Raw genomic sequence first — 58728 nt, 5'->3', positions numbered from 1 at the left:
CCCCTCTCACGATATACCTTCTATGTTCATCGAAGAGAACTAGGAATCCTTGATGAAAAATATCTTGATTGAGTTTATGTTATTGCCTTGCATGATTATTTGCCTTGTATGCTTCAAAATGAAAATATGTTGAATGCTAGTTATTCCTTATATGATCCATGATTCAATAAATAAGCTCTATGTATATATGTGACTGCTCAATATTGCATTCTATAAGTTAGAAATCTTTGCATGCTTTTGAACATCCAAAATGCTCTTGATTCTGTAAATTTGATGTTATTTAATCGATTACCTGTGTGCATTTTTTTTAAACCTGTTATTTTTAACTTGGTTAATCGATTAAGTCTGGTAGTTAATCGATTAACGATACCAAATAAATAGAAACATAAGAGTTTCTAGGCATTTTTCAAAACCTCCCACGTCCCCTTTTCTCTCAAATCTCAGAGGAACAAGTTCAATGTCAATCCTAAGCTTTAACCTAGCCTAAAAGCGAATAATCCAACCCCATTCCATTCCATAAACCTTCTTCTCCATCATTGATTTCCTATAAATCCCTTTACCCCCAATTCCAAACCCTAAGTTAGGTTTTCCGTGAATCTCTCCTTAAACCTCCAAATCAAATCGGTTTTTCAGCTACAGATGGAAAGAGGTCGTGCAAAAAGGATTAAAACAACCGCTCAACGTCCACCACATGCTCCAAAAGCTGTATCTTCGAATCCACATGTGAGGCAGGACCGTGGGGACCCATATTACTCTCTGATTTTGCAAGAGACTCGGTTGCTCAAGTTTCAGGGAAGAAAGCCTACATACATAAGGTATGCAAACTTAACTTAGTTAGTGGAACACAACTTCAATTTTCCGCATGGAATGCAAGCACAAGGGTTTGTCCCATTTTTGGAATTGAAAGGTAACATTTACCCTACTCTAGTTAGGAAATACTATGCTAATTTTAGATACAAGGATGAGAAGTACTAGTCTATGATATCTGGAAAATTATTTGAGCTGAATGATGACATATTCATGAATGTGGGTGAATTATCGAGTAATGGTGTTAGTCTAGGAGATTGTGATTGGGTTAACAACTCTTTTGATGTTGTTGAAGTGTATAAGTCGTGTTTGAGGAGACCTCAACTATATGTTCAAAGAGAATTGACAAAGTTGGGTCATCATCCGTAGAGAATAGGCTCCTGCACTATCTGATTGCATACTTATTGATTTAAAGGAACACAAATCATGCATAGCCTATAGTGAATGATTTGAGGTTCATGTATGCGGTCAAGGAAAATGTGATGATTAATTGGCCTAAAAAGATCCTGAAGGTCATGTATAATGTCTCTACATCGCAATCGAAGTTGCTTCCCTACAATATTTTCATCTCGCGCATTATTGACTATCTGAATATTGATGTTTCTGATACTATTGTTGTGGAATGTTCTGATAAAGATCATCTGATAAAGATCACTTGATTGGTGAAAGTTTGATCCACAAGATGGGCATCTACAAGTATGGCAACACTTGACAATCCCAGGAGGATTTCAACACTATGAACCTCGACCCATCTAGTGAGGATGATTAAGCTGAAACACATGAGCCGAACGCTACAACTCAGGGGGAATCTTCTGAAAATGCAACACAGGAACTAACCTTTGGGCCAACTCTCTTGGATGCTATGTAATAGCGACTTAACAACATGATGGATCTAAATTTTCAGTCTTTGAAGAACACATACCATACTGATTTAGAGAACTTTGAAGAGCGTCAGATTGCCTACATAGATAATCATTATCAAACCTTGAGGAACTTCGTTCAGACTACTGTTTACTCACAAAGAAAGAGGTTGTGTGTTGAATTCAACAAGTTGAGCACCCTCATCAAGGGTGGTGGTGGCACGATCATTCTTGACGATAAAAACCCTCCATCTCATCCCTAGTTAGGAGACCTTAGATCCTTAGGTTTATCATTCCTAGTTTATGGATTATGTTGATCATTGCTTTCCTCTTGAGAACTTCATTTTCTATTTTGCTTTTGCATATGGATTGTAATAACTAACTACTTATCTTCAACTAAGCTTGTATTGGTATTATGCTTAATTGTACCTTGCTGTTTACAATTGGAAGTAATATGTTACTGTGTTTCAAATTGTCTATTTCATGCTTAATGGTTAATTATGTCATAAATAGTATGGATTTATATTTATGGATCTTGATCATGTTTGGTGTATGTACCCCTATTGATTGATTAAGCCTGTTGTTTACTGTTCAATTATATCACTGCTTAATTATTCCATGCTTAATTTGACTTCACATAGCCTTTCATGCCATTAAATCAGTTCTGTCATTGTTTACTGTCAATTTAATCGATTATGTCATGTTCTTAATCGATTAAATCCTATAAAATTGAGCATTTGTGCAATTTTCTTAAGTTGGTTGATTAATTAAACGCCCAAAATTAATTGATTAATTTCAGTCTGTCTTAACCATATAACTCTTCTGACTTTTGACTAGAATTGAATATTCGTATCTTTTTTATAATTTCAAAAGGGGGAGAAAGGTTGTTTGTTGTGTTTGATGTATTTGCAGGTTGTAAAATAGCTTCCGTAGTAATCATTGCTTACCTAAGGGGAGAGCAAATGCTTCAACTTTGAATTCACAACCGCTATGCAAATGTACAACATCGTCAAGCTATTTCATCAAATTTAATGTGGTGTTTGATTTAGTGTTTGTCATCATCAAAACTGGGAGATTGAAAGTGCAAAGTGTCAAAGATTGCACTAGCAATGTTTTGCCAATGTTTTGATGAAGACAAGAAGTTAGTAAAAGCTTGAAGATGACTCAACAACCAACATGCCTCGAACTCAATGGTCATATCTAGACTAGGTTATACTAATAGAGTTATATTTCTGAGTAGTCTGAGATGTGTGCCTTAGTTAGTGAGTCTAGGGTAGGTAAACCTAGATGCAAGTCTCACAAGCCATTAATATTGACATATCATATTCATGAGACATATCATCTAGTTTATTATGTGTTCATGCATTAATCATACATGTTATATGTGTATATTAGGCATAGCATAATTGCTAAAACATGTATAGGAGTCAAGCATAACATATAAGTAGCTTATCATTTAATCACAAATTGAAATATGCTAGTTAATCGATTAACGTGGACTCTTAATTGATTAACATGTTTTTTTTTATGTTTTAAATGTTTTCTATTTTAACTGCGTAACTGAAAAATGGTTTGTGGAGCCAAATTTGTTTTGTATAAATTTTGTTAACTTACATAAACGTGTAGCATTGCATATCATTTTATTGAATTTGTGATTTACTATTTTGTATAGGCAGAAGAGAGACGCATGTGTGAGAAAGAGAGATTAACATGCTTAGTTGATATTGTTCATAATGTATTGCTATAGTTTTCATGTGCTTAATCTCATTCTTTCTGTCTTGCATGTTCGTGCATTCTGTTTAGAGATTTTAGAGAAAGATTCTGCATTATCTGTTTTCTATTAACTCGCATACATTCATGATGACTTGTGTTACTTGAGTATGGGTTAATCTTTGAGTTTTCATTGTTGTATTTTGAGCATATTAGTGCTTAGTAAAACTCTGTTTTTGTATATTGTTTTGTACTTTGGGTTTTGTCTCTTGGTGTCTTACCGCCATTGAGATTTAGTGAATCTTCACCAAAGCTTGGAGGTCTTGAATTTAGAGCGAGAATCTTGGTTGGGGATGGATCACGAGAAAGGTTTTCTTGGGCTATAGAGATAGTCAAACCAAGGTTAGAGGTTCTTGAAATTCAAGAAAGAAGCGTCTAGAGTCTTGTAATTGAATTGGTGTATGTAACAATACAAAGTTTTCAATATAGTGAAGATAAATCTCCCAAGATCAGAAGGGGATGCCTGAATGTAGTTTGCAAGTGCACCCGCAAACGAACCAAGATAAAAATCTTATTGTGCAAGCTATTCTCTCTCAATCTCTTTTATATTTCAAGCTGTTTTAATTCGTATATTAAGCTGATATTTTGCATACTGTTACTTTGCTATATCCTTGTTAATTGTGCATAAAAATATATGTTATATCTCTGCTTGTTTGTTGGTAAATAACTATGCAAGAAACCAATATGCCATTCTGTTTCTGATACGTGTTAATCGATTAAGCTCACTGGTTAATCGATTACCTGAGCTGTTTTTCCATAACCGGGTTTTGGTGCGAGAAGCGGTAATTGATAACCGCTATACCTATTCAACCCCTTCTAGGTGTGTCTAGACCACTGATAGCTAACAATCATCACTTGCAACATATCACTTCCTCCTTAATTAGTTACATTCCTAAAAGTATTCTATGGTACTACTAAGTACCTACCTACACTGTATAATCACTGTATAATGCATATTTTCATAGTTAATAACAAAAAAGTATATAGAGTAGGTAATGTGTTATGTTGCTGATAATGATGAAAAAATAATTAATTCAACACTCAAACATTTTAAAGTTTTAATTAACATAATTATAAGAGATATAATGAATACTATTCCATATTCTTATTAAGATAAATAGCTAAAATTTCGAAGAAAATTTATATCATGTATTAATTATTACCTATTATTTTCCTTTTGAAGTTTTAATTATGAGAGATGTGATGAATATTATAACATATTATTAATAATGATAAATACCTAATAATATATCATCACCAACTAACTATTTGACCAATTAATACTTTTATTATCAAATATTATGTTCTCACTTTTGGTAACAAAACTTTAATATAAACATTTCACCTTCCCTTGTTTAATTATTTAATTTAAATTAAAAAACTATACATTTTCACACATGTGTTTTTAACTGTGTGAATGCATGTGTCACATATGTATTGTGTTTTTAATAATATAAATACACTGATAACATGTGTATTTTAACTATATGAATGTATAAATAACATATATATTTTTAACCATATAAATGCACATGTAATATGTGTTCCTAATCATGCTTCATAAAAATATCGCCCCATGTTAATGGATGGGTAATTTGGCAGTTGTTAAAATCTTGAGTTTATTTGCTTTATAAAAAGTTTTTTATTTTTATTAATTATAAGTATATCATATTACTTTTCAGTTTGTATGCTTTCAAAGATTTGTGCAAGAAAAATGGAAACAACATTTTCGCTATTTTATCAACAAACATTTGGAAAAAACAGTATAAATAATATGACATCCTGATAATTAATAATAAAATTATAAAGTTAAAACAAGAAACAATTTGGTAAACACCCGTAATATGCTTTGATTCAAATGAGATCTCAAATTTAGCATCCTTGATGAATAAAACTCAAGTTTTGTGATGATAAGTTTGAGCTTTGAAAAGTAAAAAGCATGTTTTCTTAAAAGCAAAAGCTATAATTTTTCATTATTACAAATGAAAATAAAAGAGCAAAAATATATAGATTAGATCTACAACCAAGAATAAGATTAAGAGCATCGTGTGCAACTCATTTTTTATCATTAAATTGGTTTTATACCTATTTTATAATTGTTCACATTTCTCATTAAATTAAATAATTTTTCTACTTTTAGTTTTAATGGTGCAACTCACCTTTTGTCCTTAAGTGAACCTCACTATTTGTCTACTCTCTACAACACTCACTCAAATAAACACGTTGCTAAGTTGTTGAAATTACACATTTAACAACGTTCACTTATATCAATTTTACACTTTTAACATGTCTACTTTATACTTTTAACATGTCTACTTTATACTTTTAACAACACTCGCATAAACGGGTGCGCTTAACTATATACTTTTAATAGCGCTCGCTCAAGCGAACGCTGTTAAATGTTTACTTTTAACAACACCCGCTCAAATGAACGCAATTAAATGTCTAGTTTTAACAACCCTTACTCAAATGAACATTGTTAAATGTCTATTTTCTACTTTTAACAGATTTTGCTAAAAAAAATGACGTCAAATGTTACTTTCTCTCAATGTGAAGAAAATAGAATCGTTGCACTTTTTTCCTTCTCATTGTTGGTTAATATATTTTCCTCTTTTTTCTTCTTCTTTTTTAATTATTTTAAGGGCTTTAAGTAAATAAAAATATACATATTTTCTATCTATGGACAAGAACTTATCAATCCTTATTTTGTTAAGGATTGGGAATGCTCTAATGTCATTTTGCTGGTCTATACGTTGAAGTACCATCACATGTCAGAAGAGGACATAAATGACACTAAAAAATATCAATCACAATGAAATTATTATCAAAATGTCACCATCTCGTGATATATACCTAGGTCGGCAACATAGACAATGGTTCCAAACTTGTCTTTTTACCATCGAAGACAGTATGCTAAAGGTTTTAAGAGTTACTCAAAGATCACAATTATACTTGTAGGAATGGTATTACACTCATAAATATAAATATCATCAACAATATATTGGTCCAATTATATAAAGTGGTGTCATTATATCCCTAGAAAAACAAAAAATGTAAAATATTTTTGTCAGAAAGTCTCACATATATTTGAAAAGAGATTAATATTCTTTAGATATATCTTGGGCAAACATGCCAAAAAAAAGAAATATACATATCAGCTCACAGCAGAACAGAACAGTAAGAACTGAACTTCCTCAACTCCACAAAACACTGCTAAGCTCAGATTTCAGTTCCAATCATGCACTGTCTTCAGAACATGCCTCGGTTCGTTATTCCCTTCTTCATTTTCCCATGCTTTAACTATGAACACACACTCTTTCTCTATTTGATTCCTCTATTTATTATCCAAAAATAGAAGTAGATTCCTCATTCTTGATTACTCTCTTTCTTTCCATTTTCCAGATCCTCTGTTTTACCCTTCCAAACACTTACTCGCAACCCAAAGAACACTCTTTTCTCTTCTATTTCCCTGGTATCTGCTCTCTCTACACACTTACATTGCATTTTATTGTTAATTCGTTAATGGGTATCTTAAATTCTTCATTTTTATGTATTGGGTACAGGGAATCATCAACAGGTCTAATCAAAATCTAACTATGTCGCTTAAGGTAACTTCAATTTTATTTTTCAGGTATAGTTTTTTATTATAGATTTAAATATTTTCTATACCACATGATTTAGTATGGGACATTATGTTTGTTCAACCGATTTCTTTTTATCGTTGTATTTTAGTTTTCAGATTTATTTATAAGTTATTTTTTAAAACAATGTGTTGGTCTCGTGCTCTAAGGCCCCGCTAGATACCTAGGATGACCAAAAGCTCAAGGTTCGATTGTTGTTAGCGACACTTGTTGGGAAGGGTTGTCACGCACCTTGAAAGGGATGAGTTCCTTACCCATGGGGCGAAGGATACCCTTGGTAATACCAAAAATAAACTCTGATGTTTCCTTCTTTTTTCCACTCTGAAGTTCATTATCTATACTGGGTTGGTCTTTCCAATCTATTCAAAGTTCATAGGGTCTTAGAAGAAAATGATAATGTGAGACTTAGGAAATGTTAATGCAAAGCTTAATGTATTTGCAATCTATCCTAAAATAGCATTATTGCAAAGCTTAATGTATTTGTGAATGAAATGTTAATGACATATTATGAAATCTGCCAAAAATCAGTGATGGTATGGATTTGATACTAGACATTTTGTCATTTTGGTTTATGTCATGAACAAGGAAATGAATAGCATTAGTTACTCCTTTGTCCTGTTGTGCGAAATATTTACCGTCAAACGGGTTTGATTATGTAAATAGGAAATCGGTATCTGCTATTCATTTCCTTACTTCTTTATGTATGATTGACATTTCCTTTTGCAGTCTACTTCTGGTTCTATACCAAGTGCAGACACAAGTAGCACCGATGTGGAGGAGGAAAAGTCTGAGATATATAGTAATAACATGACAGAAGCCATGGGTGCTGGTATGTTTAATCACTTTGTGGTTCTAGTTCAAAAACACTCGAGCCTTATCCCACTAGGTGGAGTCAACTACATTGATAAAACAAAATCATTTAGCTGTATCGAAAACCAAGTTTTTTACTAAATCAATTTAAAACAAATGTCGTTTTTAGTGGTTTCTTTTAAAGGTATCTATGGTCTTCCTCTACCTCATTGAATAAAACTGTTTTCCATTTGATCTACTTTTCTCCATAGAACCTTTGCTGGTATTCTCCTATTTTAGGTTCTAGTTTGATTAACAAAAAACTTGGAAAAAACAAAGGAGATTGTCTTTTGCTTGAAGCTTCATGTTTAGTTGTAAGTTCTTTTGCAGGGTAAATTGTGATAAAATATTTCAAATTATTGGAATACCTTGGTTTCGTTTTTTATGGTCGATTCTCACAGCCTTATTCTTATAATATAATATTCATGTTCACCGAATAGTTTGAATTAACTGAAGTACAGCTCCTTCCATGAGCTCTCCCATCCCATTTTTTCATTCTTAAAATATTTAATGTTGTTTACCCTTTCTAACATAATTCTATACAGTTTTGACTTATAGGCATGAATTAGGAATGAATTACAACTTCATCCGTCCAGACTTGATCGTAGGATCATGCCTACAGGTATTTGTGTTTAAATTATGGATACCTGATTCAATTCTGTCAAACCTACTTTGGTCCTCTCAGTCTCTGACTTTTCTATGTTTATCTATAAATTGCCAGAGTCCTGAAGATGTTGACAAGCTTCGTAAAATTGGAGTGAAAACTGTATTTTGCTTGCAACAGGATTCAGACCTCGAGTATCCTAAACAATTTGTTTAATATTAAGGTTCACTTTCATCATTTGAGACAAGTATCACATATTTGATCTAGAAAATAAGAACCATTGTGTTTCTTTAAAACTACGTCAGATATTTCGGAGTTGATATCAATGCAATACGAGAATATGCGAAGACGTTCAATGACATTCAACACTTGCGTGCTGAAATAAGGTTAGTCATGGCATTATATAATTATATTATGACATTAAGAGGCAACCCATTGACTTCAAATTGAACTGAACTTCTGCTATTGAGGTGAAGTTGCATGTTATCAAATCCCTCTTTGATAATATAACTATTACTGCAGAGAAATATGTTACTTCATTGCATTTTCTCAATATATTTGCCTTCTTGCAGCTCATTGCCTGCATGAGTAATAAATAGTGTAATATATCAATAGATTTGGAAGAAGTTCATTTTTCTGTGGTTCAGTGGGACTGAGGTGTAGTCACTAATCATTCTCGCACATGTTAACATTGCACGGATGATTTGTGCTGTTTTCTCAGTAATGGTCAAGTCTTATGCTGTGATAAGCATCTATTTAGTTTTAAAACTATTTTGTAACAAACTACCTCAAATATGGTATGCTAATTTTTTATTTGGGTATGACAATGATGTATTAGCCTGCTGACATTTGTTTAGCATAAGATCCCGGTTTGCCATCTGGGTTTTAGTTGGTAATACTTATCCGACTTAGGTTCACCAGGCTATGTTCTGTATGTGCAAATACTCAGTGAAATATGAAGGTCATGTCGCAAAGGATTTATTGGTTGTTGTATGTTGATAATATAAACCTACAAACAGTGATAAACTTTTATGATGTGTTTCTTTCAATGCCGCACTATGTAAGCTAAACTTGACATTTTTTTCCTTAGACAGATACTAGCTTTATATCTTTGTAGCTTCCACCCAAATATTCTTAATCTTACAGACAAAAAACAATGTTCTTGAAATTGATTATCAAATGTGGGTTTTTTTGTCAGTTCTGAAGATTTAGGCTGTGACTCTGAATGAGCCAAAAAATCATAGAATTAGGACAGTTCTTTGTGGGGTTTTGGGTAGCATTAGTTGGTAATGTCAGCTTGCTATGCATTATTGTTCATACTTGTCTGTTACCTATGCCTTATTTTTAGTCATTTCTACACTACATTCATGTTGTACATTTTGTGTAACTACTAGCATATCTACTTGCTCATGGTATGTGCAACCAAATTATGATATCTTCTGCATTACACCACTGTGGCCTTTGTATGCCTTGCTCACATTATGCGGTAAGGTAATGCTGATTTTGCAGGGACTTTGACTCATTTGATTTACGGATGCGACTTCCAGCTGTACTTAGCGAATTATACAGGGCAGTAAATTCCAATGGAGGTGTGACATATATACACTGCACTGCTGGGCTTGGAAGAGCTCCAGCTGTTGCGGTAAGTCTCTTGGTTTCATTTCTGATATTCGTTTTACTCCAAGAATTATTTAACCTCATTCGTTTTTATACTAAAGGAAATAATTTACATGTAACTAATTAAATAAGGAAAGAACAGATGCAAGATATATTTCGTGACGTTTTCATTTAGATTTGTTGGTATGGGATAAGCACCCATAAATAATTTTAAATGCTGAAACTTTCCATTTTCTTCACTCAATTTAGTTCTCAAACAGGCCTATAGATCAAACTAAATTTATCTCAACCGTAAGGTTTTTGTCTTGTGATCTAGCGGTACTGATTCTAATTGTGGAAACAAACTCATTGTTCATGGGGGCAAGCTTGTTTACACCCTTTCTAAAGTCCAAACCTCATAGTATCGGGAGCCTCATTCATTGAGCCGCCCTTTTTGTTGTGTAACCTTTTGCTCTAGACTAATCGTATTATTTGAGTTAATATGGCTTAGGCACATGCAGCCCGGTCTTATTCACTCTTGATTTCATCTACAGTTGTTTCCTGAAGCTGTGACATAAGGCTATGTGGCCTGGTTTTTATTTTGAGAAAGGGTATAAAAGAAAAATGATAATACCGGTAAAAGAATGCACAAAAGAAGAAGTTCCGAACAAAATTGATCCGGAATCAATTGAATTCCGGATACTAATACCTCTTTATTGATTGCAAGATTAGAAGAAGACAATGAAGAACCCTAATTGATTCCCTGAATCAAATCCCCTCCTATACAATACTTCAAAACTACTCACACTAACCCCCCTCACTCCTATTTATACATTTTAGCTCCCCCTACCCACGGCAGTTACCAAAACTGCTCCAGGGGTTTATTCCCCTGCTGCCACGTGGCCTCCTCCGGTACACCCTTGTGATGGGTGGTCTCTCCCACACCCTATCAAAAAAACTTCGAATGGATATTTTGTTCTTTTCTCAATATAGAAGTCTAAGCATAAAATGTGTATATTGTGGGCTATATATATATATATATATATATATGTATATATTCATTATAACTTCAATATGACTTTGTATTGCATCAATAGAAAGAAAAAACCCGAGCTGCTGCCTTGGTTATATGAGAGAAAATGGATTAGCCAATTTAAACTACGAAGATAGAGGTGGACAAGTTAGCTAGGCCTAATTTTCTTTCTCTCATCACATGCATCAAGATGGTTTCTTTGTTTTGTAGATCTGGCACATTTGAATTGGAAGATGTTGATTGATATCCGTTTATCATTTACCAACTGTTTGTTTTGTTTCAGTTGGCATATATGTTTTGGGTCCAGGGTTATAAGCTTAATGATGCTCTTGGACTACTTCTGGTAACTTTCCTCAAATAAATTTTTATTGTTGTGCGTTAGGCTCTTCATAGATAATATGCTGCATCATTTTTAGTACTCTTGTTTGCTTGGATTAAGTGGAAGTGATTCTTTTCTTTTTTGCCGTTTCTTTTGGTTGTTTGACATAAGTTGAAGTCTCCGCATCTTGGTATCTAGCGGATTAGATTTTTTTCCCATTTTAGGCTTGGCAAATCTATTTGTTCCATTAATTTCCCTAACTCAGAATGTAAATCAAATCGAATTTACAGAAATTGGTAATTTCTTCAAATCTAGATCATTTTACTTGAAATACCATTGAATGGTATAATAAATTTCGAACCTTATGTATTTGTGAATTATGGAGCAAGGCATTTTACTTGCTAATAATTTGATTTTCTCAACTCTAGTTTACTGGTGTTCATGTTTAATATTTTTTATACAAAATTTGTGGCATATTTTCTGATTATTTATACATTAAGAAGAAATTAAATTAGATATAGTTTACTTTCTATGAATGTCTTGGAATTTTCATTCCAGCAGTTTATTGGCTATAAGTCTTCTATACCAGTTTCTTGTTAAAGAGGGAAATGTGATAGAAGTATTGTTAAATTTTCTTGCACTTTTTATTCTCGCAGAGCAAAAGGTCATGCTTTCCAAAACTGGATGCCATAAAGAGTGCAACTGCTGATATTGTAAGTCATTTTGTATTTTTAAATTTATGTATCTGTTTTATTTTTTAACGATAGCCTAGATATGTTGTTCTGTCATCAGTGTGACTGAATGTGATCTTCCCGGTAAGTCATTTTCTCATTCAAAGCTGGTATGATTCATTTCTCATGAAAAGTTCGAGATGAGATGATAACTTAAGTGATGTCATTCTTCACTTATTTTTTATCTGTTTTAATACTGACCTTGGAAGCGCTTTTCGCTATCAACCATTGCAATCCATCTTATTGTCTGAGATATGACTTGGTCTTTTCAGTTAAGATCATGGATTCAAAATTCACCTTGTTTCTCTCATCTTTTCATCATTTTCATTGCACAATTTATTGTTTAATTTCTACTTATTTTATCTATTGTCACTTGTGATCTCATCTGTAAATCCTGGAAGTGCGTCTTCAGGCTTCTTAATGATGTGAATATCATATTAATATATACAGATTGTATTTGAACTTATCAATAACCATTGTTTATTTATGTTTCTTAAAGCTTACTGGCCTCATTAAGAAGCCTGTCACTTTGTCATGGGGACACAACAATTGCTCTACAGTGGAAATTTCAGGACTTGATATTGGGTGGGGACAGGTTAGGATTGAGCCTTTTTGTATATATTTAAGGAACACTTCATTTCATCTCTTGTAGAAAGTGTAAAGAAACATGACATGGAAAACATTATCATGTGACATCACCATTAACTCATTAACTGCTTCGGTTACAACCATTTATCATGCTTTGGAACATGTTTGCGTATGAGGTCTCTGGTTTTCTGTTAAGCTTTTGGTGTTTGATAACCTTTTATCTTACAGAAAATTAAATCTATCTTGTGTAGCTTGTTGCTCTTTTTAGTTTTACTGAATGTGGAAGATTAAGAGTTATGGATCCCTTTGTGATAATTTGAATACTAGACAGCAAATGTTTATTGTCCAAATATTTAAGAAGAGAAAAACATGCTCCAATTTCATCTCTTGAATACATTGAATAAGTTACATAAGAAATTATCGGATGATCATCATCTAGATAACAAGATATATGAAGGTAGAAGGCTAGTCTGCATCCCAATTATAGTCTTTTTATTATTTATTGTTTAATTTCTACTTATTTTCTCTGTTGTCAAATATGATCTCATTGGTAAATCCTGGAAGCGCGTCTTTATCTGGTATTTTTAGCTCCTTTTTCAGAGCTAACAAAAAACACTTGCAATATCAAATTTTATCGAGTAAATTGTTGAAACTTTATAATCAGGGTCACCAAAAGTTAATTGCTTATAATTTGCTTACTAGGTTTATGTTGTAACCAAATTTTTTTCCACACTAGACTGTTATCAGGAGATCTGATTTCTTCTCATTTTCACATCTTGCCAACATGATTCAGCTCGAAGATTATGTTTATATGTATTAGATTCAAAATCTTTTGGTCTTTAAAGCAACTTGAATTATGTAGTTTGACTTGTTTACTGTGTTTTGAACCTACATTTATGGTTCATATGATCATATCATATACCACTATCATGCTAGAATCTGTTTACTCATTATATCCTGTTCCCTTTTCAGAGAATACCCCTAAATTTCGATGACAAACAGGGTCGGTGGTTTCTCAACAGAGAATTGCCTGTAAGTGCACTTGTAAATTTGGTGCAGTTATTAGTTTGAGGTTTGGTCTTATACTGTGAATGATCAAAGAACTTATGATCTTAACACTAGCTATGGTTAAAAATAAAGTAAAAGAAAGGTTTGTTGAATAATTTGTTTACAATGTTAAGTTCCACACTTCAAAGTCATGTTAAATGACCAATTCAAGTCATGATTTTGTAAGTAGCTTTATAGTATTCGGTTCTTTCGACTCAACCTTGTGGTTACAAGAACAACTGTATTTAATATCTCACTGATGGAATAGCTTTAATCGTGTCGTGTAGATTAGATGGCGGAGGTTCTTCCATAAACCATTTAATTCAAAATTATTTTGGTTCCTTCAAATCTATATTACGGACACAAAGGATTAAGTGACTAATTTTAAACACTTTCGAGTTTCTGGATATGCAAATCTGTAGTTTGTTTATCTCTGAGAAATAAGTTTCTCTTGTCGCTTTTACCAGGAAGGACACTACGAGTACAAGTACATTGTTGATGGTGAATGGACATGCAATAATGATGAGCTTGTGACCTCACCTAACAAAGATGGCCATGTCAATAATTATGTTCAAGTAAGTTTCAAATTTTATTCATTGCTTCAACTACTACACTTTCTAAATCATTATAAAAACATTTGTGCAGCAATTTCTCATAACTCGATTTCATCCTCTATGAACAGGTTCTTGACGATCCGAACAGCGTTCGTTCCTCCCTTTGGGATAGATTGACCGGTGATGATCCCGATCTCACGAAGGACGAACGACTGAGAATTAGAGAGTTTCTCCAAGCTTCTCCTAATGATAGCCAACAGTGAAACCATCAATGTTCTTGGTTGTGCATATGTAAAGTAGTAAATGCACTCCTCAAGTAATGTTATGAAATGTAATAAAAGATTCATTCTGAACCATAGATATCAATGATGTTTGCTGCAATTAGTGTTGGGATGCAGCACTTTATTTTGTATTTCATAACAATTAAATGTATGTACTCTATAGTATAATTTCTATAGTACATATACACTTTCAATGTACCATAAGATAATGACTTTAATTAAGATGAGTATTACATTAGTAGCTGCATGTATTTTAACTCAAAATATTGCAAGTTTTTTACAGTATTATCTAATAATGTGTTAGCATATAGTTAAAAATGTTAGAATTATTGGGTTTGGGAGGTATTGTACAAACTGAATGATTTGATTAATATATGATTAGGTGATAGTGTAAGAGAATATATTTCAGGAAAAAATGATGTCTGTTTATGCGGTTCATGCTGACGCTGTTTGACATAGACAATGACTAAAAAGTATTTTAATTGGACTAATTAAATATATAGATAATTAAAATTTTCAATTATTTATTTCAATTAAACATACAATATTTTATTTATTTTGTTAGTTTTACTGATAATTAATCTTATAGAATAGAGATAAAGTCAACAGAAAACAAATAATAGGTTTTTAGTTTGGGCTAACTAATATAGTTTGTTAAAATTTTGAATGGTGAGATCGGTGGAATAGTTATTGAAAACTGTTAGTTTTTTTCTCTAGATGCTAATTCAAACAATTTTCTAAAAACTAACTTTCAAATGTTGGAAGTTCATTTTTTTAAACCTACAACAATCTTTCAATTTTTGTTCAACAAACGGTTGTAGCAAATAAAATATAAAGTTTTCAGTAATTTATCCGTCAAATTAACCATTTAAAATTTTATCAAAAATTTCATAATTACACCACACTAAAATACTTACTAATAATTATAAATTAATAATTTTGAGTAATTAATGTAATTTTATATAGATAGTTAAAGCAATAAAAAAATTACAGAATGACTAATAATTTTACAAAAACTATTGATTTTTATTTATTTATCTAAGTATTTAATTAATTTAATCAACAATTATAAGTAAATAACTAACTTAACAAGTAATTAATAAATAGTATGTTTTAAGTCATTTAACAAATTTCATCCAATTTCATCAAACAATTCTAATTTCATGAGTTGTCCACACAAGTATAAGCTCATAATTATAAATCGTAAGTTAATACTATAAATTAATTTTGTCAAATAGATCCATTAGCTAAAAGTCCATGTATCATATACCGCGCTAATGTAATCTATGCAGTATATACTCTTTTACGTGACGTCACAAAAAAATAACATAAAGATTTATATCGAGCTTGATGCTCCATCAAGATTGAGGTATTTCATGTCTAAAATATTGTCAAGTATATTAAGGTATATTAAATGGTATATTGGGACATTGAATGGAAAATATACCATGAACATAGTGTTAAATGTATTTTAGTTATTAGTAAAGGGTAGTCTTGTCTTTTGTATTTTCCTAGCTTCCTATATGTATTGGCCCTTTGGCCTTATCTCTTAATCAATCCTATATTGCATTTCTCTCTCTTCTCTTTTCTTCTTCTCCTCTCCCTTCTCTCTTCCTATGCAGCTGATCTAACATGGTATCAAGAGCAAGGTTTGCTAAGGCCACAACAAGGTTTCGAAATTTTTCGCAGATCCTATTCATGCTTCTGGGTTCCATCATCTTTTCTTCTTCTTTGCAGTGGTAGATCAGCCTCCACAGTTCGCAGATCGGAGATCCCAGTTTCAGATTCGCAAATCGCAGTTTTCGCTGAGCGAATTTGTTAGGTTTTATGTTTCTCTTTCCCTTTGAATTTCGATTTCCCTACCGTTGTGTTTGTTAGTTATGGCAACTGAAAGAGATGATTATTTGCAATCCATTAGTGTGCAACTAAATGGATAATCCAATTATGCATATTGGAGTTATGTGATGAGAAATTTTCTGATTGGTAAACGAATGTGGGGATATGTTTCAGGAACTTTTGTTAAACCTACAAATAGTGCTACTGAAAATTATGCAAAGGAGTTAGAAACCTAGGAAGTGAACAACTCGAAAATTATTACTTGGATTAATAATTCTGTTTCACAATCTATTGGTTTTCAACTTGCAAAATATGATTCAACATCTCAGGTTTGGGAGCACCTTAAACGATTGTATGTGCAGTCCAATTTTGCAAAACAATATCAGTTAGAGATTGATATTCGAGCTCTCCAACAACATAGCATGAGCATCCAAGAGTTTTATTCTGCTATGACTAATCTTTGGGACCAATTGGCACTCACTGAATCTGCAGAATTGCAAGCATTCACACCGTACACTGATCGCCGGGAACAACAGCGTTTAGTACAATTTTTGATGGCTCTTCGGAATGATTTTGAAGGCCTACGTGGTTCCATTTTGCATCGCACTCCTCTGCCATCTGTTGACTCTGTTGTTAATGAACTTTTAGCTGAAGAAGTTCGTTTGAAGTCCCACTCTGAAAAGGGAATTGTTGACAAAGGGATTCTGCCAAGCCCCTTTGTGTTTGCTGCTCCTGTTGTGAAAGGGAAATCTCAAGGCAGAGTCAATTATGATGAATGTAGCTTTTGTAAGGAAAGAGGTCCTTGGAAGGCTCAATGTCCAAAATTATTGAAGAAGGAGCAACCTTATCAACCACCTCAGTGGCGTCCGCCTCAGTCTAAATACAGGAACTTTAAGCACACATCTCACTCTTCCAATGTTGCTGCTACTACTGCTGTTTCTCCATCTACCACCCATGGGATGGTTCACTCTGGGCCTAACATGTCTGACCTGGTAGAACAATTTCAGAAGTTTCTTGCATCTCAGCCCAATGCTATGTCAGTCTCTCCTAATGTAGGTCTGTCTTCTGCTGGTTCATCAGGTATATCATCCTCCATATGGATCCTTGACTCTGGAGCGTCCCATCATATGTCATCTGACTTTAAATCTTTTACATCTGTACATAAGTCGTCCCGTGTATCTGTTATGACTGCTGATGGAACTCCTATGTTATTGGAAGGAGTTGGTTCTGTTTCTACACCTAAACTATCTCTCTCTGATGTTTATTATATACCTAACCTCACTTTAAGTCTTGCTTCTGTTAGTCAACTGTGTGATTCTGGTTTCTCAATCTTATTTTCCTCAACTCATTGTTATGTGCAGGATCCTCAATCGAAGAGGCTGATTGGGACAGGCCATAGACAGGGGGGGCTTTATATTTTGGATGAACTGAAGCTTCCACATGTTGCAGCTCCTACTGTTGATTTATCATCTTTTCGTTTGAATTTGTCTTCTTCTAAGTTTTATTTATGGCATTCTCGTCTGGGTCATGTATCTTCTCCTCGTTTGAAATACTTAGCATCAACGGGAGTCTTAGGATCATTACAACCAAATGACATTTCTGACTGTTGTGGTTGTAAACTTGCCAAGTTTTCTGCTTTACCTTTTCCTAAAAGTGTTTCAATTTCTAAGGCACCTTTTGATTTGGTTCATTCTGATGTATGGGGTCCATCCCCAATTGCTACTAAAAGTGGATCAAAATATTATGTCTCTTTCATTGATGATTACACCCGTTATTGTTGGATTTTTCTTATGAAACATCGTTCTGAATTCTTTGGTATTTATTGTCATTTTCGTGCTTTGGTTAATACTCAATATAACTCTATTATTAAGTGCTTCCGCTGTGATTTAGGTGGTGAATACACCTCTAACAAATTCTCTGACTTGCTTTCCTCTGATGGAACAGTTCACCAAGCCTCTTGTACTGACACCCCTGAACAAAATGGAGTTGCTGAAAGAAAGCATTGTCATATTCTTGAAACAGCCCGTTCTATGCTTCTGTCAGCATCGGCTCCTTCTGAGTTCTGGGGTGAGGCTGTCAAAACTGCGGTTCATGTCATTAACAGAATTCCTTCTTCTGTTACTTCAGGTTTGTCTCCTTTTGAAAGGTTGTATGGTCATCCTCCTGATTATTCATCATTGAGGGTTTTTGGTTCCACTTGTTTTGTTCTTCTTCCTCATGTTGAACGGAGTAAATTGACTCCTCGATCTGCCATATGTGTCTTTCTTGGTTATGGGGATGGTCAGAAAGGTTATCGTTGTTATAATCCTTCTACTCGTAAATTGTATATTTCTCGTCATGTTGTTTTTCTTGAGCATTTGCCTTTTTATTCTATTCCATCTGACTCTCAAAACATTACCAAGTCTGATCTCATTCATATTGATCCATTTGTTGCGGATATTGATGGTCCAAATGACTTTAATTTTGAGAATTTCAGGGATGAAGCTCCTCATCCCCCCCCGCCTGCCCATGACCCTCTGCAGATTGGTGATCCTCAACCTCAACCACCTCATCTTCCTCGTCGTTATCCTCAACGTATCCATAAGTCCACTCAGCTCCCTGACTTTGTTTACAACATTTATTCTACTTCTTTTGCTTCTGCTTTGACCTCTCTCCACAGGTTATCTGAGCCATCCTCCTATCAAGAGGCTGTTCTTGATCCTCTTTGGCAGCAGGCTATGAACGATGAACTTTCTGCTTTGCACAAAACAGGTACTTGGACTATGGTGTCTCTACCACCAGACAAACGTGCTATAGGTTCTCGTTGGGTCTTTAAGATCAAGATCAAGTCTGATGGTTCTATTGAGCGTTACAAAGCTCGTCTTGTTGCCAAGGGATATGCTCAACAATATGGCATGGATTATGAAGAAACTTTTGCTCATGTTGCCAAGATGACAACCATTCGCACTCTTATTGCTATTGCATCTGTTCGTCAATGGCATATCTCTCAGATGGATGTCAAAAATGCTTTTCTAAATGCTGATCTTCATGAAGAAATATATATGGTTCCTCCTCCTGGAGTTTCTCATAATCCGGGGGAAGTATGCAAGCTGCAAAAATCTCTCTATGGGCTCAAACAAGATCCTCGCGCTTGGTTTGAGAAATTCTCTATTGTGATAACTTCTCTTGGCTTCTCTTCAAGTCCACATGATTCTGCTTTATTTGTCAGAAATACTCCTCATGGTTGCATTATCATCTCTTTATATGTCGATGATATGATCATTACTGGTGATGATGTTGATGGGATTACAAAGTTGAAGACGCAACTAACAGAACAATTTGAGATGAAGGATTTAGGCACTCTTAGATATTTCTTGGGAATTGAAGTAGCCTCATCTCCTAGGGGTTATCTTCTTTCCCAATCGAAATATATTGCTGATATTCTTGACCTGGTTAGTCTCTCTGACACTAAAGCTGTTGACAGTCCTCTTGAGACTAATGCTAGATATACATCTTCTGATGGTGTTCCTCTCTCTGAACCTACTCTATACCACACTCTTGTTGGTAGTTTGGTGTATCTGACCATTACCAGACCCGATATTGCTTATGCAGTGCACATTGTTAGCCAGTTTGTGAGTTCTCCTACTACTGTTCATTGGGCAGCTGTTCTTCAGATCCTTTGTTATCTTCGAGGCACTCAGTTTTAGAGTCTCATTTTCTCTTTTCTTCCTTAACATTGTCTGCTTATTCAGATGTTGATTGGGCTGGGGATCTTACTGATTGCAAGTCTACTACAGGTTTCTGTATCTTTCTAGGAGATTCTCTCATATCTTGGAAGAGTAAGAAGCAGGTTGTTATTTCTCGCTCTTCTACAGAGGCTGAGTATCGTGTTATGGCAACCACCACTGCTGAAATAGTTTGGTTGTGTTGGTTACTTGCTTCTCTGGGCGTTGATCAACTTGAACCCACTCCCATGTACTGTGACAATAAGAGTGCTATTCAAATCGCTCATAACTCTGTCTTTCATGAGCGTACTAAACACATTGAGATTGATTGTCACTTCACACGTCACCACTTCCAACATGGCACCATCACCTTACCCTTCATTTCTTCTTCGTTGCAGATTGCTGATTTGTTTACCAAACCTCATTCTACTCAACGTTTTCGTTTCTTGACTAACAAACTCTCGATGCTTTCGATTAACGCATCTTGAGTTTGAGGGGGAATGTTAAATGTATTTTAGTTATTAGTAAAGGGTAGTCTTGTCTTTTTGTATTTACTTAACTTCCTATATGTATTGGCCCTTTGGCCTTATCTCAATCATTAATTCCATTTGCATTTCTCCTCTCCCTTCTCTCTTCTTCTTCTCCTCTCCCTTCTCTCTTCCTATGCAGCTGATCTAACACATAGTAGGATGTTTTGAATATAAAATATACCTCAAAAACATAGTTGCAAACTTGCAATTTTGAGTAGAATAATGGCTTGTTACCTCTCATAGTTCCTCCTCTATTTTCTTGTTCCTAGTAACTAAGAGCTTAAGACTAATGTTTGGTTAATAAATGAAAGTGGAAGGAAAAAAAGTTGAAGGAAAGAAAAGTAGTGGAAAATAAGATAATAATTTTGTTGTTTAGTACAATTGAAAATGAAAGAAAAGTGAGAGGAAAGAAAATGTAAGTTTAAACATAGTATATTTAAAATGATATAAGTGCCATCATTATATAACTAAATTATTATTTAAAATAACAATACATAACTATGTAGTACGTCTAATTTTTAAACATTATTTTTAATGTTACAAATTAAATAATTTATTTTTAACAATTTTGATTAACATTTTTAGGTAAAACCAAGTTTAATATAACAAATTTTGAGTATAAAGTTCAATAAAAATTATTAACATCTTATATCTTCTTCTACTAATGCATCTAAATAAAGTATAGCTCATATTTGATAATCACTTTTATATTTCTTACGATCTTACTTATATACATTTGTCTATTGTCTTTCTAATTTATTTATTATTTGTCAGTGTTTGGTAATTTTAAGTAATTATGCTTATTTTTTCTTTTCACTATATTTTTTTAGAATACATCATTACTATTTATTTTGTGAGTTTAGAAGTAATGAAAATAAAATTGAGTTAATTAATTTCACATAAAAATAACAACTATAAACAAAGAATTTCACTATATTATATATATCTTCACATAGATTAGATTATGATTATTTCAATTTATTCATGGTGGAGGGACAAATATGGAATTTTTTATGGTTTTCTCTTATTTCTTCACAAACTAGGGAGGAAAACTTTTTATGTGGGACCCATGTTATTTCATCACCTTTTAATTAAAGGACTAATCTATTTTGAGATTTGTGATTGTCTATTTTAACAAATGTCGCTTTCAATAATCGAACTATCAACCTTTCGGTTTTTATGATGATTTAGTAGGACATTGTACTACTAGGATGACCAAAAAGTTAAATATTAAATTTCTGTGAGCAACATTTGTTAGGAGGAAGATTCACACACATAAAAAATGATTAGTTCTTTATCCAAAAAATTAATAGAATAATACACTTGATAATACAAAAAACATATCACATTTATAAAACAATCATTAATTGATTAATAAATAAATAAAGTAGTATATTGTGAGATGTGTTACTATTTTTTGGTTTCCCATACTTACACACCGGAGACAATCATGTTTGAGCCGGGTACGTGAGGCTAACTCTCGGCAAGACATTTCCAAAATATAACAATGTGGTAGAAAAATACAAAAAAAAGTTGAAAATCATAAAATATTCAATCTCCCGCGCCTCTAGTTGGACCAATGGTGATATAATACGATACGAATAGGGTTCAATTCAATGCAATTCTACTTCCAGGGTTTTGTTACTTCTCCTTTCTCTCTTCACTTCACACTCTTACTCACCCAATCTCCAGGTATCTCTCTCTCTCCTCATTCTTTTTATTTATTTACCAATTATTATATGTTTACCTGAATTTAATTCAACCCTACAATTTATCTTCTCTGCTCATTCCATTACTATACCTTACTACTTTTCACCCATTCTCATATTTTCATACCATTCCCCAAACCGTATTATTATTAGTATTATCACTCTTTGCAACATTAAGTTTGTGAAGAAAAGTTCACTGGTTCAAATCCTAGAAGCAGCTCGGAGTTAGACCACACACATCTATTCTCCGAACTAGGTGGAAGTCTCGTGGACGGAGTTTACATTTTTTATTTTCTCTTTCTCTATCTATTGCAACGTAAAAAGCTAATATATGTATTAATTTTTGTTACACTGCCACCAAATTCTGAGTAAATATAGCTTTGTAGTCTTACAATTCTAGTCTAGTTTTTTCAGAATATTACTATGATTGTTACACAACTATAATCTATTGTTGTGACCGTTGATAATAGTTTTGAATAACCTTTATGAATTATAATTAGTCTTTTATCTTGATTAGTGCGTGTAATTGAGAAACATTTTGTGTTTTTAGGATATACACACTTCCTAATACTTGGTTTTAGCTTTTAGTATCACATTTCGCTGAAACAAAAGTTTTGCCACACTTTTTTGATTTTTTTATTATGCTGCTGTATAGTTGATCTATCTAGCCGCTCGATCCATGTAGCCGACTCCATTTAATGAGATTAAGGTTTGATTGTTATTGCTGTCTACTGATGTATAGTCTAGGATAGTAATATCTTTTTTAGCTGCTTTTATAAAAAAAATGTTTTTAGGTGCAATATGTGTTAAAACATGACTTTCCATACTTGAAAAGAAAGAATTCAAGATAAGAACAAGAAGAGCAAAGATTCAAGCTCCATAGAAAAAGAGAATTGGCATTAGCGTATTGAAGAATACCTCATAATATTTTAATTATTGAATTGAATGAAAAAGTGAGCCAATATGGCTTATTTATACGAAAAGAGGAAAAAGAAAGCTTGTAAAACAAGCAACTAACACAAACCTAACTAGCTAATTCCTAACTTCCTAACTAACAATCATCTTCCAAAAATAACCTCTAAAATATCTTTAATAGTGTGTTATAAAGTAACTGCTTCCTTTTACTATTTTTTCTACTTTTATAGTCTGTTGTCATGGTTGTGGTCTGCCACAATAATGAAGCTTTTTTGTTATATTGAAATATTTTTGGCAGATTTTACATACCAATGTGTGCAAAGTGATGATATTTCTAAGCTAATTATCAAGTGATGGGAATCTTATCTGTTCTATTAACATTTTTTGTTTGGCTTTACTATGTACAGGTTTATATTATAAAGTTTGATAAACATGCTGCATTCTGTAAAGGGTGGTTGGGCAGGGCAAACATTTGCACTTGCAAAGCGTAATGAGTCTGAGGGGAGAAAGTCTCGTATTCGACGCTCAAAGGAGGAAAGGAAGGCAATGGTCGAATCCTTTATAAAGAAGTAAGTGCATACCCGTTTCTCCTGATTCAAGATTTTAATACCTGGAAAAGGATTTAAAACTATTATTAAATATTAAGATGTCTTCACACCCTCGTTTCTGCTCTTGTTCTTTGGACTCTTAAAATTTATTGTCTAATAGACAATATTCTTTTTCTTTTTCTTTCCTGAGTCAAAAATATATTATACATTATGTTTCATTTCCTTAATTTTGTTTTGCACTATTTATAAGTCTAATTCTTCAGGATGTTATTGATTGTTACCGCTTTCTTTTGTTGTTTACTTTACTATTTCGCTTCTGTGCTAATGCATTAATCTTAAGTTGGTAACATCATGTCTGCGCCTCTGCGGGGGAAAATAAATTGCAGGTATCTGACATATTATTTAGTTCTGTCCTTTTCCATTATGATCAACCCATATTGATGAACTAGAAGAGTGATGCACTCATTTCATTGAGATTAAGGACAATATGTTAGGGCATTTTGTTATGTAAGACATTTTGGCAAAGGCTTTATTGTTGTTAGTTTGATTTTCACTTGCTCTTCGTTATTCCGAGGTTATCCATTTTTGGCTTATGTTTAGTGTACTTGTTTAAAAAATCAAGTAAATATATTTCGTTTAAAGAACTTACTTGAGGCAATGAAAAATTTCACTGTAAGGTGTTAACACATTTGAAAATTGAATCCTATTTATATAACTACTTATCACTACGTAGTTCAAATTTGATGCATGTCAACAATCATTTGTGATGCTTATAATATTAATATTTGATGAATAAATGTCTGTTGATAGTATACCAATTTATTTTGTGAACTTTTATTCATAAATGTGACATAGTATTTGTGTATACTTTCTGTAATTTGATGTCATTTAACTTCTACTTTTCTCTTCCTCTGTCATTGTAATATATGCTTAAAAGGTTGAATGCTTGTTTGCTTCAATATTTCCAATTTTTCTTTTAAATTGTTGTAATTTTAGTCAAACTTTAGATGCCCATTTTGTCAAAATGTATCATCTTTATTTACCTTCTAGTTACTTGCCTCAAGGTATCAAGAGTCGAACAATGGAAAGTTTCCATCACTTAGTCTTACACATAAAGAAGTTGGTGGCTCTTTCTACACAGTACGGGAAATTGTACGGGATGTAATTCAAGAAAATAGAGTGTTAGGTCCTGCAAAGTTTACTTTAGAAGATGCAACTTCTGATCAATTTTTTGAACAAAATCCATTGGGTTCAATTGCCAGAGATCCTAAGTCTTATTTGGCTGCATCTTCATATGAAAATCATTCTGAGCATAACAACCTTCAGGACACAAGTGAAAAAATGCTTTCTGTTTCTGATGGATATTATACTGGAGTTGAGCATCAGGCACTTGACCAAGGGCATGCCGTGAATGTTATCCAGGTAGATATGATAAACAAGGAAGCTGTTGAAGCTACTGTTATTTCTGATGGATTTTATATTGGGGCTGAGCATCCGATGGTTAATAATGGACATGTCATAAATGGTAGACAGGTAGATGTGACAAACAACAAAACCGTTGAAGCTACTGTTGCTTCTGATTTTACTGGTGCTGAGCATCAGATTGTTGATGTACATGTCATAAATGGTAGCCGGGTAGATGTGGTAAACAAGGAATCCAATGAATCTACTATTCCTGACATGCAGGTATCTCAGCCTATGGTATCAAAACAGAATGTTGAACAAGAGTTGGCAACAGCCACAACACCAATGGCTAAAGTAACTCCTCTCACAGAAGAAGCAGAGACATTTCCATTAAGTCCTGTTATGAGTACCACTGATGGAAAAGAACATGACCTTGGAGAGTTGAGGGGCTCAATTAACTTCCCAGAAAAAGATATAAAAACGTTGGAATTGGAGCATGTTGAGGAGAGGTCTGAATTAAATGGTATAGAGCCCACAAAGAATTCTGATATATTGGATGAGAAAATTGAGGATGCCCTTGAGAATCAAATATTGAAGAACAACTCTAACACTGGGCATGATGAAGAGAAAATTCTAGGAGATCCATTGGTTGGAAACACACAGCATTCTATCCGTAAAGAACATATTGGTCATGGAGTTGAAGATTGCACCTACAATGAAGTTAGAACTAAGGTAAGTTTATCTTTATTTTTATTTTATAAAATTGTTACGGCGGATATACTTCAGTGTTCAGTTGTTTGGATCTTTTGACTATGTTTCTTGGGTGGCAGTAGTTTTGCATAGGATTACTTATATTCGCAGTTGGTAGACATCCTTGCAAAACTATGCCCTTTGAGTGCTTACAGATAGGTGCTAACGTCTTAAGGTTGGTAGGACGGAGAGACATTATTGTCATTATTGGAAGAGTTTGTGCCTGTATAATATTGTTTAAATTTGCGACTTGAGCTTTCGTATGATGGGTTTTGAATCCCACTTACTCGGACAAACCTTTATTGCTTTTGAAATTGTTATGAAGGTATGTGATAAGATTTTCTCAGAGATAGTGTACTATTAATTTTGGCTGGTGATGGTAATTGCAGTATACTACTTCAAAGTTGGTTATAACCTAATTTTCTACTGAGCCTGTTAACTGTTTGTCACTCTTTATGGATCATTTGTCTATTGAATTTGGAGTTACATATTTCTAGAAGAGTTGTGAAAGTATAAAAAAGAGTCTGTAGTTAGTCTGAACACGATGGGATTCATAACTTGACATACTGGTCAATGTCAAGCCTATGATGCTGGTTTTCTATAACAACAACTAAGCCCGTGATGCTGGTTTTCGAAGGACAAGAAAAAGTATATAAGTAATCCTTTACTATGTAGTAGTGCACGGTGACTACATAGTAATCCCTTGCTATGCACAGAGATCTATTTTCATGACTACTTGATGACTAAAACCCGCGGTTTGATTGTGAGCATTGTTCATAAAGCAGTCCCTTACATACAATTAGATAATGCTTCAAAGTAACTTATCTTTTACGTTTCTGCCACAAATTTCTTTTTCTTAATCCTCGGCTACTGCATCAATAGTTTTGCATATTCCCCAGAATGATTTAAAGTCACATGGATCCTATCAATAATGAAAACAATTATAGCTGTTTTTATTAGTTATGAGAGGAAAAATTCATTGTAAGGGTTTAATGCATTTTTACAGATAAGCATTCAAGATGGCTTGCAAGCCAAGAATCTCACCAAGACTAATACTGAGGGATCAAAACCTTTACAGGATGGCCAGCACACAGATAATAAACAGAGAGTTGATGGTGAACTCGGTGATAGCTCCAAGAGAATAAGCAACCCAACATTAGATAGGATCAATCTGTAAGTATATCTAATGATTTTATCTCAAAATCCGTGCAGATTTCAATTGCCATTTAATTTATAGATGTGAGATTAATTACATCATGTCACAACTGTTAATTTGTATTTCTATGGTTTTCACTGCAGAGATTCATGGCAAGGAAAGCCTAAGAGTTCTGCGAAAGAAGAATGTAACCCTATTTTAGCCATTTTAAAGGTTTTTGTTGATGGATTTATGAAATTTTGGTCAGAATGAATATTTTAAGGTTTGTTTCTGTTACTTTCCCATTGTGTTATCTTTGGTGACTGAGGAATTGCTGTTTTGTACTCATCGAAGAACATCTTGTGTAGTATTTATAAATTAATGAGTTCGGCTGATCGTGGTTTCATACCTAGTTTTTTGCGGTATAATCATGTGCATTGTGTTTGGTAAGTAAATCGGAATTACCTGTTGGTTTTATGAGTGTGGAGGTTGATGGATCTTAATAATGGAAAATCAGTCATTTTGGCAGCATATTGAATTTTCATGTTCTAGTCAACATATTTCTTGGACGCAGTTTTATTTTACTTTCATATATCCTGATGGGAACCAAGAAGAGTATGGGTCTGAGATAGACTTTTAGCTCATGATGGCTTAATAAATGTTATTAAGTAGTCACTCATATAAGAATCTGTCAAAAATAATTACTATTTACTGTACAAAATGGTTGTTGGCAGTTTTGTATTTTCAGTATTATATCTCTGGGACAGTAAGCCATTGTTGTGTTGTGTGTAGTAGGAGACTTTGGTCTCTGGGACAACAAGTGTATTGGTATATAATAGTGTGTAATTTGTGTTTATCCATGTTTACAGAATATATGGCAAATACTTTTGAAATTGGTTGCTTCATATCAGAATCCCCTGTAATTAAATTGCAGGTGTAATTAGTGAAGCCCAGTCTTCAAATCATGGCACTCTTTCATCTCACACCACTTCTATCACTCACCATTCATTAGGGGTGACCACCACCAGAACCTACCGCTCTTCCGGTTTGGCCCAATTGTGATAAGACCCGAATAAGATTGGGTCTTATCGGGTCAAGTGCTAGGTTCGGATTCAAAAATTAGATTCAATCAATATTTAGGGGATAATCATGACCCAACCCAGACCCATCCTATTGTTACATATTCTTCATGTTTGTATGTGTTTTTATGTTAGTGTGTATAGAGTAATAACATCTCTTTGGTTGAAAGTATCATTCATTTCCTAATTTTTCAGCATATATACATGATTAACAATATATATACATGTATAATTTCATGTCAAATTAATATCCAAAATAAATAATATTAGAGTATTAAATCTATGTATTGATACTGCAAAGATGTATACACAATTAGTATATCATCCACTGTTCATTTGAATTATTTTTTTTAAAAGTCAATAATGATTGAAAATGAATGGTGAATGATGCAATGACAAAGCCGATTAAATATATAATTATATATTCTGAGCCATTAATGTTTGGACACAGATTAAGAGTTTTTCAATGTCAATATACTCTTCACCATTCTGATTTAATAATAATTTACATGAAAAGGAAAGTCCACTACATGACTTGATTGATAATACATTAAACAATAGATATGATTAAACAACTATTCTTTTTTGTCATACTTTGGTTTGAGTTTAGTCCAATTTGTAGTTAAATCTTGATGCACATGCATATGTGCATAATAAATCTCTGCAATGATCCATTGTGTTCCTTAACCATGATTGAATATATTATATATCAACAGCTACCACTTGTCCCATTTTATAAAGTGAAAAAAAATGTATAGAGATAGTATATGACTTCTATACTATTACAATATCATTCATAATTAATATTTAATTATTATTAACTTTTCAAAATAATAATAATTCAAATGAATAGTGAATGTAGATTAGGGGTGAGCAAGACCCGGTTCGACCCATAGACTCGTCTTAACCCGATGATTTAGCGACAAGTCTGACATGTCCAAATAAATAAAAAAGGACAGACCGATTAAAAGAGACAAACCCTTGTCAAAAAAGATAGGTTGGGTCTATGTCCGGGTCACCCGACCCGTCCCTTATAGTCATATATTAAGAATAGTTGAATAAGTACCTATCAATATCCATCACGTTCAGCCAACATAACTCAAATACCTACAAGCCCACACATCATATCCACACCATTATTATATGATCCTTGTTCCTTATCTTTTTCCATTGTTTAATTCTCCTGGATAGTGAAGAACTGCTGCGGTGAGAGTGAAGGACATTGCAGCGCTTAAGAGTTAGTTATTTTTTCTTCTTCATTGTATGTTTTTCCTCTTTGAAGTTGCTTATGCTTAAGCTATTGCTACTGAGTGCCAATGCCCAATAGCCTTCAACTAGTCTTCTTCATCCTTTTTCTATTATTTTCAAGCCACCATCCAATCCATAATAAACCCTAGTCCTTTTCCTTGATAGGTAACTACACATATTCTAAACTTTTACTTTCACAAAATACAAAATTTAAAACATAAATTTCGAAATAGTTGGTGCCTTTTATTTATAATTGATGTGATAAACCGACCATCTTGGTTTACTAGGTGCCTAGGTGGTTAAATTGTTTTGAAATTTTCAACGTGTTCTATAATTTTCAGTTATGTGATTGTGATAGTTTTTAGTTTGAATGATACAATTTAGGGATGAATTCCTTTTAAGTGACGTGGCAATGTATACTTTTAAATGTTGACAATTACAGATCAATTACAATAATAAACGTGATTTGGTCTTAGAAAAAAAATTAAGACTCGCGGATATAAGATAAATATAAGAATATTTGAGAAAAACATTTTGTCTTTGTACATTTCAAAAATTCATAATCAACTACCACCAACGCATGTGTAAATATTATAAATGCATTAGTTTAATGTAATTACACTTGTAGTTATGTATTTTTAGGTCCAACTGTATGGTGAACTCAATTTTTCCTACCATTCCTTATTATATTTATATATTAGATAACAGGTATTTGGTTGAAGTAATATACTTTTGTTTTCTCTTAAGTCTGTTTTGGGTTCCAATCTTATGTATGTATATACTATAGTATTTTAATTTTCATCAAACGATCGTAATCAAGACCAAATGTTTTAGTTTAGGAAGTTTATACAATCAGATGGTGATTACAATTTTCACAAATTTTGTGATCGTAAAAAAGATGTATGCACAAATAGTATAAGATTTTTTTATATTGTTGTTATATCATCACTTGTTCATTTTATATTATTATTGACTCTTGAATAAAAATAATATAAATAAATAATAAATAATGTATTGACCGAATATAATTCTTTATACTATCGATATATAAATATAGGTCATATTTTGGCTGTATTCTATTTCAGTACTTGACACGTGCGTGAACATGAAGGGTATTGTTTTTTTATATTAAGAAACACCCTTATGCCATTTATTTATGAGGAACAAGACAATTTCACTCAGTGTGGTTTGTTAGGGCACACTATGACAAAAACTGTTAGGATATATAACTTTTTTGCATCCAAATAATTTTAAACTCATACGTTTATTCATCGCGAAAACTTAAAATGCGCATGTTGGAATGCTACCTAGACGTTGATATATTATTTAATTCTTCAAGAAAACCAATACCTATCCGTAATAATGGTTATGAGCAGTGTTGTGATAACTAAACTGAGTGGTTCGATAGGTTTAATCGCTGACCGAACTTAAAAACAGTTCTGGTTTATAGTCTTAATTGAATGATGGGTTGAACCGCTTTGAATCGGAGAAATTCCTGTCCGACCATATTAAATCCGGTTGAACCAGAATAATCCAGGAAGTGAACCGGACGGTTCACTTAAAATTTTAAAAAAAATTTAGAACAATACTCTAATATTTTATTTTACTCTGATTCAAAAGAAGATAAAAAGATGTTATTTCAATATAATTATTAATTATATAAAATTTTGTATTTATATATAACAATATATTTATAGTTAAAAATGATAAATTATATATGAAATCATTCAGTCTGACCAGATAGTTTAATCATTTAAACTGATTAAACTTAATATGGAACCTCTTCCGGTTTAATGTTCAGCTCGAGTTTCACAATATTAGTTATCGGACATTGCTATCCAATCGGCTACAGTCTTTTGGTATGAATACTCTTAAAACCATAATAAGGTGACCGTAATCATGGATGTGAAGTGAAATTTAAAATACTGAAGACAAAGATTGTTAAAATGATTGGCTCATGATGGATTGAATAAAAGTTGAGTGAAAGTCAATACATATTTTGACTAACCTAATTCAAATGTGATGTGTATGTGGGATAGTTGGGATAGTCTCATACTTTATGTCTCATAATTCTAACATTATGGAGGTTGTAGCTATACTCGCTCCAAACTTTAATTGGAGAGAACAATCATTGATGAATGTAATGTAGGAAAAAAATTTAGTAGATAAACTTTAATGGTGGGAGACATTATACATAAAGATACATATTACATACTATTAAAGATGATGAACAATATCATCATATATATAGTCAAGATCTTTCATGTCAAATCATCAAGAAGAATATAAATAAAACTAGAGCGGAAGCGTACCTTAATATATTCATAGTGAATATGATGAATCAAACTTTATATCATCCTTCATCGTGTATCCATCAACTTCATGTCCTTTGTCCTTGTATGCAAATGCATGTTCATATAGAACATGTAGGTTCTTTGGCCTTCCAATTGTAGACTACCATTAACCTTATTTTCTCTTCTAATGGGATGAAGAGAATGACATGTTTGCATGTATGTTGTGGTTATTGTTGTGTTATGTATTATCTACAATTAATTGGGGACTATAACCCCTATTTAAAGGACAGACATTCCCTTTCATTAAGGGTGATGTCTTTTCAATTTTCTTATTTCTTATTTTTGCTCATCATACAAATAGAAATAAGACTTTAGGTAACTACAGAATAATTTTCATGATAATTATGTCTGTAACCATATACATTACTTGAAGTAGATCACTTTAATATGACTAAATAATGACTCTAAACACATTTAACACTACATCTGTTGTCCAAAATTTCTTACATGTAATTGTGAGTTCTCAATTATCAAAAGGCACCATTAACACTATGGAGATTGGGTGGAATATGTTCAATCATAAAGATAAATAATGATGATACAAGTATGTCCCTTAAAAACGACAATGACTGTGTAAAAATAATGCAAGTTGGTCATTACCATGTTTGCTAAGCTTTTGGTGACATCATCAAATACTCGGTCGAAAAGCTGTCGCTCAAGGGAGAACGTGCTTTAGTGTAGATGACTTGTACTTAAGGGTGAAATTGTTTGGAATCAAGTGAGTGAATTACATCCCACATCAAGGAATTAATAAAAATGAGAACATATAAGTGGATGAAATCTTGAAGCTAATGCTTAAAATTTTAGTTTAATATATAGTGTCTAACACTTATGTGGTTCTTAGGTTAACCAATTGTTAAAAATCCCCCAATTATTTGCTCCCCCACAATGATAGCAAATTGTACGAGAGCCCAAAGTCTAGCCGAGATGAATATCGGAGAGGATTGACATTGATGAATCTAAGTGTCGAATCATTTGTATCGAAAGGTATTACTAGTAATTAATGTGAAGTCTATATGGACTATTCTATACAATAGAAGTGTGACGATGAGAGTAATTAAGTTACTTAGTGCTAGCTAGTTAAATTGAACCTAGTTAAATTGAACATGAGCGGATAGTTAGAAATTAAATATGAGTTAGTTAACTTCCAAATCGTGGAGGAATAGGCCGATAAAGTCGAAAACATATAAGTGAATTTACTCACAACTTAATAATTTAAAGTTTTCGGGTTTACTTGATGGCTTGCCCAATGTTAATATCCCAGCCAATATGCTCAATGCTCCCCACGATGCCAACAAAGCATTTATTTGATAATTTCCTAATTCCTACATAAAGTTCAGTGTTATATTAATTAATTTTCAAGATGTGCATTTATGGTCTATCCTAAGATATTTTTGAACTGACTATCTTTGGATACCTTTTAGAACATACAATTAAATGGGATGCAGGTTAGTGGTCATCATAATAATCAATTAATCATGACTCATACTAATACTGAATAGTCAATATTAGAATATGAGAATAATTTTTCTTTTCTAAAAATAGTATTTGTTGTTGAAAAATAACTTAAAATCATAGTCTTTAAATGAATTTTTTGTCACGTATTACAATCCCAATTTAGTACTAGACGGTCTAGTCGAGAGGATTCCATCCATGTTGAAGCATATCCATTATCAGCCAAACATGAATCTCATGTAAGCGCAAATAATGCCAATGGTCCTGCTGGGAGAACATGTCCCATGTTGAGTGAACATGCAAGCAACAAAAAAGATACAAATTAATTCAATTGTTAATGTTAATTGTCTTGTAGATATTTCTTTTCCCTCTTTTTTCTTATTCAGAACTTTTTGTTCTAGATTGTTACGTATAACTACTGGAAGGAATCTTTATAAGATAATTGATTATTATATAGTACAAAATATAAGAAACAAATCACATGGATTTGCTTAGGTCCTCAATTCCGATTTTGATGCAAAAAAATAATACAAAAGTATGTCTGTGAGATCATGCTCCACATCAATTCTGCATGTTAGGTTCCTTATAATACAATAATACAAATAATAAATAAAAGAGAAAAATAATGTGATCAAGACAGAGAAAAGTTGATACCCAAGCTTGGATAAAGCTTGAATGAAAACTGGAAAGAACCTCAGTCCTTAATATTAAAAAGAATACATATTTTTGTAAAATTAATATATATATATATATATATATATATTTGATTTTAATATAATATATAGTAAGTAAAGTGAGAACAATTATCATATAAAAATATTTAGTTAATAATCACATGATCACTTAAAAAACATCTATGTTTATATTTTAATCTTGACTATTAAAATAAAATCTAATGCTTCTTATTACTTTTTTCTTATTTCTTATTATATATATATATAAGGAGATCCTGTGCATTAAAAGGATATGATTATAAAAAGGAAAGTGAGAGGTTGATAATGAAGAATTTAGACCCCTAAATTCCTAGTTGCCCATCAGGTTCATATCCAGAGTGGATAGAGGGTATCAGATAATAGAAAAGGAATATGAGAGTAGTAGACAGTAGACGAAGTACTTGAACAAAGATGTATATATGCACAAAAGAAACTAGCAAAAATTTAAATAGATAGTTTGAAATTAATCGGGATATGCAGAAATTTTAAATAGATAAAAATATATACAACCAGAATAAAACTTATGAGTGTAATATTTATATATTGATGGTCAGTGTATTATTTACTGTCAGTATAAAAAAGTCAATAATAATTAAAAATGAATAATAAATCATACAATAACAGTATAAATAATTCTTACATTATCGGTATATATATTTTTTTCTCAAACTTTATAAGCAAAAATCATGAACCATTTTCAATTCTTAATTACCCCGTGAGCTTTATTAGTTGGTAAATTGGTTCGTACATAAATATGATGTTGCACTGCTAATAGTTTACAATAAGGAAACTTTTCCCAACACTTACAATAAAAATATTCCTTTAAATGTTGGCTAATGCTTTAATAACATCAAGTATAGGAGTGCACATATCTTGTATCATAATAATTTTCACTCTATGTATCACGACATTATGATTAATTGAAAAATACATTTAAATTAAAATTTAATTATTAAATATTTTTTAACCAATCATAACTTATGACACCTTAAGTAGTCACTTATAGTAACTTTGATAATGCTTTAATAACATTCACTTATAGTAAGTCGGCGCTGCACGATGATGGCTTGATATTTGGTAAACCCAATCCACACTAACTAATATAATTTTTGTGAACGAATAAGAGGAACAAAGGTATGATATTTAAAATAAATGTATTATTGATAATAAAATAAAAATAGAAAAATAATAAATATTAAATTTTTTAATAGCCATAATATGTCTTTATTTATGCAGGACAAAATTGAAAACATAGTGTGAGATAATATATATTTGAGAAATAAGAGTGAGAATGTAGATGAGGGTATTCAAAGTTCTAAAATGGTATCAAGTGATAAGAGCATCTCCCTTATCAAATATCAACTTGATTCATATTTGAGTCTCACACAATATTTTATAATTTAATACACATTCATAGAAATTAAGAATAATATTTATTTTTTCTCATAATAATAAACATCATTTTTATTCTTGTTTAGTCCCACAATATATCAAAGAACCTATCACATAACTTCTCTCACATCATTTTTCTCTGGCTCCATATTTTCTGTAAAAATAAGCACAAGAGAATGTTCTTCGTAAAGAAATATGAAAACCCTAATTTTTATCCACATATTATACTGATTATCTATATGTGATTTTTAAACAAAAAAGAAATGATAAATATAATTAAGTTAAAGAAAATATAGTATATTATGAAAACAAGTACAAATAGAATATGAATCAGTACATTTTCATTATTTTTTGGTCAGTAGGTTTAAACAATATATATTTAAAATTATTGATGCATTTTGAACCAAAAATTATAAAAATAAATATTAAATACTATGCAGAATTGTGTCCATAATGTTATATTTTTGTTGTAATGATTATATTTATTTCTCATGTTGAAGTAGTGACTATAACATATGTATAAAAATGAGGGAGTTCTGTAGGTGTAAAAATTAGACAAATTATTTATATAAATTTACTAAAATCCAAGGTCAGTGTAATTCTCTAAATGTTATTCATAAAGTAATTATACATCTTAAGAGGTTAGTTATATCGAGCAAAAAACGGTAAAAGAATTGTTCAAGTTCTATCAATTGTTCACACGCGCCTTAGAATGAGCGTGGTTCAATCAAGTATCTGTTTTATGCTCTAATCCTATCTTTACAAAAAATCGTCATGCATCATCTCTCTATATATATACACACAAACAAACACAGTTTTCACTCACCTCACGTTCATTAATTTTTCTTCTTCCACTTATCCACCATGTCCACCGGCCTTCAACTCCACCATGAATTACCAAACCTTCGAGTCGACATCGAAATGGACAAAACCCCTCCCTATGATGATAACATAAATATGTCTCCTATCATTACAAAATCGAATGAGGTGAAGATGATACAAAACGACGTCAACCGCACTCCAACATCGAGGGAGAGCAAGATTCCGGAGATGGTGTTGTGTCCTCCGGCACCGAGGAGGCCGAAGAGTTTGGTGTCACGCAAGAGGAAACATGTGGATGAATTCCAATTCTTTGAGGATATACGTATAAAGAAGACATGGATGCGTTTTTTAGATCCACTATTCCTAGGAGAAGCTGCCCATGTACATGAATAATTATTATTGTAGTTGTTGTGGCTATTACAATTGTAGGAAAATATAGTCGATGTGATCGTAATATAAGTAGTGTGATCATAATTGTAGTATTGTGGAGTTTCAGGAAACTACATGGTTATGTGTACAATTAAAACACCAATTCAACCTTAGCTTCTTCTAACTAACACTTCTTCTCAATTAAGCTCTTGAACTAAGTAAATTACACATTTTCTCTTTTATCTCTTTTTTAATCCAATTCCACCACTTCTTAACTTTAAACGTGTTATATATATAGTATTTGACTATGTAGAAGATGTGAAATATTGGATCCCGCACAGTATATTTTCATTGTGTCTCTATGCTTTGACAATTAAACATGAATGTACGTGAGATTAAGTATTAGTTTGACAAAGCTTAGGGACTGATTGAATAATTTTGATTATGTGTGAGGAACAAAATGAAGATGTGGTAAGCCATGGTATGTGCCTTTATATGCAATTTTCCAACAAAAGTTGAGATTTTGTCTTTTTACGAAAAATATACTCCAATAAATTAATCTCAATAAGGATGGGGATCGATTATCCAAAAGTTTCCCATGAATTTTAAAAGTTTGTTTATAAAATATTCAATGTCGTTCAACATTAACTCGCTTACATTTTTTTTATTTACTTGGTTTTTCAAGTGTGAAATCACACAATAAATATACGGGATGAGTAAAAGAGGTTATAAGTAGAACAAACTCATGAAACTAATACATTAAGATTTTGGTTCAAGACTATTGAGAATCCTTCCTAATTGATGTGAAAGCAAGACCAATGAATCTTGGTAGATGAACCATTGAGTACATTCAATGATAACTATTCCAAAGTCTTACATTTATTCATTGACTCTTGAGAATTATGAAGTCTAACTAAGAAAGTTGGAGTAACACTTTTCAAAGTGTCTTGAAAAGTATAACAACAATTAATCATCCATTATATATTTATGATGAAGTCTTCGTCCCCTTTACTATATAAAGGGTACTTGTGAGGAAGAGATAAAACAAGCAAGTGAGAGAGTTTATATTCACATTGTGTGAGATTTGTATTCTTAGTGAGATACTAGATAGAGTTTGTATTTCCATCTTTTTGGGTGAGATTTAGTGTTATCCTCTTTGTAAAAGAGAGTCAAATATTGTAATCATACTTTCTATAGTGGAGATATTTTCTGGACTAGATCCAGTAGTTCTTTCCTTCTCACATTGATGAGGTTTTTCCACGTTAAATTTCTTGATGTTATTCTTCTACTATTCTCTATTTTGTTTATAAACTCGTTGCTTCTACAATTGTTCATTTTGCATCACATAGAGGAAGGAATTTGGTTCTGAATTTCCCAACAAAAATATGGTGTCTTACTTGTTGCTCTCACTCTTCCCATACCCGTTAACAATGAAACTTCCCATGATTGGAGGCTCTCTGATCGCAGTCTGGTCCAACAAATGGTATCAGAGCCGATCGTTCGGCTAGGATATTGTAGACTTAAGGTGAGCAGACTTATAAATGTGTGGTACCTACACTTGAAGGGGAGATTGTTGAGTTCATTCAAGTGTGAAGTTCCATACAAAATATGAGAGGAGAAGTGAAAGAGTTTATAAGTGGAGAATGCTCATAGAATTAATGCATTAATGTTTTGTTTCAAGACGTGATGTCTTACTTGTGACACTTCTCCATTCTTCCCATATCCGGTAACAATGGAACTCCCCGGTAGTTGAGGCTCCCCGATCGCAATCTGAACTGGAAAGTGTGTGGTACCTACACTTGAGGGAAAGATTGTTGGTTTATTCAAGTGTTAAGTTCCATGTTGGATATATGAGAATGAGGAATTTAAAGAGTTTATAAGTAAAAAAGCTCATGGAACTAATGCATAAGGTTTTGGTTCAAGACGTGGTGTTTCATTTGTGCTATCCACTCTTCCGATATATTGGTAACAATGAAACTCTCCGGTGATTGGAGGCTCTCTATAACATTTATTAATCTATTTCTAAGAATATGTACTTAGATTTGTTATTTTAGGAATGGTGAGAATGAAAGTTTGCTTCACAAGTCAAATTTGGCTTATTTGATAAACTCTTTTAGTGGTGAGGAGACAAAGATAGGAAAAAAATCCTCTCCTTACATAGTTATTGCTTTTGATTTTGCATTTAAGAATAAAAGTGTCATTACATTATATTTGACCGATAAAAAATTCATATTATGTTTTTTTTTCCTTTTTTTCACACTCATGGGGTTAATGTAGAAAATTGAACTTATAAGTAACAATAAAAGCATGTAATATAAGTCATTAACATAGCTATTAGAAATCAATAAGCAATGGTTCATTCATTGAATGAATTAAATTTGAATGAAAAAATGATTGTTTACAATGAAATAAATTATATATATATATATATATATATATGAAAATAAGGAGTAACTAATTAAAATAACTGAAACTTACTCTAACTATACCAAAATATATTTTAACAATAGATGCCTCTACCATTTGAAGTGTTGTTTTGGTGTGTTTATGAGAAATGTTAAAGAAATAATGTAAGTTCAACATTAATAACATAAAATGAAGAAACTTTCACTAGTAGAAGTTTAGGAATAAGAAAATGAGAAAACTTCCACCGGTAGAAGTTTGAATTATTTCAGCCTTGTTAGTTTGTATATTTTCCTAGCATAGAAAGTTAGTTAGAGTTAGTTGGAATTTGAAGCTATAAATAGCATATAGGCATTTTAAATATTATGTTGTTGTAATTGATACTCAATACGTTTTCAATACAACTTAATTCATTATTCTTCAATATTCTTGATAATACACATTTCTCTCAAATATATTTTCTTTTCATTTTTCCTTTGTTCTCTGCTATTGCACTTAGTATGCACATTGTTTCTCATTGATTGGCTGCTTGGTGCATTGTGTAGGTATAGGAAAGTGTCTTGATTTAACGGGGAGAAACTCTTGAATTTGAGTGCTTTGATTTTGCTATTGTTCCAGTTTCAAATTAAGGCAAGAGCAAATGGAAGAAAAAGGCAAAGTGCAATAAAAACAGTAGGATATGGCTGGTGGTAATAAAAATTCTATTAATACATAAACATGTTGTGATAATAATTTTAGTGATTGTTTACATGCGAATAAAATGAATTAAGAAGGTAGAAAAACCTTACACATGAATTTTCACACCAAACTATTCCTGCCTCATCAAAATGTTCATAAAACCACCCTGAAAAAAATTTCTTTATCAGAAATTTAAGCAGCATATAAGGAGTCTACTGCGCCAAAATTGATATTTAACAACGCTTATTCAATAACGCTTTCCTATATTGAAGAAAATGCGGTTAAAGATGTTATATTTTGTTATCTTTAACAACGCTTATTTAAACAAGCGCTATTAAATGTCATACTTCGTATATTTAACATCACTTCTTCAATAAGCGCGGTTAAATGTGTTATATTTAACAACGCTTATTGAAGAAAACGTTGTTAAATGTGTTATCTTTAAACAACGTTTATTGAAGCAAACACTGTTAAAAGTCATACTTCATATATTTAACCGCACTTCTTCAATAAGCGCAGTTAAATGTGTTATCTTTAACAGTGCTTATTGAAGAAAACGTTGTTAAAGATGTTATATTTAACCGTGCTTATTGAAAAGGAAGCGTTGTTAAAACTTCATATATTTAACAACACACTTCTTCAATAAGCGTTGTTAAATGTTTGTTTTAGTGAGCGGAAATCTTTTCAAATTCAAAAACAAAACCTCACACAATAATACATATCACTCAGTTTATTATTTCTCTTACTTTTATTCTTCTCTATAAGTTACATTTTTTTCTCTTTTGTTTCTAGTTTCCCTCTTCAAGCATAAGGTAAATCGTTATCTTATTTTAGCTCATTTATTTATCTGTTATGCAGCTATGGTGAAGTTATCGATTTTTTGTTTTTCTCTTCAAGCATAAGGTAAATCGTTATCTTATTTTAGCTCATTTATTTCTCTCTTCACTAATAGTGAGATCTTTATTTGTTGTGAAGTTATACAACTATGATGTTCTAGGTTTTTGGCTATGTTGAACATTGGAGGAGAAAGAATGAACGATTTACGTAAGATCTCATTACTCATGTTATTTTATAATATTTGAATCTGTTAAGATTGAATGTAGTTGAAGTCGTTGGTGATTTAATAAATCTATTGTAAATATGGTGGAGTTGGACATGTTTGTCATGTGTTTAATATAATGTCTGGAAGATATATTGTCTTATTTAGAAAGTAAACATTTAACAGCGCTTGCTTCAGTGACCACTGTTAAATGTCTATTTTTTACGGCGCTATAAAAAACACTGTTGAATATAACTTTATGTACTACTACACTCACATAAAAGTACCATAAAAGCGTTATTAAATGACATTTTCACATAAAAGTGCCATAAAAACATTATTAAATGACATTTTTAATTGCTATTGGTTTGATATTGTGGAGTAGTGGTCCATCATGGACTCCAACACTTTAGCTTTGGCTTCCAAAATGACTGAGGAACATTCATATGCTTTTCATCTAGTAAAAAATAGACTATAATATTTATATATTATCAGTGTAAAGATTTATATACAGATATTATATTATCTACATTTATTTGGCCATATGAGTGTTAGAAGATACGGTAACAATATATAAAACTTATACATTGTCAGTGCATACATTTTTCTTCTAAAAAATAAAGCATGATTTTGATGGTTGGATCAGGCAAAGTGAATAACTTCTGTTCATGGAGAAATATCAACTCTCTTCTTTGATCAAGGTACCTCTAATTTTATCTTATCCTCTTAAATATTGATTTATATAGGCCTTCCATATCTTTGAGCAGCATGTAAAAAAATAAATAAATACAAACATTATTCTATGCATCATCAAGATACTATACAAATAAAAAAAAATGGCGTGTTAAATTTAATAGAAGATACTATATAATACAATGTTATACTTTTCACTATAGTTGAAGGAGTTATGCATTGAAATATAAAGTTGATGAGATTATAAATGAGTTAGAGCTTAGCTATAAAGGTAATATGTAAACCCATCAATTTATACAAAATAGTATAACATATATCATTAGTTTTGCATAATGGGTCTATTTAATCTGACTCTGATATATCATGACTTTTACCACCCACTGAGGGGTGCTCCAAATCAAAGGATAATGTAACCATTCTAAGCATAAGAAGCCAAGCTTAGTTGTTGTAGTCTAGCTAGACCTAAGAATCACGCTATCAATTTCAATGTAATCTGCAAACTTTTTTCGTTAAATTTAATAGAAAATGTAATGTTATACTTTTCACTATAATGCAAATTTTAGAGATAATACATATATAATTTACTTGCTAATTTGTAAACAATACATATATCATAATTAAATTAAAAAAATATGGCATAGATGGAGTTATTGGAGCATAAGAAGCTATGCTTAATGATGAAAGGCAGCACGTTAAATGTTAATGTAATCCTCAAACACAATTTCCAAATACATGTATGCTGTTGGAAAATAACTCTTCTGTATGGTGAGTTCCATAGTGTAGAGTTAAAATGTATTTAGATCTTAGTCTACTTTAGAAAATGCTTTTGTATTTAAATATCCATGAAAAGTAATAAATTTTTTAAATGAGACAAATAAATACAATACTTTTTTTTAAAACTTCAACCCTCCCAAATCCCTATTCATATATGCTCCTAGTGACTAATCATAAGAAGCCGACCTTAATTGTTTACTGAGTGTTTTAAGACAGCTACAGTATTTACATCCATGTATTTTTATAATATTTTTAATAAAATAAGAATATTCTTCACTTTTAATATGTAATTCTTATTTCTTAATATACTCATTGCACAAATAAGAACATTCTTATATTATTTTTATAAGAAAATGTAGGTCTCAATGATATAAAGGATGAGAGATAAATTATTTCTAATTACAAAATATAAAAGTATAGGTAGATTATGGGATCCGGCTAAGAATAAAAATGTTATTTATTATTATAGAGAAAAAATAAATATTATTCTTAATTTATAAGAATACGTAATAAATTATAAAATAATGTATGAGATCAAAATAAAAATGAGTTTAGTATTATGGACATACTCTTATTAGGATGAATAGCTAGATATCATAAGTGCAGGTTATTTTCCTGTTGAGATTATAAAAAAGTACATTTTTCAATAGCTTTTCATCCTCATTTGGTTGCTGAAAAAGTGTCTATGAGAACTTGTGAGCATTTTTTTGTACTACCACTTGTGAGCATTTGTCATTGTCTAAGTACAAACAAACATCTCCATTGTTTGCATGCACCAGACCAACCAATCCTTATTGTCTTCGGTGAAAGATTTTTTCAAAGCTAGTTTTACATGTATGTATATATATATTAAATAAATTATAAGTATTGTACTTAAAAGATCACATTTCTTGCCTCTTTTATAAATTATCTTTCAAAAAATGTTAAACTTTTCTAATTCTGTTGATATTTAGTTAATATTACAAACTTTTGAAATTCTTTTTATTATTTTTCACTTTGATTAATAAAAAAAATAATTTCATTAAATTATATTAATGATATTTATATCTTAATCTTGTCCATTGCCACTCATCACAAGCCAAGAGATACATTCGAATAATGCTCACAAGAGATCAGTTTCAGCTCTTCTCACTTTTGAAGCCTCCTTTATATAAACAAGTGAAATCATGTGTAAATAAAAGTAAAATAAAAGGAAAAAGGGATTATGAGGGCTTTCACTGAGAGACAAGAGGCTTTAGTGAAGAATTCATGGGAAGAATTGAAGGAAAATATTCCTCAACTTAGTGTTCGTTTCTTCACCTGGTCAGTTTTTCTCACACCTATATATGTCTTTCACTTTTTTGTTTCTTTCTTTGTTGTGTTTTGGCAAAGCTAAGGTTTTCTAATCTTTACATTATTGTCAGAAAATGTAACCAAGTAGCAGTTGTTATTTTAATAAGGAGTTGTTAATAAGTATTTAAATTGTTTCCCAAACAATGGTAAGGCTTGAGATTTAATTTTCAACCTGCCACATAAGTCTAGGGTCAGACAAAGAGTTAGCTTTGACGATGAGAAAATAATATCTTTTGACTTATGATAACAAAAAATAAGTCGGCTTATCACTCTAATAACATATTAAAGTTTTATCTCAAATCAATTGATAGTAAGATGAATAATTTAATATATATTTAAATTATTGTCACCGAGATAACTAGGTAGGCAAAACATTGGTGTTTGTAAATAGGATATCGGAGATTGCACCGGTGGCAAAGGATATGTTCTCGTTTCTAAAGGATTCTGATGAAATACCCCAAAATAATCCCGTTCTTCAGATTCATGCTACAAAGGTTTTCAAGCTAGTAAGTGCAATCTAGCAAAAAATTGCAGCTCTTTTAATTTCACTATTATAAAGTTATTTCCCCAATTTCAGTTTTTAGAAATATTCCAGTCGTTTGGTGATTTATAAAGTTATTTCCCTCCGTGTTGAGTATGTGAGGATTATCATATTATATTAATGAATTAATCTCTTTTCAAAAGATATAATAATTTATAATTATATGTATGACCTCCAAATTATTTCACAATTTAATTTAGAAGATTTTGATGTTGTCACTTTATTTTTATTCTTTGAAATTTTAAGTTAAATATTAGTTAATTACTTCTGGTGCAAAAAATATATATTATTCCACATAATACTATTAAAAAGCTAGTGGGAATTTTATCCTCTTATTATTTCTTGACTTTAAAAAAAAATCCATGCTAACATGATTAAAAGTCTTTTTGAATTATTATTTAAATGAAGTGGAAATATAAGATTGGTCGTGTCTATTAGACATATCCAATGAAATGTGTCTATATTACAAAAGTAAATATTATAATTATTTTTTATCCTTATGAAATTTTATAACTATTCGATTAGTTAATTATGCAAAATAAACACATGTATGTGTAAATATTTTTATGTTTCCTTGAGATGATACTTTGTAAATCGTAGACATATGAATCAGCAATTCAACTTAGAGAAAAAGGAGTAGTTGCTGTAGATCCCACAGTGAAGTATTTAGGTTCTATCCATATCAAGAATGGAGTCCTTGATCCACATTTTGAGGTATGCTATGAGAGTGAATTTTCAATTACAAAAAATATATCATTTCATGTGTCAGCATTTATGATTGATAAAAAAATTAATTATTACTTTTTTAATATAGATATTTTTTCAATCAATCACAAGTAATAACACATTCTCTTTCTTTCTTTATCTAGTTTTTGTATGTTCAGTTAGCAAAATATTTTGTTTAATTTTACTTATTTAGTTATAGAATTAATGAGTTACTACTTTTTAAATCATATTATTGATTATTTCATAAAGATGACTCAGTTGGTAATATGAAATGTAATTTTACTATACATCTAATGCATTGAATTATTTGGAGAAGTTTAAGCATCTATAATCTTAAAATAACTTTGTTCAATAGTTAAAGAAGTTATCAAAATGCATGATTGAGTTTAAATTATTCATGAAACTGGAAGAATCTAAAAACAAAGGTGACACCTTATTTCTTCATAAATATACTAAAATAGTATAATAGTAAAGAATATGAGTAAATGTTCTTCACTATAGCCAATATAAGTACATGTTCTTCCTAACTTAAATTTTTTATTTCAGAATTGTTTTCTTCTCTTAAAAATTGTAGATATACTTTAATTTGTTTGATACAACAAATCTAATACTAGTACTACATAATATTGTCAATGATTTTGAGGTGGTTAAAGAAGCACTTCTAAAAACAATAAAGGAGGCAATAGGAGACAAATGGAGTGAAGAATTGAGCAATGCTTGGGCAATAGCCTATGATGAATTGGCTGATGTAATTAAGAAAGAGATGAAGGATGGTATAGCAATTTAGGTTCTATTGGCATATATACAAAGTAAATTTTCATTTGAGAAAAATATATTAAAGAAGTATTTGTTAAAGATGTTGTTTAAAATGCAAACAGGGATTCTTGCATGGTCAACCTTCTGCTCATGACACTACAATGACTTGAATTTGAATGTTGCATTGAGGTACCCATTACAAGACAGGCTACATTTTCAGTATAAATCCTTGTTGAGGCTTGTATTTTGCTTTGGATTGTGAATAACACTAGCATTCCCGTGTCTATTAGCATTCCCATGAGGTTTATTATTATAAAAACAGGCACGAACTAAGTTATTTTAACTTGTGTACAGAGTTTTATGTGTGTGCCTCAATCTTTAGGTTATAAAAAGAAAGGTTAAATACACTTCTGATAAGGCTTAAATATTCATATGTGTATGTTTGACAACCAAATAAAATTCTAAACACGGCTTCTTTTTTTAAAAATTAGCCAAAAGTAGAAGCTCTAAAATCATGGGTTGATTTATTTTTTGTTAGCTTATTTTTCTTTCAATTTTTTCGTTCCTCATTTTACCTTATCATAACTTTATCTCTTTCCTCATTTTTTTACTCTTCCACCAAACTCCATAACTATTCGCATCATCACCATAACCTATTAACACTTTTGTATAAAACTTGATATTTGTATATTATTTATTTCGTGAATGGTGTAATTCAGATTATTTATTTGTGTGTCATGTTTTTTTAATATTGATATTGATTTTTATATTATATTTTATTTTAATATATTTTTTAGCATCTGTTATGCAATATTAAAAATTTAAAATTTTATAGTAAAAATATATATGATAGTAAATATTAAAAAATGTATATTAAAAATAGTGTAAAAAGCAATCAAAATAATCATCATAACATAAACAAATAATCGTATACTCTTTTCTGTAGTTTACTATGTAAAAAATAATTTTTCTACCTTACTCAAACAAAATAAATTGATTTATATTCAATTTTCAGCTAAGATATCTAAACACAAACAAATTATAATCTCATCATTTATAATCTCAAAATTTATAAACTAAAACTAAAAACATAATCTATACCAACACTCTTTTATGATTCGGCAAATTTACTGATAAATTTATACCAGAACAATATACTATATATCATTTGTGTGATAATTAATGAAGGGTTCACTTCAATCCGAATCATGACTTTATGTAGTACCAAGGGGTGTTCCAAATCCTGAAGTTAACATACGGCCGTTGGAAAAATAAAAAGCCAATGTACGTGAATAACACTGAACAAGTTCAACTTTACTCCATCTAATATAATCGAATTGTTTAATCCATTAAACTTTTTTGATTTAATGTACACTTGGGTTTCATTTGCAAGTTCGTTTTTGGACGGAAAGGAAAACTTTAGAACTAAAAAATACACAAGTAAGATAACTCAAATATTTTCTCTTTCCTTTTCTATAGACCCAAGTGTGTTAACTCACTAAATCTTAACAACTTTTTGCTGCATCATGTAATTAAATAGTTGTACATGAAATTAGCTATGGATTATCTTGACTTGGATTGTTTTAATTTTTTCACCACAATTTTCGTTTACTCCTTGTCATATTCTGCAACTTTCAGTACTTGATCAATCAATATTCTGTTTGAAACTACTTAAATTACCACAAACTTTATAAGTAGAAGAATACTAAGCTTAAAATAACTATTGCTTTAACCAATTGACCAAACGGCTACGTAGATAAAACTAGATTCCAGGCAACATCAACATATCTTAACAAAAATATCTAATTCGAAGGGTGAGAGGAAAAAGAAAGCAACAAACTATTTTGGACTTTTACAAGTTTTATATAAGCATTTTTACACTACTTTTTAGTAGGCTATAAATCATTTGAATGTAGTTCCTATAGTGACTAAGAATGTAAGATTATTTACATCACCTAACCATTGGATTAGTTCACATTTGTGATTATTTGAGCAGTTGTTTAGAAAGAATAATTAGGCCAACTATTTATTTACCCAAGAATGATGATTCAACAGTGCCATTTGCTAATCCAATCATACAAATCATGAGAAGAACAAAGGCAACTATTGAACATTATATAAATAAGAACTTCGGGAGTTCCAGAACTGAGATTAACTCCCAGATCTTACCACTATATCTTTTTTCTAAGTTTCTTCGTTTCTTCGTTTCAATGCCCTTTTGGCTTCCTTTTTACAGTATGGAATATGCTCGGACCACCTCCACAATGTGTGCTCGGCATAAAGGACACTTACCTCCACTGCGGACTAACTCGTTGGCACATTTTGAACAAGTGCACATGTGCCCACATCTACAACAAATTGAAATTTCAAGAAAGGGAGAAACCAATCAAGAGATAAAACTGCTAGGGTCGTGATCTATTCATCCGTACAAATTATGTTATGTATAGAGAGCATAATGTGTAAATACCTGTACAAAAGCGAATCGATGTGGCTATCACAACAAACACAGCAAGTTCCTTTTTTCACATGCCCCCATTTGGACCCATCATCAGATGTCTCAGCAACCAACCCTACAATATAAATTAATATATAATATGAACAACTGAAAAATTAAAGATAGATAAACAGAAATATTTAACAAACATTTAAATTAATGAAACCAAAACAGCTGCACTATCATTGAAAGAATCCATTCCTTCCTACAAAGTACAAGACACATGACTACATTAAGAGGAAAGAGAGGAAAAATCACAAACCATTTTCACCAACTGAGCGGTTCAATGCTGCAGAGACTTCCTGTCTGACAGAGCGCTGCAACTCAAGCTGCATATCCATGCAGGCCTCCAACATCCTCTGCATGTGATTCATGCCTTGCTGAAGCCTTCCCATATCAGATCTTAAATCATTCACTAATTCCCATTCCTGCTCCAAATCAACATCCAAAAACAGTACCTCATTAAAAACATAGTATGGGGGCCTATTATGTGTAAGTAGGAGAAGGATACATACATTCCTAATGATAGAGTAGTTAGAGATTCAAAGCTACTTTGAATTTCCATTTTACAAATATCTATTAGATGTAAATCGGAGCTAAAATGGGCAGCCCGATGCAAGAAGCTCACACTTAGTGAAGTCTGGGGAGGGTAGGCAGTCGTTTAGCAAGGTATTGAAGAGTAAAAAAAAACAACGCAATGCACGAGGCTCCCACTTAGTGGGGTCTGGGGAGGGCAGGGAGGGCAGACGTACACAACCTTATCCCCGCAACGGAGATATTGTTTCCAGGTTTGAACTTGTGACCTCATGGTCACTAAGCAACATCCTTATTGTTGTTTAAATAGTAATCAACACTAAATATGATGAAAAGGATTGCATCACAGTCGTAACTAGATGATTTTGTATAGAAGCCTAAAACTGAATGCATGTAAATACATGATGAAAAGAAGCAACATATAAATCCTACATGGAACCCTAAAGGTAAATTAAATTTTTAAGGATTAAAACGAAATATCATGAGAATAACTAAATAAATATATAAAAGGCATTTAGAAGATGCTTACAATTTCAGAACGATGCATGTTGTGGCGAGACCATCCAGATTGATGCAAATCCTGGTGCCACAGTGGTTGTGGTGGAGGTACTGGTGGAGAAGGCATCATCAGTGAAGGCCCGTCAATGGCTTCATGCTGACCCTCATTACGTTCATCACCCTGATGATCAGGGTCTCGTTCAGTTGAGGCAGGAGCTTGTGTTGGCAAGTTTCTGTGCAAATCCCAGTTAATTGGTGCATGACCTTGCCTTTCCACATATGACTGTATTAGTTGGTCCAAACTTTCTCGGAAACCACTACGAAGAAGGTTAGAAACACTTCTCCTGAAACACAAATAAAATATCCAAAACTATCACAAATCTTGGTGTCTAGAAGAAAGGAAAGCCAATAAATTTGAAGTACATAACCATGGCCGGTACAATTCTCAACATATAAATGGCCCACTTGTTTTAGATTTAAGTACAACACTTTTGTGGGAAGCATTTTTATTTCCTTCACAGCAACACTAATTAATATTGGGATAAATGTCAAAAGCCTTCTGTGAGGCAAAAGATCCAGAAGGGTAGAATTACCTGCTCAGAAGTTCTCTAAGTTCCATGCTATACACGTTGTCATCATCCGGAGGATGAAATCTATTGATTCTTCTAAAAGGAACACCACGGCGATTCCTTGAAGCTTCAGAAGGTCCGTCGGACCAATTACCAACAGCTTCCCTTGTGCTATCCTCATGCCAAATTCTTTGACCCTCTTGTGGATGAGGGTTTTCCGTAGTTGAATTTCTGGGAGTTTCCTGCAGCAAATCACTGTCTGGACTTCCATCTCTTAATTGATTGAACGGACCATAAGTTCTCTGCTGCCAGTTTCCTCCCTCATCTTCAGCAATTTGTTGCTGCCAATTCCCTCCTTGATTATTAGCTTCATGCCAATTAATACTCTCATTTGTGCTGCTCTCCAAAGGTCCTGTTTGATTAAGCAACTGATGCACATCAGTTTCCAGGCTTCTAATTTGCTCTTGTTCATAATTTTCTTGCACGCCATCTACTAGATTGTCTCCTTGGTACTCATCACTTCTTGTTTCGCTAATGTTACTATTAGATGTGGCATCAGGATTGGTGACTGCTTGACCACGAACAATATTTTCTAATCTTGAGCGAAACCCCTCCCTGAAATACACCATAAAGTTGTAAAGAAATGCAATCAACTAGCAATGATAATAAGTTGCACTGAACAATAATCATTAACATTTCATATTTGAATAGATGTAATATCATAAACACATCCATTTTAGACATATCTGATAGCTATCTGATTTTTTTAATTAATTTGCCTATAAAAATAACAAAAGCAGAAGAAGCCTATCTGACATATCTGATAGCTATCTGAATAGATGTGTCACAGAATGTATATCATTATGTCTTCTTGAACTGCAGAACATAAATTTACAGGGCTCACTGCATGGGGCAGAAATTTAAGCCAAAGTTCAAATGAATAAAGGAAAAAGATTATAATGAATAATAAATTAATTATTCTAAATATTTTATTTATAATGCAACTACAGAAGCATATCCTCTCCACAATAACCAGCAACACTTTGTATCAATGAGAACCAAAATCCCATTTTCTATTACAAAAACAAAATGAAATAGATCATTTAGAAAAATTGATAAACAGATAGTTAAAGTAACAATGTTTCTCCCCATACCAAGGCTAACACATTAAATAATGGAATCAAATGAAAATCCACAACTCTGCACATAAGTTACTGTGAGCATCATAACCACTTTTTTTTTTTAAATTTCTATACCAAAAATTCCAATATTCGCGTGTTAGACAGAAGAGGCACCTCCAACATGTGTTTAACAAGAAAATTCAAATTTATTAAACTTAAAGGATCGGGTGGTATGCAAATTTTCTTGTGTATTGTTGTTGTTGTATCTTGGTGATGACAAAGAAATGAAATCCGATTTTCCTATAATATATCAGCTTAGCTTCTAAAAAATAAAAGAAAAAATTAAAATTCTAATTAGATAGAGCAAATAATGAAGAGTAAAAATAACATTTAATCTTAAATTGCATACCTTAAACCAGAGACTGTATGTCGTTGTCTTAACTGAACTAATTCACTAGCAGCCACAGAAGGAGGCCTCTCATCTTCAACAGGTCTTTCATTTCGGAGGAATCTACCTCTCAGCAAGGACTGAAAATATAATTGTGTAAATAGTCAATTTAAGACAGGATATGGATAAAGTTGATGAAAAATGTATAAAACAAACAAGTGGTATCCACATAAGTATCTTGTAGTCACGTGAATCACCAAGTTTCTAGAGAGAAAATAATAAAAAGAAGAAAAGAACAATGCAACAAAATTAGATTGAAACTATAAGCAACTGCTTCTTTCATGTAACAATGTAAGGAGATCTCTTATAATAAGCATATATATCATAAAAGCATTACTTAAGCTGAGCTCATCATCCACTACAAAGTTTAACAGTACAAAAGTAATTTAATATAAAATTTTGTGCTCCCTTCTATTTAATATCCCTTTCTAGATGATGGTTCCATAACCCAGAGCACAGAAATAACTGCTGAATGATATTATCATAGTTTACAGCATATAAAATGACCTTAAAATGGGACTAGTAACGATTTATAACTATATATGAAGGGAAAGCGACAATTGAAACCACATTTATCATAAAACTGAAGTAACATTTGCAGATTATTAAATATTAAGACAAAATAAGCAAAGATACCATGACTAAGAGAACCATAAATTTCAAGCGAATTCAAATAGTAGGGTATCAAACATACCTGAATGCGGTTGCGATGAGCAAAATCAGAAACAGCTCGGTGCTCCAACAAGCCCTGCAGCTCTCTCTGTCTTTCTCTTTCTACCCTCACAAGCAAATCAACTAGAGCCTGTCTTCCACGCAACCTCGACATGTCACGACGGACATGCTCTGGCTGGCCATCATCATGATCAGCTTCCACATCACGAACTCGATCAACTTGGGCACCATCACTCACTTGAGCATCCCTCCGGCTCCCACGTGAACCTCTCTGCTGACTAGTCATTTGCACCCACTCCCTAACGATTCTTACCCGTTCACGCTCTGTTTCTCCAAGCCACTCTCCTCTACGGTTATTGTTTCTCTGACTCACATTAGAAGAATGATCACTTATACCACTTTCCATCCATCCCCGAACAATCTGTCTTACTCTCTCCCTCTCAACTTCGCCAAGATCAGATTGCTCCCTGCTAGACCCATTACCAATGCCATGTGCATTCCGTGGTCCAATGTGATCATGTGACCAAGTACCATAATCATTTTCAGTTTCACTCACATCCCTCAAACTCCTTTGGTTCTCACTGCCACCACTGTCAGACATGGTACTTGACACATTGGTGTTAGACTCAGAACTCCTTTGTTGCCGCAACCTTCCCCTCAACCTTTCACGTGCCCGATTCAACAAATGCTCATCCTCCAATTCATGCCACATCTGCATAATGGAAGATGCCTGAGTGCTGGGCCGCTCCACAGCCTCCTCCTGTCCAGAAGTTGGAGACTGTGATCCTCTCAGGAAAGAAGAGTCCAACATCGAGACCGTTTGTAACCCGGCGAGTGCCATCAACTCAGACTCTCGATTCCTCCTCTCAAGAGTAGTTATCATCTCCTGCGCCTGCCGGGCAGCCCATCTACTCAAAATCCGCGAATGGCGCCTCTGCGCGGCTGATGACTCAGCCAAATCATCCCCTTCAAGATCAGACCTCCGTCTCCTCCGAACCAGCTGATCACTCTCATCATCTTCATCAACCGAAGCACGAGGGGAGCTACATGAAGCAAATGACATACAATCATCCAACTGACCACTCATAAACTCCTCCGTCCCACACTCATACTCGGCGCGAGCCTCAGCAGGCTCAGGCTTCTTCTGTGGAGGCTGAAAATCTGTCATCCTCACAGAATCTCTACCCACCTCACCACTACACTATAGAACCAAGCCTCTCTAATCCCTATATCAACCAACCCACCAAGCATATATAATTACCCATCAAACCTCCATTCTCATGCTTACAATTAACACAACAGTTGCTAAACAACCATTTCAATCTCTCGAAAACCGAAAAGTAAATAAAAAAAGAAAATGAAAAAAGGAAAGCCCAACCTATGAGCCAAACCCGTGAGGAAATTGGGTAAAAACAAATAAAGGGATTCCCCAATTAAATCACAATTCAAAGCACCACCACCATACATGTCACCTGATAAATTATACAAGCAATCAAAATAAACATACAGAACTACCAAAAATTAACATAAAACAAAATAAAAATAAAAAATTTAAAATCAGACGCTGAATCCAAATATAGAAATCAAAATTGGGATCAACGAAAAGGGGGAATGGGGATGATGGTGTGGAAATGGGAGATTGAATGAAGAAGAAGAGGTACGTACGTGTGATGAAATAGAAACCCTAGAATTTGGTAACAATGAAGGAAAATTGGGAATTGTTGAAGAGAGAAAGTGGTAAGAAGAATTGTGAAAGAAGATGGTGAAAGAGAGGAGATGGAAAAGATGGTATGATGTGAGAGAAAAATTGTGAAAGAAAAATTGTGAAAGAAAAATTGCAGGTAGTGTGTGATTTTAATCCCATTCTCACCACTAATAATATGTGTTTTCCATTTAAACCATTTTTTAACCTATCTATATATTATTAGTATAAAAATTTATACATAATTAATATATTATTTACTTTTATTTATATTTTTTTAAAATGTTAATGATTATTTAAAATATAAATAGTGGATAGTATATTAATTTATATTATGAGTGCATATTTTTTAATGATATAAAGTAGAGAACAAAAATCATATATTTTGGTTGAAATAAATGACATTATTAATGTGGGATGTTATTAATCCTAACCTTAGCTAGTTTGAAGTTTATTATTTAGGCAAAATTCTTGTTATTTAGTGTGCATAAAAAAGATTTAATTACTAGTAAAATGAATATTTATTGTACTATAAAGCAATATTAAATACGAAGAAGAGTACATGTGTTCTCATCATAAATAATATTAGTTCAAAATTTATCTATGATTAGTATAAAGTTTTTTATACTGTCAATATATCATATATCGTTGATTTGTATTACTTTTTTGTAAGAGTCAATTGATGATTAATATATAATTTACAGACACTATAAAAAACATTTATATTATTAGTGTATATATATTAAAGTCAAATAAAATATATTTTTGTACATTCTTATCATGAGAATAAATTCTCTCTAGTACACGAGAGTTTAGTACTAGACCAAATTGATGACATGTGGTATAAAAATATTTAACCGTCGTGATTTTAAATTGCTTTTTAATAAAATAAATTTAAAAATTAAGAAAAAAACTTTTTCTCATTATATCCATGTACTCGCCTCTCAAGTAATAGAAAGAAATTATATTTCATTATCATGTATTAATATCTTCAATCTTTTTTGGCCTTGAACTCTTGACATTGTCACATATTATTGACTGTGACTAAACACAGGTCTAGCCAAGTATAACTGAAGACTTTCCAATTATTCACCTTGAGATTTGTTAATTGTCATAACATATGAAACAATTTATCAGAAGGTTGTCTCCTAATAAGCTTAAAATGCAGTGAAGATTGAGATGGGATATTTGACAATTCCAATGTTCTTTCTAGATATAACTTTTATTTCGAGTACATGATTTGTCAATTTAATTACAACTATTCTCATACTATTAATAGTCTTTTAGATTGGTCTAAATTTCTTAACAATATTATTAGAATGGGAACTTTCAACATTATCATATAAAGATTTGAAAATTAATCTATGCTCATTATATAGGAGTTTATTTTTAATGTCAACATATTATCAATCATCAACAATTATATTTAATTATTATAGACTATTAGATAAAAATAATGTAAATAAATGATGGATATAATTCCATATTATCGTGTAAAATTTTTATACTAATATTGCATAATATTAATCTATCAAAGTTAGCATTATTCCTCTACTCTCTACTCATATACTTTTGTACAAATGTTAAACAAAGGGACAAAAGGTGATATATGTGTTTATTATTTATGTGTTGTGAGTGTAAATTTATTTATATATCAATCTAGTATTTATCATTTATTTGTATTATTTTTATTTAAAAATTTATCAATGATAGATTGTAATTGAAATTAGATCTTACAATTTTAACTATCGTATGTAGATATATATTTTAAGTGAGGGAAAATTCTATCAACCGATACTAAAAGAGAATTTTATATTATTATTATATCATTTATCATTAATATGTGAATATTATTGACTCTTAAATAAAATAATATGAATAAATAATAGAGAATATACTCACTTATATAAATCTATTTTTATACTATCAATCTAGATATTACAATCATATTTCAAGTAGGAATTATAATTGGAAGATTAATTCTTTGGATTTATATTTTATAACATAACTAACTTCAATCATTCTTAGTTTACATTATGAATTGTAATTCCATATATCATTTTTATGAACATTGTAGCACTTTCATTTGTTTTACTAAGACCTTATTTGGGAGTGAGCTTTGGAGGGGAAGGAAATGGATGACTTTGAAAAGTTTTTCCCTTATTTAGGAGTTGGATGAAGAAGGGGGAAAGGTTTTGGAGGGTTTTGGATAAAGTTCCCCCAATTTTGGGGGTTTTGAGATAAAAAATCAAAATAGCTAACTGTTTTTAGTAATATTATATAATTATACATTATTATCCATTTGTCATTGTTAGTTACATTTTTAAAGGAAAAATAAAAAAAATATTCTTACATTATATTAGTTTACCCTCCCTCATCTAAATTTCATACTCCCAAACAAGGGAGATGATTTTCTTCCTTTTCTCTTTGTGAATACTCATTTTTGTCCGACTTAGAAAAAGCCCGAAACATTTTAAATGAAAATAATAAAATGACTTTACTTAATTTTAATGAATAAAAATAATTAAAATCATTTTATGGAGTTTTTTATAATTATTTTCGAAATTAATTAAATTAGAGAAATTAAAAAAAATCCATGGAACATCTTTCTAGAAGTTTCATGTTTACAAAAAAAAAAGTAAAAAAATAAAATATAACAAATAATAATACTAAATCTATGTTGATAAAGTTCATAAATCTGAGTGATTAAGTTAACCAGAGTTTAAAGATAAAATAAATTAATTTCCAAAAAATAAGTTTGTAAAAAATATAAATAGAGCCTGGAAACCTATACATTTTTTTTGTCAAAATTTTTTGTGGGCTTCTATAAGCCCTATGTCATGTCTAAAATAATAAAAAATAATTAACTTAAAATTGACCCTAAAAAAGACCTATAATCATTTTTCTAAAAAATGAGGATAAAAATAATCTTTTATCATTATTTTATTTTTATTTTTGCGAATTTTATTATAAAATAAATAAAAGAGGATTAAAAAGTTTTTTTTATTAATTTTTATAATTAAATTCGAATTTATAAAATAAATAAGATATGTGGCATATTCTAAATATTCCTTTTAAAATTCCAAATAAACAATAAAATAAATTTTTATTTTATTTTTTAGAAAATATAATTTTAAAATAATTTAAATATATTCAAAAATATTTTTATTTATTTTTTGTGAATTAATTCACATATATAAAAATAAATAAATACATAAATCAATTTAAAATGCCTTTTATTAAATGGAAAGATAAAAAATAACAAAAAAATCAAGTCAAATCTGATTTGATAGTAGCCTACTAATATGGGATTATGAGTTAGTGAATATTAAATTTGTTAGGACTAGGTTAGGTGAAAAAAATTATAAATAGGTGTTAGTAGTGTTAGGTTATTTTTCTTCTCTTGGCTGTTAAAAAAACACTTTATAGAGAAAAAAGTGTCAAAAAGAAACTGCATAGAGAAAATAGCGGGAAAAGGGAGTGAAGAGTGATCTAATACAACTGGTCGTAGGATAATACAGTGAGTTTAAATTTCCCACCGTTGGATAGTGATACTTTCTCGTTGACCACAGTTTGAACTCCTCAGATCGCACCACGCACGCGGGCTTACCACGCTTCACGTGAACACGTCGCATATGATCAAGCACCCTCATTCACGAGGTATAATCATGTGCAACCAGGTGTAAATCAGGCGTCGTGAACCCTCTCGCTAGTCCAATCAGATCGCGTCGTACACGCGGGTGCACCTGATCCACGTAGACACACCCTAATCTGATCACGCTGTTAGGTATCAGTGGCCTAGACACACCTAGAAGGAGGGTGAATAGGTCTAGCAGTTATTGATCACCGCTTCTCGCACCAAAACCTAGTTCTGGAAACAACCTAGTTAATCGATTAACCAGTGAGCTTAATCAATTAACACACAACATAAACAGAATTATCAGAGCAACAATTTTGCACAGTTATTTATCAACAGATAAGTAGAGATACAACATATATCTTTATACAATATTAACAAGAATATAGCAAGGTATAAGCATGCAAAATATCAGCTTCAAATTCGAATTAAAAACATTAAGAATTATAAAGGAGATTAAAAGAGAACAGCTTGCACAGATGGATTTTTATCCTGGTTCGTTTGCAGTCCACTACAAACTACACCCAGGCCTCCCCTAGCCTTGGTGAAGAATCACTCTATCTCAATGGTGGTAAGACACCAAGAGACTAATCCAATATACAAAAACAGATTACAAAAACAAGGTTTATCGAGCACTAGAATGCTCAAAATATAACTATGAAAAACCTCAAAGATTAACCCACTCCCAAGTCACTCAAATCATCATGCATATGTGAGTTAATCAAAAACAGTAAACACAAAATATCTCTCTAAGAATCTCTATCAAGAATGCATGAACATGTAAGAAAAGAATGGATGAGATTAGGCCTATGAAAACAGCATGCAATACACAATGAATAACTTCAACAAAGCATGTTAATCTCTCTTCCTCACACATGCGTTTCTCTATGCAAAATATAAAGTAAATCACGAAAATATGCTCTCTTATCAATTCTAAACAATAGTATGCAATACTACACGTATCTGCAATTTGCCTAAACTTATACAAAACAGATTAGACACTTCAAACTGTTGCAATCAGTTAAGCAGTTAAAACAAAAAGCAGTTATAACATAAAACAGACATGTTAATCGATTAAGTTACCACGTTAATCGATTAACCAATATAACGTGATTAAATAGAAAAAAGTTGTAACAGAAAAACAGATATAACAGAAAATAGTTGAGCTAATCGATTAAGTCACCACGTTAATCGATTAACCAACATATTAAAAACGTGATTAAAAAGGCAAACTTACTCATATGTTATGCTTAACTTCTCTATATGTTTTAGCAATTATATTATGCCTAATATGCATATATAACATGTAAGATTAATGCATGAACATACAATAAACTAGATGATATGTCTCATGAATATGATATGACAATTATAATGACTTGTGAGACTTGCATATAGGTTTACCTCACCTATACTCACTCACTAAGGCACACATCCCAGACTACTTAGAATTATGACTATTGATATA

The 58728-nt window shown here is 31.8% G+C and overlaps 4 protein-coding genes across 10 annotated transcripts; 3 read left to right on the top strand and 1 right to left on the bottom strand.

Moving 5' to 3' along the window:
- LOC109361252 (phosphoglucan phosphatase DSP4, amyloplastic) lies at positions 6580-14942 on the top strand. The gene is made up of 14 exons (XM_019606647.1): positions 6580-6701; positions 6840-6909; positions 7001-7045; positions 7805-7907; positions 8473-8549; positions 8649-8725; positions 8837-8917; positions 10041-10173; positions 11444-11503; positions 12136-12192; positions 12710-12805; positions 13771-13830; positions 14313-14420; positions 14528-14942. Exons 1-14 carry the CDS (start codon positions 6676-6678, stop codon positions 14660-14662), a joined length of 1128 nt encoding a protein of 375 aa, XP_019462192.1. The 5' UTR covers positions 6580-6675; the 3' UTR covers positions 14663-14942.
- LOC109361246 lies at positions 22363-27619 on the top strand. Of its 3 annotated transcripts, XM_019606639.1 has the most exons (6): positions 22393-22429; positions 23776-23943; positions 24987-25566; positions 25624-26058; positions 27083-27249; positions 27376-27619. In XM_019606639.1, exons 2-6 carry the CDS (start codon positions 23807-23809, stop codon positions 27482-27484), a joined length of 1428 nt encoding a protein of 475 aa, XP_019462184.1. In that variant the 5' UTR covers positions 22393-22429; positions 23776-23806; the 3' UTR covers positions 27485-27619. The 3 variants fall into 3 exon arrangements, with proteins under 3 accessions (XP_019462183.1, XP_019462182.1, XP_019462184.1); XM_019606638.1 differs by having other exon boundaries at positions 22363-22442; positions 23782-23943; positions 24987-26058; XM_019606637.1 differs by having other exon boundaries at positions 22391-22429; positions 24987-26058.
- On the top strand, positions 43363-45802 carry LOC109361247 (leghemoglobin-1). Its single transcript, XM_019606641.1, has 5 exons — positions 43363-43532; positions 43954-44068; positions 44704-44817; positions 45473-45602; positions 45708-45802. Exons 1-5 carry the CDS (start codon positions 43435-43437, stop codon positions 45737-45739), a joined length of 489 nt encoding a protein of 162 aa, XP_019462186.1. The 5' UTR covers positions 43363-43434; the 3' UTR covers positions 45740-45802.
- LOC109360949 lies at positions 47410-53719 on the bottom strand. 5 transcript variants are annotated; one of them, XM_019606189.1, is made up of 9 exons: positions 53587-53719; positions 52146-53393; positions 51944-52112; positions 51211-51329; positions 49705-50295; positions 49143-49455; positions 48342-48510; positions 48053-48155; positions 47410-47933 (listed from the first exon to the last, which is right to left on the bottom strand). In XM_019606189.1, the coding sequence occupies exons 2-9, from the start codon at positions 53087-53089 to the stop codon at positions 47816-47818; spliced, it is 2526 nt and encodes an 841-aa protein (XP_019461734.1). In that variant the 5' UTR covers positions 53090-53393; positions 53587-53719; the 3' UTR covers positions 47410-47815. The 5 variants fall into 5 exon arrangements, with proteins under 5 accessions (XP_019461734.1, XP_019461731.1, XP_019461730.1 ...); XM_019606186.1 differs by having other exon boundaries at positions 51944-53147; positions 53300-53393; XM_019606185.1 differs by having other exon boundaries at positions 51944-53393.

Source organism: Lupinus angustifolius, chromosome LG11 (assembly GCF_001865875.1).
Source record: "Lupinus angustifolius cultivar Tanjil chromosome LG11, LupAngTanjil_v1.0, whole genome shotgun sequence".
Lineage (NCBI taxonomy): Eukaryota > Viridiplantae > Streptophyta > Magnoliopsida > Fabales > Fabaceae > Lupinus > Lupinus angustifolius.
This window is presented reverse-complemented; position numbering and strand designations above follow the sequence as displayed.

What these genes read in the sequence shown, in the direction of transcription:
- LOC109361252 (XM_019606647.1), top strand. Translation starts at nt 6,676, where the DNA reads ATGCACTGTCTTCAGAACATGCCTCG. An exon ending in TCGTAGGATCATGCCTACAG is followed by an intron (nt 8,550 to 8,648) that starts GTATTTGTGTTT and finishes ATAAATTGCCAG; the next exon opens with AGTCCTGAAGATGTTGACAA. An exon ending in TTCTCAACAGAGAATTGCCT is followed by an intron (nt 13,831 to 14,312) that starts GTAAGTGCACTT and finishes CGCTTTTACCAG; the next exon opens with GAAGGACACTACGAGTACAA.
- LOC109361246 (XM_019606638.1), top strand. Translation starts at nt 23,807, where the DNA reads ATGCTGCATTCTGTAAAGGGTGGTTGGGCAGGGCAAACATTTGCACTT. An exon ending in GTCGAATCCTTTATAAAGAA is followed by an intron (nt 23,944 to 24,986) that starts GTAAGTGCATAC and finishes ACTTGCCTCAAG; the next exon opens with GTATCAAGAGTCGAACAATG. An exon ending in ACATTAGATAGGATCAATCT is followed by an intron (nt 27,250 to 27,375) that starts GTAAGTATATCT and finishes TTTTCACTGCAG; the next exon opens with AGATTCATGGCAAGGAAAGC.
- LOC109361247 (XM_019606641.1), top strand. Translation starts at nt 43,435, where the DNA reads ATGAGGGCTTTCACTGAGAGACAAGAGGCTTTAGTGAAGAATTCATGG. An exon ending in AGTGTTCGTTTCTTCACCTG is followed by an intron (nt 43,533 to 43,953) that starts GTCAGTTTTTCT and finishes GTTTGTAAATAG; the next exon opens with GATATCGGAGATTGCACCGG. An exon ending in TCCTTGATCCACATTTTGAG is followed by an intron (nt 44,818 to 45,472) that starts GTATGCTATGAG and finishes AATGATTTTGAG; the next exon opens with GTGGTTAAAGAAGCACTTCT.
- LOC109360949 (XM_019606185.1), bottom strand. Translation starts at nt 53,089, where the DNA reads ATGACAGATTTTCAGCCTCCACAGAAGAAGCCTGAGCCTGCTGAGGCT. An exon ending in ACATGCATCGTTCTGAAATT is followed by an intron (nt 48,511 to 49,142) that starts GTAAGCATCTTC and finishes GTTGATTTGGAG; the next exon opens with CAGGAATGGGAATTAGTGAA. An exon ending in ATCGATTCGCTTTTGTACAG is followed by an intron (nt 47,934 to 48,052) that starts GTATTTACACAT and finishes AATTTGTTGTAG; the next exon opens with ATGTGGGCACATGTGCACTT.